The sequence below is a fragment of the Primulina eburnea genome, chromosome 3 (genome assembly GCF_022965805.1).
Source record: "Primulina eburnea isolate SZY01 chromosome 3, ASM2296580v1, whole genome shotgun sequence".
In the NCBI taxonomy this organism is placed as follows: domain Eukaryota; kingdom Viridiplantae; phylum Streptophyta; class Magnoliopsida; order Lamiales; family Gesneriaceae; genus Primulina; species Primulina eburnea.
The window spans coordinates 17,672,538-17,744,626 of record NC_133103.1 but is presented as its reverse complement, the minus strand read 5'-3'; the positions used below and the strand labels follow the sequence as shown (position 1 = coordinate 17,744,626).

General features: G+C 35.8%; 5 protein-coding genes across 7 annotated transcripts; 1 reads left to right on the top strand and 4 right to left on the bottom strand.

The window, feature by feature from the left end:
* The first annotated feature begins 13,910 nt into the window (after positions 1–13,910).
* LOC140827128 (uncharacterized) lies at positions 13,911–18,203 on the top strand. The gene is made up of 9 exons (XM_073189736.1): positions 13,911–14,523; positions 14,941–15,081; positions 15,303–15,683; positions 16,061–16,165; positions 16,458–16,602; positions 17,159–17,358; positions 17,503–17,595; positions 17,729–17,840; positions 17,934–18,203. Exons 1-9 carry the CDS (start codon positions 13,921–13,923, stop codon positions 17,975–17,977), a joined length of 1,824 nt encoding a protein of 607 aa, XP_073045837.1. The 5' UTR covers positions 13,911–13,920; the 3' UTR covers positions 17,978–18,203.
* A 732-nt stretch (positions 18,204–18,935) lies between these two features.
* Positions 18,936–22,260, bottom strand: LOC140827127 (rhodanese-like domain-containing protein 9, chloroplastic). The gene is made up of 6 exons (XM_073189735.1): positions 22,097–22,260; positions 21,075–21,325; positions 20,841–20,991; positions 19,449–19,534; positions 19,269–19,373; positions 18,936–19,185 (listed from the first exon to the last, which is right to left on the bottom strand). The coding sequence occupies exons 1-6, from the start codon at positions 22,222–22,224 to the stop codon at positions 19,115–19,117; spliced, it is 792 nt and encodes a 263-aa protein (XP_073045836.1). The 5' UTR covers positions 22,225–22,260; the 3' UTR covers positions 18,936–19,114.
* Positions 22,261–36,445: 14,185 nt separating this feature from the next.
* On the bottom strand, positions 36,446–37,463 carry LOC140828371 (uncharacterized). 2 transcript variants are annotated; one of them, XR_012117168.1, is made up of 2 exons: positions 37,178–37,463; positions 36,446–36,971 (listed from the first exon to the last, which is right to left on the bottom strand). XR_012117168.1 is itself a non-coding variant. In XM_073191354.1 (2 exons), exons 1-2 carry the CDS (start codon positions 37,398–37,400, stop codon positions 36,517–36,519), a joined length of 546 nt encoding a protein of 181 aa, XP_073047455.1. In that variant the 5' UTR covers positions 37,401–37,415; the 3' UTR covers positions 36,446–36,516. The 2 variants fall into 2 exon arrangements, 1 of the variants encoding a protein (XP_073047455.1); XM_073191354.1 differs by having other exon boundaries at positions 37,310–37,415.
* Positions 37,464–39,891: 2,428 nt separating this feature from the next.
* LOC140827125 (myb family transcription factor PHL5-like) lies at positions 39,892–42,751 on the bottom strand. Of its 2 annotated transcripts, XR_012116916.1 has the most exons (8): positions 41,983–42,751; positions 41,739–41,907; positions 41,577–41,653; positions 41,437–41,476; positions 41,235–41,289; positions 41,090–41,159; positions 40,284–40,979; positions 39,892–40,187 (listed from the first exon to the last, which is right to left on the bottom strand). XR_012116916.1 is itself a non-coding variant. In XM_073189733.1 (7 exons), exons 1-7 carry the CDS (start codon positions 42,502–42,504, stop codon positions 40,803–40,805), a joined length of 1,110 nt encoding a protein of 369 aa, XP_073045834.1. In that variant the 5' UTR covers positions 42,505–42,751; the 3' UTR covers positions 39,892–40,802. The 2 variants fall into 2 exon arrangements, 1 of the variants encoding a protein (XP_073045834.1); XM_073189733.1 differs by having other exon boundaries at positions 39,892–40,979.
* Positions 42,752–64,744: 21,993 nt separating this feature from the next.
* LOC140826934 (uncharacterized) lies at positions 64,745–69,275 on the bottom strand. Its single transcript, XM_073189488.1, has 3 exons — positions 68,192–69,275; positions 66,240–66,394; positions 64,745–65,167 (listed from the first exon to the last, which is right to left on the bottom strand). The coding sequence occupies exons 1-3, from the start codon at positions 69,273–69,275 to the stop codon at positions 64,745–64,747; spliced, it is 1,662 nt and encodes a 553-aa protein (XP_073045589.1).
* Between the last annotated feature and the right edge of the window lie 2,814 nt (positions 69,276–72,089).

Genomic DNA, 72,089 nt, shown 5'->3' with positions numbered 1-72,089 from the left:
TTGAGATGTTTCATCGAAAAGTATTCACAAGATTTGCCCAACAACGCGGAGAGCCTTTTTACGCAGCATGGGAGAGATTCGATTATTTAGCAAACAATTTCCTGTATCATGATTTTTCTAACTATTCTCTTCTTAAATTTTTCCTTAATGGTTTGGATGCACTAACACGAAGATGGGTGCTCGACGGAGCACTAACAACAGGCAGTCCACTATTTTGCCGAGATGATGAGAAAATGATAATTTTGTTGGGTGATATGGCGGACTTTGACTACCATAGATATTGGGATCTTTCACCACAGTGTTGGAGTCATCAATACACACAAGATCATTACCCAGAGTTTATAGACCAACCATTTGAGTTTTAAAATGATGAGAGAGATAGCCATGAACTGATCACGACTCAACTAGAAGATACCGTGGATAGGTATGTGGCACTGACTGAGGCAGCTATAGAAAATCAAATTAATTCTCTGCGCAACCTTGAGGAGCAAATAGAGAATATCAAGAAATCCATCTTTCAGAGTCGCCGAGAACATGAAGTGAAGCGAGATACTCAACCGGTGATCGATCCGGTTTGGTTTGATGATGATGACTCAAACAACCAAGATAGTGAGAATGAGTTGGATAAGACTGAAAATCTAGAGTTGTTTGATCCTTCGCTGGTAAATGAGCCTCAGTCGGAAGAGATTTTTGAAGAATTTTCTGATAAAGGAGTGCCGACACTATTTTTCTCATCTCATGCCGATTATTCAGAGTTGTGTGTTGTTGAGGTGACGAGCTTAATGTGCCTATATCTAGCCAGACTTGAGGGCATTTGGAATCCAGACCCAGATGTGGTGTCATATGACACTTACTTTGGGCATCAGCCGCTCTTTGATAAGGACTTCGGAGGGTCAAGCCGACGACTAGAAATCAGGCGCTACTTGGGAGGCAACCCAAGCGTTTTATATTTTAGTTATTTATTTTAATTTTAGTTGTTGCATTGAGTCCCGGTTTCGTGGTTATTTGATTTTGCTCAATTTCTTTTGTGCCAGGTGAGCATACTAGAGGACGTGGGAGATTGATGGCCTTAGGAGCTCGTACAATAGGAGATGATTGATGTCTACAACTACTACAATATAATCAACCAGGGGAGTTTTTATTTTATTTTTATTAAATTATTAATTATTAATAATTTTTTTTTTATGCATGCATTTAGTTGTTTGGTTTTATCTATCTATTTAATTTTTCTATGTCGTCTAGTGCAATGGGGACATTGCACGACTTTAGTATGAGGGGGTGGGGTAGGTATTTTCTTTTAGTTATTTGGTATCATTTAAAAAAAAAATAAAAAAATAAAAAAAATTGGATGATGAAATTTGGCCAATGATGAATGCGAATTGATGATAAACATGCTCATTGATCTTGTTTCTTCATTAAGTTTTAGACACCCCTGTTGTTGAAGCATGAAATTTTTGCTTGAATGTTGAATATTTTTAAACACATGTTGTAACTAGTGAATTTTGTGAATAGTAATGCAATTTTGAATTTTTGTGGGGAATTTGAGAAGCATGAGGTGTGAGTTGAACTTGAGTGCATGTCTATGAAATGAGTTACTAACCAGTGGCACAATAATGAATTAGAAAATTTTTTTTATGGATTTGAATATGGAGTACATGGTGAAAATTGTGCACTTAAAAAAAAAAAAGTTTCTTGTAAAAAGGAACTATTGAAAAAAAAAAAGAAAAAGGAGATGTAAGGTGAGGGGGAGCCAAATAAAGGAATGAAATCCTATTCCTAGGCTAAAAAGTTGGAGATGTAAGGAGACGAGGAATGTCGGATAAAAAAAAAATCTGACAAGTGCATAATGAAAATGAGCTGTGTATTCCCGTCTTTTAATCAATTGACTATACTCTGATAATAAGTGAATCCTAATGTGCAAATATGAAGTCCTAATTAGTTGTACTTACTGGTTAGCAATGAGTGGAGACTGGAGCATGAAAGTGAACTTGCATTTAACATGTAAATCGAGTTATCTTGCAAATTTCAGGAATGAATCTACTTGAAAGACACGATACTGGAAACAACATTGCACTCACACACGTTCACGTTTAACGCATAAAAATTAGTGTGGAAATTTCAAGGGGTGTGCGATGACTTGTGTTGTACATTGATCAATGGAAAATATACTTAAGATTTGTTGATGCATGAGTTGAGCCATTACATATCATTGAATTAGTTTTCATTTTATTTTATTTATTTGATTTTTGTTTTTGTTTTTAGTTTTTGTTGTGTCTTGTCACCTATTTTGCTCGAGGGCGAGCAAAAGGTTAGTATGAGGGGGTTGATAGGACTCGTTTTTACGTGTTTTTAGTGTTAGTTTTGAGTCGCATTCATGCATCATATTAGTTTGTTTTAGTTTAATTTAGCATTCATTTAGCATTATTTAGCATTGGGCTGATCTCGTGTATTTGGTGGTTGTTTTGTAGGAATTGGACCAAAAAGGGGGATTTTATATGCAGAGCAGCGAGAATGCCTCGCTAGGGCGGTCAAAAGTGACCGCCCCAGCGAGCATTTTAATCCAGCCGAGGAGTATTTGCGCGAACCTCTCGCTAGGGCGGTCAAAAGTGACCGCCCCAGCGAGACCAAAGACGCGGCCAAGGATTTTTATTCGAGAACCACGCGCCCCAGCGGTCAAAAGTGGCCGCCCTAGCGAGCGACGAAATCCGAGAAGATTTGTTTCCAAATTTTATGGACTCTATAATACCACATAACCTAATACACGAGAAGGGGCGCCGCGATTTGGAAGGGAGAGCACTGTAGCAGGCGATAGCTCAACGGAACCGGAACAAGAACTCAACAGCGTTTTCTCTTTACTCTTTTATTGTAGTTAGGATTTAGGGGATCCGACCCCGAACCGTTGTTGATTATTTAATTCTCGACTTTTGATTCATTCTTGATTGTGCTATTATTTTACATTGAATTGTTAAAGCCTAGCTAACTTTAATAATATCTAATATCGTGGGTGAGTTCGAGAGAATAACTTGCGATAGGAACAAGTAGCATAATCCGTGGATCTACAATTTACATAGAGATATGAAGTTGGATACACGTTGGTAGTCATAGTCCAGTAGAGCGAAAACTAAGGGATTTCATAGATCGACATGCAATTCACCGTTAGTAAATAATAAAAGAGATTTTATTATTCTTTCGTGTAGAATTAGTTTAGCATAGCTCGAGAGAGTATGTTAATTGCTTAGGAAATCCTGTCAAAAGCGTAAATCAGTGTCGATATTAATTAATTAAATTAACGACGGGTAGGTGAACCGAGATCCTAACACTCGCTTATTTATTATTTTAGTTTATATTATTTTTAATGTGTTTGTTTCAATTTAGTGTTTTAGTATTAATTTAGTTAATAAGTAATTCAATTGTCGTTTTAATTAATTAAAGAATTTAATTTAAAGTAAATTTGTCTAATCAATCTCTGTGGGATCGATACTCGTACTCTTATACGTTTTACTATAACTTGACATCGTGCACTTGCGATTATTTCGAGCCTGAATTTTTATTTATTTTTATTGGAGATTTTACTGTGCAAGTTTTGCTCGATCAATGTCAAATCAGTTTGAGATCATTTGGTATACTAACTCGTATTTTTATGGATGTCAAGATATTATGAACACTATGTTGGGCTATATGCATATGCTAGAAGAAGGTTTTCTCTTGTGGTAAAGTGCTAAAAAGTACATATTATAGTCTATTTTATAATGACAATAGATTTTCTAACGAGTTATGTTGCATCAAATCAAATTTATGGTTGTTAAAGGAAGAGTTGAAAGTGAATAGTTTCCAATAAATCACTTCGATACAAACTCCATAATTGTGGATCTACTTAATAAAGGACAATATATGATAAACATAAGCCCAATACTTTGGCCCATTCTAGGAGATCATATGAGAAGCATGGGTCACACATACACACACTATTTAGCCCACTATATGAAGACTCAACCCGTCATAAGAATCCGACCCTCATTGTCTCGAGAAACTTCCACCAACAATCTTTGGTTTGATTTGTTGCAACAACACAACAAATCTTTATACAACTCTCACTATTTGGTTCGATACAATTGTATATAAATAGAAACACTATATACACATAAAATAAGGAGAGAAAATACAATATTTTTATCCTTAATCTTCTGCACCTTATTTCTCTAACTTGGTAACAAGAGCCTTTATGGCTGACGCCTCTTCAAACATGGATTCCACCTTGCACGACGGTGCTTCCGTTGCTAATCCCACTCTCATGGTAATCAATATGGCAAATCAAATTAATGTTGTCAAACTCAGCTATGACATCTACTTGTGGAATCTATAAGTCTTTTTTGGTATTCAAGGTCTTGGACTCAAAGCATTCATTCTCGAGAACACCTCAATACCCTCCAAAACCATAGCGGATGCTGTTGACACTATCAATCCTTTGTTTATTACATGGTGCCATCAAGACCAAATTCTCTTATCTTTCTGTTAGCATCCATGTCTGAGCCTGTTCAAGCCCATATGATAGGCTGTGAGTCCTCTTCTCACCTTTGGCTTCGTTTACCCCAACTCTTGTCACCCGATCCAAAGCACGAGTCATGCGGTATAAGCTCCAACTGCAAACCTTGAAAAAGGGCCAACTCAGTGTGAAAGATTATCTTAGCAAGATGAAGGGCTACATTGACGCTCTTGTTGCCTGTGGCCATGCCATTTCCAAGGATGATCAAATTCTCTACTTGATTCAGTGGTGGTTCGTGTTACCTACAGAGTTGATACTTAAAAGTTTTCTGAAACATGAGCCATGATATTGTACCAAGAAGGACCGATTGAGAGCTATATGGGAGTCAGTGATCCAACCCTTCCCTGTATCAAAACTTCCTCATTCAATCAAGAAAACTGGATCTCTTTCCCACCATGTTTATCAACGAGGCTAAGGTTGTGGCATAAAGTACTGTGGTGGCAGAAAGCCATGGTTTAGCACCTCCAATCGCCATGTTTCTCAAATATGCGGTATTCAGTGACGCTTTGGCACTTACCATCGCAACTCCGAAGGCTCTCACCAACATTCTCAACACAACTAGTGCAACTTTTTTCAACAACCTTCCGTTGTTGCAGCCTTCACCAATACCGCCTCTACCAATACTGCCTTTGAACCAAGAACTAAATATTGGTGGTATCTCAATTCCGAGGCCTCACATCATGTTACTAATGAACTGGGAAACCTCACGCTTGGATCTGAATACTCCGGTGGTGGTAAGGTTGACAGAGGTAATGGAATAGGTCTGTACATATCATATTGGTCAATATAAATTGCGTTATCCTTCATCCATATGATCTTTTACTCTTAGCCATCTTCTTAGAGTCCTCGGTGTCACAAAAAATTTAGTAGTGTCAACAAATTTTCATAAAACAATAACGTAGAATTTCAGTTTCACCCTCATTTTTCCCTTGTGAAGGATAAATCTACGGAGGTAACTCATCTCAAAGGGAATGTCCATGTTGGTCTCTACAAATTTCAACTTGCAAAACTCTTCTTTGGTCTACCTTGCTCAGCTGTCTATTCAGCTGATCTCATCCATGCCTACTGCCATCAAACTCAATTTCAAGATTCAATTAAAATGTTGTTCACTATCCTTGATCAATGACATCGTTGGTTAGGACATTCAAACTCGATCACTGTTAAAAGGATCCTATCAAGTTGTAATGTTCTCATTCCTAAACATAAATCAATGCATTTCTATTATATTTGTGAATTGGGCAAAAGTCACAAACTCATCTTTTGCACTTCTCAAATTTAGTTATCTCGCTACTTGAATTAATTTATTCAGATGTTTGGGGCCCTGCAGTCATTGTCTCGATATGGCTCTCGTTATTATGTTAGTTCAATTGTTATCTATAGTAGATTTACCTGGATCTACTTTCTCAATACTAAATCAGAAGTGAAACAAGAATTCATCCACTTTAAAATCCACTCAGAAGCTCAGTTAAACACCAAGATTATAGTTCTTCAAATTGATTGGGGTGGTGAGTTCCGTCCATTACCATCATTTTACAACATGGGATTATTCATCGCCTCTGTTGTCCTCACACATCCGAACAAAATGGTGTTGTGGAATGTAAGCATCGCAATATAGCTGATATTCGTCTACCGCTCTTTGCTCAGGCATCATTGTCCCTGTCCTTTTGGGAAGATGCTTTTCATACTCTAGTGTATCTTATCAATAGAATACCCACATAAGTCCTTAACGGTTGTGTCCCACTCACCAAGCTACATAATCTGATCCCGAACTATTCCCTTCTTAAGGTGTTTGGGTGAATATTTTTCCCATGTATTTCTGCCTATAACTCTCATAAACTAGAATTTAGATCCCCTCCTTGCATCTTTATTGGCTACAGTGACAAACATAATTGATACAAATGTCTCTGTTATGATTTCAATGAAAGTGTCTCCCTCTCACACAATAGAACTCCTTGTCTTCTATACCAGATCACAAGTTAGTCTTCTCTAGCATACTCCTCAGCTTCTTCCCAATACATCTCCCATGGTTCACACCACTTCTATTCTGAGTCCACCATCCTCTAATTCCTTATTTCAATCTATCATGAACTTCTCCATTCATCCTTCTTCTAAATCATCTGCAAGTGTTCCCACAAATTCTTCCTCCCTTTATTCCATTTTACCCCAGTGAGCACCCATCCAATGATCACCTGGTCCAAAGCTAGAGCCTTCTTCTCCGAGGTATTGGTCACATATTCTCTAGTTGCAAATAAGCCAAAGACTTTACATGAGGCCCTTACAAGTTTTGAGTGGTGTACTACTATGATTTAAGAATATCAAGCATTACTAAATAACAATACTTGTTCACTCGTTTGTCCATCGCCCGAAGCATTTATCATTGGGTGCAAAGTAAAAAATGTTGATGGTTTGATCGCCGGAGACAAAGCGAGGCTAGTGGCTAAGGGACATTCCCAATCTTCGAGACTTGATTATACCGAGACATTTAGTCTTGTGGTGAAAAAAACAACCATTAGTCTTTTTCTCACCGCAACCATGTCAAAATGATGGCCCATTAAGAAACTAGATGTCAACAATGCCTTCTTGAATAGAATCCTTTATGAAAATGTGTATATGAAACAATCTCCAGATTTGAGATAAAGGATGGAGATTTCATATTAGCTGTGCAAGTTTCACAAGGGAATCTATAGCCTTAAACAAGCACATCGGGATTGGTTGAAACTTGGAGATGCTCTTCGATGCATGGGCTTTGTTATGTCTAAAGGTGATACTTCTCTGTTTGTTAAAACTGCTTCTGATTGAATCATATATCCTTTTCTATGTCGATGATATTATAATCACAAGCAACAATGCAGGACATAATACTCAAAATCTCTTTCAACATTTGTACAAGCAATTGTCTCTCAAACAACTTGGTGATCTCTCATAATTCTTGGGTATTGAAGTGTTTTGTTCCGCCAATCATTCTTTATTCTTGACTGAGAGCAAATATGTCTGAGATCGTCTACTCAAGAAAAAATGAGTCAAGCTAAGCCTCTACCTACTCCCATGGAAACGGGTGTTAAACTTTCTGCCCAAGATGGATATGTTTTTGAAGATATCACTCTTTATTGCAGCACTCTTGGTGAACTTCAATATCTAACCTTCACGAGACCAGACATTGCTTACAGCGTGAACAAAGTTTGTCAATTCATGAAAACACCTCTTATTCCACACTAGAAAGCTGTCAAAAGAATCCTTCGTTATCTCAAAGGTACTCTAGACATTGGTGTCTATTAAAGGCATCATCTCACCTCTGCCTCTCTAGCTTCTGTGATGTACATTGGACGATCGAAAATCGACTTCTGGCTTTTGTTGGTTCTTTGGTGGCTCCCCCATTTCATGGAGTTCCAAGAAACAAGTCGTGGTTTCTCGTTCCAGCATAGAAGTTGAGTATCATAGCCTCGCCAACGCTACATGTGAACTTATCTTGCTTCAATACCTTATAGCAGAACTTCACTTTCAGTCACCTAGTGTTCTTGCTATATGGTCTGATAATCTTAGCACAATTACACTAAGTGCCAATCTTGTGTTTCACTTCCGTACTAAAAATCTTGAACACGATCTTCGCTTTGTCAGAGAAAAATTCACGTCTAAATATGTTGTTCAGTAAGTTCTCTCCTTCGATCAAGTTGCAAATGCTCTCACCAAGCCTCTATATTTCATCTACTTCAATCGAACACAATCTAAGATCAGAGTTGTTCTTAATACCACATTGAGCTTGAGGAGGAAGTCAAATGATAAACATAAGCCCAAAACTTTGGCCCCATTCCAGGAGACCAAATGAGAAGCATGTGTCACACACACACTTTAGCCCACTACAATAATACTCGGCCCATCATAAGGATCAGACCATCAATGTCTCCATAAATTTCCACAAATAATCTTTGATTAGATTTTTGTAACAATATAAGAGATCTTTATACATCTGTCAATATTTGGTTCAATACAATTGTACATAAATAAGAACACTACATACAAAAAATATAAGGAGAGAAAATACAATATTTGTATCATTAGGAACGCCGTATACACAAAATATAAGGAGAGAAAATACAAAATTTTTATTCACAAAATGTAAAAATCAGTTATGCTCGGGAAAAATGTCCAGCAAGGCAGAATTGACTGTTTCAATAACAGAACAATACAAAATTTTCCCAAACGGTCATATTATTGTATCTAACGTATATATCATTGTTAGAGCCTAAAATACGAAACATTGAAGATCAAATACAAGCTTTGGAAGGGATTCAAAGCATGAGCAACCTACATGAGAAATGAGCTAGAATGAGAGCGTATGAGGAAACATTTGAAAGATACACACATTGTAATGGATTAAATATTCACACACAATCACCCACACATATACAAGAGAGTTGAGATTCAAAGTTTAGTTGAGTGAGCCTTCAACAAAGACATTAAAAATTGTGTTGCGGTCTACAATCAAGATTGTGCTAGGAGTTTCAATTAGGCAATAGATAAGTCCTAAGTTGAAATAGGTTTGTACAAGGAATTAATCAAGGTCTTCTAGTGGACCCTTCCTAAGGAGAAGAATAAGTGACGTAGGAGTTGTTAATCTCATCCATAAACAAATTGATCTCTATTTATTTATTGTATTTGCTTATCATTTATACTATTTTTAAGATGCACTGTTGAAGCATTTTATGTGTATTTCAAATACCAAAATATTGCATACCAAGTGTGATAAAATACTTCAATCAAAATATTTTTAAATCATTCAACTTGCATATCTTTTAAATGTTGTACAAAATGTTTAATCGGTTTTTTCGAATGATTATTTTGAGTGTCTTTCGCATTAATCGGTGTTCAATATTTCAAGAACTGAGTTATTGTAGCTCAACGATTATCTCTCAGTCGATCATATCATGTTGTATGGGCTTATATGTCAATAAATATGTATTATGAGTTATCTATTAAAGTTAAGCTCAAATTAAAGTGGTCGATTAAACTTTTGGTTAATGAATGTATCTGATATGTTGTGGGTCATGTATACATGAAAAAATATAATATCTTTTTTTATAATAAGTTAAAACAGAAATATCAGAAGAAAATAATAAACATTATCTATATAATTGTTATTCTCATATCGCATGTTATCACGTTCTCTATCTCTGACTTCATTATCATATTAAGGAGAAACTAAATTGCTCTCCAAAAGAAGAATGTGTAGATCTGGAAGATCGTGAACTCATTCTAAAGATTTAATAATGACTACATTTACATTTCCGCTTCAATATATTACTTTAATTCTGGATGGTAAGAGAATGACAAATTTTGATTTTTTATTTATATATTTTCTCCAAAACGTATATTTCCATTGTAAAAGAGGATGACCATTAACCAAATAATATCAATCTAAATTGTCTCACAGATTTTGTAATTGCCTCAAAAGGTCCAATATATATAAATTATTGGACCTTTTCAATAACAATCAAGAAGATCTTATGAAAATTGAGAAATGTGGGTCAATTCCACCTTAGCATGTGATCAGATTATTTTCTGATGATATCCATATAGATCGGTAAGCTGGATCGAGGCAATCCACCGGATCTGATAAGAGTTTTTTGTGTTTAAGGAAAATGAGCAATGGAAGATATACTTGTGATGAAGATATATCTCTGTATGATATGGCTATTGCGACTGTAACCTGCAAACAAGAAGATGAACTCGTGAATGGGCTCCAGAGGGGTGTCCGACTGTGGCCACTTCGATGCTTAAGTCAGCAAGTTCAAGATGAAGGATAAGGGTAATATATGTGAGAATATATGTGAATACTTAAAGATACAAAATTCTCAAATCTGTAAATGAGAAATATATTTGTCATTTATATGAGGAAATCTCATTATTACATTGTCTTCAGTACTCACTTGCTAAGTATGATAAGGCCGCTGCCCATACCCTGCTTCTGATGACTTCTCTGACACGCCAAACACATTTAGTTCTGACAGCAATGATTGCCAAGTATAAGGTAGCCCATACTGGTATACTCGAGTGTGGTGCCTTTCTCGAGGTAGTCCGGATAAAAGTTCTTGGGAGCTTGCACGAGAGCCCGGGCTTCTGATTGCCCGGGGAGAACATATCCCTGGTAATCCCATGCCGATTGCTGAAGAAAGTAGTCTGCATACTGACTCTGATTTGGGCTATCCATTTAATTTCTCGCGTCATCCATTATCCATGATCTTATGGGGGTATCACCAATGATGATATCCGGGTAGATCCAGTGAGCTGGATCAGGGCAATCCACCGGATCTGATAAGAGTTTTTTGTGTTTAAGGAAAATGAGCAAGGTAAGATATATCTGTGATGAAGATATATCTCTGTATGATATGGTTGTTGAGGCTGCAACCTGCAAACAAGAAGATGAACTCGTGAATGAGCGTTGGAGAGGTGTCCGACATGGCCACTCTGATGCTTAAAATCAGCAGGTTGAAGATGAAGGATAAGGGTAATATATGTGAGAATATATGTGATTACTCGAAGATACAAAATTCGTGAATCTGTAAATGAGAAATATACTTGCTATTTATAGAGGAAAATCACACGATTAGCTTGTTTTCAATGCTCACCTGCTAAGTATGGTAAGGCAGCTGCCCATGCCCTGCTTCTGATGACTTCTCTTACACATCATGTCACGCCCCCGAGCCCGGGCCCGCGGCTGCGTGACTGCACAATGGGCCCTATAGCAACTACTTCGTATTCGTCTTCGCTTTACGAAAATGATTAACCCAAGTTGCTATAGAAGTCCATTGTAAGCCATTATAAACTCATTTTAAATCTTTAATTTTTTCGATGTGGGACAAGTGTATCACAATCACCCCTCCTTCAGAACGCGACGTCCTCGTCGCGGTCTGACCTCTCGATCCACCAGCACCGAGAATCTAGAGGTGACTCCTACAGGTTCAAGAGGTGGCTCCCGTCATGTAGCACTTTGTCCCGCGGGTTCAAGAGGTGGCTCCCATTCACGTAGCACTTTGCCCCGCATAGCACTTATTTTCCGGTGTTCCATGCCGGTGACCGGCTCTGATATCATTCTGTCACGCCCCCGAGCCCGGGCCCGCGGCTGCGTGACTGCATAATGGGCCCCTATAGCAACTACTTCGTATTCGTCTTCGCTTTACGAAAATGATTAACCCAAGTTGCTATAGAAGTCCATTGTAAGCCATTATAAACTCATTTTAAATATTTATTTTTTTCGATGTGGGACAAGGGTATCACACATCAAACCCATGTAATTCTGACAGCAATGATTCCCAAACATAAGGTAGCTCATACTGATATACTCGAGTGTGATGCGCTTCTCGAGGTAGCCCGGGTAAAAGTTTCCGAGAGCTTGCACGAGAGCCCGGGACTCCTGATTGCTTGGGGAGAACATATCTCGGGTAATCTCATGCCCGACTGCTGAATAAAGTAGTCTGCATATTAACTCTGATTTGGGCTATCCATTTAATTTCTCGGGTCATCCTTGATCCAAGCTCTTATAGGGTATCATTTTCATATGAGATTTTGTCGTGGATTTTCATATTAGATCTGCAAGGGTATTTCTCAAATTGTGACATTAAAAATGCCCAGTTTGATATTCCTTATTTAACTTGTTGATTTTATATATAATATACTACACTATGATTTTATGATAATTTAGTGATAAAATCTTGGCATATGATTCGATCAAATTGCTATTAGAAAAACATATGGTTTGTCTTCATACATATCTCCTCCTATATTATTAAGAATATGAACTATATTTGATAGGTTTGGCATAATAACTGCAAAAACATCATTAATTTTCAATTTATTTTTTCCTTAACCTAAATAGAAGATAACAAAAATGCTCCAAAACCTGTTTGAGAAAACCTCAATCCTTAATTGGACATAGGCAAAAACTTGTGTGAGACGGTCTCACGGGTCAAATTTTGTGAGACGGATCTTTATATGGGTAATCTATGAAATAATATTGCTTTTTATGCTAAGAGTACTACTTTTTATGGTGAATATGAGTAGGGTTGACCCGTCTCACAGATTGAGATCCGTGAGACGGTCTCACATGAGACCTACTCTTGGACAAAATATTCTTGACTTATTAACTGACTATTTTTTAATATGCGCAATGCTCGTGTCCAATCACCAGTATATAATTAAAATGTTATTTTCCTCGTTTATGGACTATATAAAATGTAAAAGTACAAATTGAAATGAAGTTTCATGGGGGTTTAAATTAATTTTATGAACTTTGTGAAGTCAACTCTTGCTCCAAAAGGTGAAATCGTTCACCTTAGGCGCCCCTCACCCCCGGTCCGACAGGATTGTGAGAAGAGGTAAATCATCGTGACTCAGCCAACCAGCAGCAGCTAGACCTTATGCTACGCCGCGCACAAAGAGCTCCCCCTCATTGGAGGGAATTTAACTCCCACACTGCCGCTTGCGAGACTCGATCCCTGGTCATTACTTCAAGATTCACTGCTGCTGACCAACTGAGCTAAGCCCATGCGGGCTGTTAAGTCAACTCTTGTTTGTATGCTGAGTAGTTTAAAATTCACAAAAATTCTATAAGATCGTTTTAGGGATTAATTTTGTGAGATTAATATCTTACTCGATCGATCTAATAAAAAGTATTTATTTTTGTCTAAAAAATATTATTTTTCAATCTGAGTATGAATCGAGTCATTCCACAAATAAATATCCATAGAATCGTGTTAAAACACCTACTCCTTAAAATTATAATGTAAGTTATATCTAGGGGTGTTCAAACTTCGGATAAAACCGAAAAATCCGAAAATCCAAACCAAAAAAATCAAACAATGAATCGAACCGATAAACGGATTTTATAATTCGGATAAAAATGTTAAAACCGAAATTTATTTGGTTCGATTTTAGATTATATTTGTCAAAATCGAACCGACCGAAAAAACCGAAACTTCATTAAATTAATAATTTTATTTTTATTATATATTTTTTGAGATGATATTAGTGAATGATGAATTATTTTGAATATATTTAGTTGATTTTGATTATATAATTCATTTAGACATTATATTTAAATGGTTTAATAAGAAATAATGTAAAAATATAACATATTATATTTTACTATATATTTATTTAATTAATTTAAATAATTATATCAAAACCGAAATAATCGAATCATTTTAGTAGAAAATCGAATCGAATTGAAGAAAAATGGTTCAGATATCGGATTATATATTTGTAAAATCGAAAACCAAAAAAACTGAAATAATAAATCGAAAACCGAACCTAACCGAACCGAACCGAACCGAAATCGAGTACTCGGATCTTTAAATAACTCGGGTCGGCCCGAACTCATATTTATGTCCATTGCCTTTTCACACCCCTCCAACGGAAACTTCCATAATTTCCTTCACCTTGAACGTACAACAGTTTTCAGTTCCATTTATGCCCCTACTGATCCACGCGCCACCTCGATGATGGATTCCGCCACCGAACCGCAACTGGGGCAACCACCGTCCACCCCCGTAGCTGTCACGTATTATCTCCACCCCCGCCGCGAGCCCTTCGAACACGGCCTTCTCCCCATTCCCAAACTTATATTCACCGATGGCACTCAGACTCTATCCCAAATCAAATCTGCTCTCCTCTCGTCGGATTCTAATCACCGAGTCAGCTCCGAAACGCTATCCCGAGTGTTGCAGGTTCCCATAGATCACGCTCGGCTTCTGCTCGAAACCCTATCTTCTGTTCTGCACAACGATTCCGATCCTTTGGTGAATGCTAGGGCTCCACAAGATATCGATGAAATCGGAGTGAATGTGTTTGATTTGTTGGTTTTCTTGTATATACAGAGTTACAAGAGGTTGCTGCCTAAAGGGCATAAGGACTCTGCTGCGGTTGCTGACGTGTGGCCTTCAACGTCGGCTTTTGATGGGTTTTTATCTGCTCTCTCACCATTGCAGGTGTTATATTTTTCTAATTTTAGTTTATTTACTGTTTGATTTGCAATGTGGGTGAAATATTTATTTTTGAAGCTGGTTTGTTGAGATATGAAAGTGAATTTTTGTTTTTGTTGATTTTTTTTAGCCTGCCTTAGTATGCGATGCCAGATATTGTTGGATATATTAGAAATGCATTTTGGATTTAAATGTCTGATGTGTCATGAATTTATTGAGAAGTGAATGTGGATTTATATTTTGGATATTTGATTTATTTATGTATGCGTTTATTCATTTTACTTATGATTAATGTTAATATGTGTTGCTCTTAATTTCCTATGGTCCCGCAGTTGAGATGTGATAACTTTCGTTTTACACGTCATTAACATATAATCGTTACTATATTATCATTATTAATATGTATGGTTCTACATAATGCAGTTAGTACGCAGCAATAGTCGAAGATTTATGCCATCACAAGCTGATGAAGAAGCTCACCAGCTATCATATTTGCAGAAACACATAGGCAATATTTTGTCCCTTTTGTCTGACTCCGTGGAAAGGGAAGACAATGAATCAATTGTATGTCCTTTTACTTATTTTACATTAATGTTGAATTCGCTGTTATTTAATTATGTTAAGATGGCGCCATCATATGTTGTCCCTACCACTGTCGTCTGTTTTCCTGGATGATTCTGTTCGTATGGTTAACGTCTAATAAAAATTATAAGTCATGTTCTCGTTGGCAATTTGGCATGATTTCTTGACTGTATACCATCACTGTTTGTAATCTTCTGTTCCAGGTTCTATCTATGGACAGATTTGAGCATCTTGGATTTCTGATTTATTTTGGTGAAAAGGGATCCGAGAGAATTCCCTTGGGCCAGAATACTCCATTTTTTGCGAATTCGGACCCTGACATGCCTGATGTTCCTGTTCCTGCATCACAAGTTCTTGACTGGCTTCTTCAAAATATATCCACTACCCTGGAACACATTGCTGATAGAGTATCTCCAAAAGAAAATGTCCCCAACAATTTTTCTGACCAGGATGTTCCGATGGCTGATATAAACACAAGTTCGGCAAAGCCCTCTAGCAGTCCTCGAGGTCCAAGTTTCATTGAGGGGGTCTCCAAATCATCAGTTGTAAAACAAGCATCTGATCTCAAGGGCACATCTGTGAAGGTGAAAAGCAGCCGTGTTTGCATCTCACATTCCTTTTACTTCTCACATGACCAAGATTTCCATCAAATTTATTTGCGTTTAAAATTCTGGTCATTTGAGTTTTTTAATCATGGCATATTGAAGATCTCTACATTTGTTGATTAAATGATCTGAAACTTTTAGTAACTGCTTTGTAATTGCCAGATTCTATTGTTTGTGGAAAGTCATCTAAGTAGAGAGGAAAATGATAAGTCGTTATAAGTACATATCCGTTGATATTGTTTAAATTTTCTTCAATTTTTAAACTCTAGTGGCCCTTGCTTTGATAAATCAAGCACCTTGCTCCTCAGCCGTATATTTTTCATTCACCATACACCTAATAACTATGTTATTCTCAGGTCGTAAATTGCCACGAATCAGCAATTTACATATTGGCACCACTAAGATATGCCACGGTCTATGGATGCTCTGATGCTACAATTGTTCTGGGAGCCATTGGGAAGGTACTGCATTGTTAAATCCTAATAATATGATTCTATTTGCATGTATGTCTAGTTCTGGTGTTAACAGAGTCTTCAAATAACTAGCATGGTATTTTGATTCCCATGATGGTTATTCCAGCTATTACCTTGTATATGATCTATCATAATGTGTGCTAGACATTGTCTAGAACTTACTTAACTACGCATGTATTTTTATGATACTCGTTTCCGTATTACTTGTTGATTTCTTGATTGATGTATATGAGATGTTAACATCAAATACTTCTTATTCCTGCATTATTGCACCTGATAGGCGGTCAGAGTCGAACATTGTGAACGCGTTCATATAATCACTGCAGCAAAACGCGTTTGCATAGTAAATTGCCGTGAATGCCTGTTCTTCTTAGGGGTAAATCAGCAACCCCTTGTTGTTGGAGATAACCATAAGTTGCAGGTGGGTTTCAATTTTTTTTTGTACTTAAATCTATTCATTCTTCTGTAATCACCTCATACATTTTGAATTATATTTTCTGGGTTAATAAACCTATTTGTAAGTGTTTATACTTCCAAGGTCTGTTTAGTTGGGTTGATGAGATTTATGAGATTGTATAGATAAATAATATTCAGATTATTAAAATATTTGAGTAGATGTGAAATAGTTTTGAAGAAACAATAATATGATTGGTTTGATTGATTAATTTAAGATAAGATGGTAAAATTACATTTTTATCATTTTCAATAATTGATAAAAATAAATAAAGATATGAAGGATAATATTGTAATTTTGTATTAAATGATTTGATTGATATATGATAAATAACTAATGATTTGGTTGATGATAAATAATAAATAATAAAATTTCAACCAAACATAACCTCATGGTGTGGACTTTGCATAAATCAATACTTGTTAACCTACAAAATGAGTTATCAAAGATACTCCTTTCCTTTATGTTCCCGCTAACATTTTCACACAGATTATTTTTCTTTTTCTGTTTAATTAATAATAGGTAGGCACCATATAATACATTCTACTCGCAATTGGAGGAGCACATGAATCAGGTTGGAATTGATCCTAAAATCAACAAGTGGGATGAACCTATGGTACTTGGAGCGGTCGATCCACACGACTCATTATCCCATCCAGCTGGTGTTGCAGATGTTCAAGCCGAATCTGCCATCCGCCTTGACCCAGATCAGTATACTAATTTTGTGGTATGCGCGTTAATTGGTCTTCTACTTGCATTGTCAGATTCTGTAAATGATTGCGATTTTATTCTTTTTGGTCGTCAATATTTTTCCTATTTTTATTGTAAGTTCCTATACGATGCAATTAGCATATGATTTGGTGACTTGCAGATCCCGAACTATTTGGGAAGTGAACAACCTGGTTCCACCAAAGACAATCCATTCCCTTTGCCTGATGCATATCTTGCATCACAACAGAAAAATGTATGTTTCAAGTACTGAGATAACACCTATGGATACAATTTCACGCTCTCCTTCTTTACTCTGGTTCTTTTTGAGCTATTTTATCAACTGAAATTCCGAAATGATTTCTTACTTCTTTTTTCTTGAACCTCAGCACAAAAGTTTGGAAGAAGTCAAGCAAATCTTGAGGGAAACTCAACTTGAAGACAGCCGTAAACGAGAAGTATCTAGTGCTCTCCACTCATGTTTTAAAGATTGGTTATATGGTAAATTCTGTTATAATATAGTCACATTTTTATTTACTTTCCCTGCGGTCATACATTAAACATGATTTAACTATATATTATATGAATCGACAGCATCAGGAAATATCAGGCAGCTTTACTGCTTACAGGGCGAGTAGCCGTATATACAGTAGCTGGAAGAGAACTTGATTCCACCTGTTGAAGTCCCTCTTACCATTTTTATGGATTCTAGAGGTTCTGGGACTTTTGATGGTGTTTGGTGAGGAGGATTTGAAGCGTTGGGAAGATTGCAATCAATCAAACACATATAAAAGCTGAATTGTATATGTATTATTGTGTTACCAGAATAATGGTGCTGTGAAATTCAAGTACAGGTTTCAGAGGGATGAAAATGAAAATGATCTGAATCTCAGTGGAAATTGGTTTTAAAAGCCTGTTTTTTAAGCCTTCTACCATCCATTTTACTTCATTCTTGAAATTCATTTCTACGAATACAGGTTCGGGGCGGGGCGGGGCGGGGCCCGAACTCATGGCACTCGATGGGGTTATTTTAGTGACTGCGTTATATACTTCTTGCTCTGACAAAATGGTTGGTCAATATTATTATTTATTAGAATATTTTCTTAAGTATTTATCAGCAATGTTATTTCATTTAAAATTTATGTGCACCAAACTCATATCGAAGTAGTTTATGCAATAAATTCTGTTTATTGAATTAAGTAATTTAATGTAATCTAATTCATTAATATTTACTTTATATTAATTAACAAAATTTTAATAGTGTCTTTAAATTAAATATCAAAATCACTGATTCGTTACAAATAAATTTTGTATAAGTATTATTTATGAAAATGAAAATTATGCAAAAAATAATTAACCCCGAGTTTAATCATTTAATAATTTTTTTTTTTAAAATCCGATTAAATATATAAATATATATTAAAAAAACAAATTAAGAAAAAGTAAGATTTTGGAACTTTGGAACAATGAGATTGCTTTCATGTAGCTACAGTGCAGTGTCAGCGGACGCTACCCGCAGTCCAAGTTAATCAAAAGTAGACTAGTGACTAAATGCATGCGAATCGCACACTTTATATCCATATAAAGCAAAGCAAGGCAAGCTAAACAATCCTTTTCAAATATAAGGTAACATGGCATAATTCTTCATTGATACATATGAGGCATTCAACCCTATCCGAACATGGCATACAATGTACTCTATGGAAAGTCAAATCAAAATCAAAATCAAATCAATTTACATTCAACAATGAACTGTGAAGGTGGCAGAGTGGTAGCTAGCTTGTTGGAGCCAATTGAAATAGCTTCTCAGCTTGATCTGGGAAGAAAGTAACGAACAGAAATGCACCTGGGATGTGATCAACCTAAGATGAGTGAAAAAATTGATGAATAATATTCAAGAAAACTTGTTCTTGATCCTTTTGGACTTACAGATAAGTACAGTCCCTAGTACAGCAGAAATTTTGCCTTGTATGGTGATTAAACCAGCCTTTCCGGCATCTTTCAGCTCAGTCGAACCAACAGAATCAAATGTCCCTATAATAGTATGGTCTTTTGTTATTCAATACCGGCTTAAATACATGACCAAGATTTGAATAAGCAGAAATGCACCTGTTGTCACAGATTGAAGGCCTGATGTTACACATGCTATATTCTGATATCCAGCTTCTTCTAATTTGTAGGCAGCGGAGGCAGACCTTGGATAGGTGAAGGAAAAATTAGCTTTGATTCAGTAAAGGCTTCTGGACATACAAAGACTAGGGCTAGATCACAATCAAGTCATATCAAAGATGTATAAACTTAATATTATCATATCTGACTTAAAATGGATTCTTTGATCTCTAAGTAGTTTTTTTAAAAAAGTAAAATTAATCACAATCACACACAAACAAGAACGAAGCGAAAAGCTTTTTGAGTTACCGGAATAGCAAAAAAATTATTTTGGTAATTACGAGACTAGTTTTTGTATTTCTAATATGTTTCATTAATTGTGCAGATATAGCAATATTCCTCCGACCAATTCAAAGGAAATCAACAACGAATTCCAAAGGTGCATTCTTATTTTAACAAGACATATCTATCGAAAGGAAACAGAACTGCCTTAACCGGCATCAGATCAGAATTGATTCAACCAGAAGTTATCTCAATTGGATTTGAAATAGAGTTTGTCTCAACCGGAAACAGAACATATAGACCAATGCATACTGGCATTGCTGTCAACCAGCAGAGACAACATCAGGAAACCAAACCGGCAAAAACATATTCGGAAATGATAACTTCCAGTATAAGACAAGTTTTTTGGTGAGATAAAGTAACTTTAACGACTAGCTTCCTTCGGTCTCATTCTAACAACTAGTTTCTTGATGCAGTCATATATATATATATATATATCATTCAAGAACAAATTAAGGTGATTAAGCTAGGGGATTACAATATATTATCAAAACCAAGAAGTGATAGTGGAAACATAAGAGAGACGAGCTAAAATGTTAAAAAGACATTCATTGCATAATCAATCGAAGAGTCACTCACCAACATGTTAGAGAGATTATGCCATAAATCACCTGGATGATATCTTTGCATATAAAATTAAACAATATATGCATAGCCAATCCTCATGAATGATCAATTAAGCTTTAACATAATACCAGAGTGTGATGATTTGTAAGAATATTTCCTACAGTGTGGGGTCTATGGATGTGATAACAGAAAGCAGTTGTTAGGAGTTTGTCCTAGTGATTGAGTGTTCTAATTCTAGAAGTGCGCTGAAGGCTTCGGAGATCGGTGTAAATCCAGTATCATCAGTGGATTCTCTTAGTGATAAGAAGAGACTTTCCACATTTTAAGTTGTCTTGAAAAATTAAGTTGTTCTCTTAGTATCATCAGTGGATTTTTCGCCAACCCCACATCTCCGCATCCCAACTTAATTGTTCCTTGTTAATCTTGTTTCGTACTTTCAAAAAATGAAAGTAAAAAAAGTTGTAAATGAATTAAGAACCTAACCTCAGACCCTCTTGACAAACAAGCAATAGCTTGCTTTCGGGTGAAAACTGGCTCCTAACAGATTGCACAAACTCAGGGTTAGCTTTAGTGAAAGGCAGGCCAAAGAATAAACCAGAGAAATTGTTGTGTACTGTCCTCTTTATTATTGTTCCTGTATGATAAACTTCTGAGTAAATTGCAAAACCAAAAGTCATGAAAATCATGAGAATCATATTGAATAGCTTTAAGGCAAACCTAAGTCATTGTCTTTGTTTTCGATGAATAGTGGGATGTGATAGCAGTCTTTTATATGAGCTCTCTCGAACTGAATTCTATCGCGAACATCCAAAACTGCAAACCCCTCAACTGCAATAAGTTTCTTTGCTTCTTCAGAATTCACAAACTTCACTTCTGCTTTGATTACCAAGTTTCTTCTTGGCAATCGGCTCACTTTCGGTGTCTGTACTTGATGAGTCCCCAATACCGACCAAGATGTTGCCAAATTGCTGTAACCACGTTCATATTATCTTAACCCTCCTAAAATATAAAAAAAAACTCTATTCTTTGTATTTTATGCAAACAAAATATTTCCAAAAGCCATAAAGATCTTAAAAGCAAGATAAACTAAAAATGATTTTGACGTTTGCGTCCAGAATTGTTTGTAAAAGGCAAATTGGCTGTTTCATCTTGAACTCCTAAAAGACAGTGTGGATCATAGAGATGTTCGAGGTTTTTTACACAGTTCGCTCCACAATATACCAAATGACAGATTTTGAGACCCCGTGTAGACGTCACACTATCTCACATATTAGATCCTAGTCCCAATTAGACTAAGAAGAATGTAAGGTTCCAACGACGGGTATAAAAAATATGACAAACAAGATGTCCATTCAAATGATTTTTTGTTAAATATAACAGCAGAGAGACTGATGAGCAAGAAAACATAATACAGCATTCAAGAACGAACATGAAGATCTACATTTCTTCTTATAAATGTAGTTTGGAACCAATTTCATCAAAATCAAAAGTGAGCACAAATTGAGGAGAACCAATTACTAGATGTTTCGTCCCAAATGTACACTATCAGTAAAAAAAGGAATTCAAGCACAACAAACTCAAGATGACAAAGATTCAGAATTTTCAAAGGAAAAAAAAAAGAAGAAACACCAACTAAAAATCTCATCTTGAATGAACATCACCAACTTACATGCAAGAAATTGCACAAAGAGCTAGTGAAATAGTAAACGTGAGAAAAAGAACATAAAATTTGACAGTACCTCCGAGCGGAGAGTGTGGAGGAGCAACAGCAAGAGATTCCTGTCATTTCGCCGAGAGTACTCGAGTCCTCCCACTCTCTCTCTCTTCGAATTGCGACTGTTGTGGCTGGTTGCCGCGAAGGATCCATTGAAATGTAAGCGAGTCATTGGGTTTCTGCCACGTGGCATATGGAATGAAATGGATCGGATAACCAGCACAAACATTATTATTTATATAAAAAAATATGGATATATTTTGTTTTTTTTTTTAGAAACATTTGTTTTCGTATCTATCAAATATAATGAGTTGAGAGTTAGTTTGAGTTAGTTAGTTAATTGAAGGATGACAGTTAAATGAGAAGAAGCACAATTGTTATTAAAACAAGCCTGTAAACTCATTTTCCAGTTTAATCAATTCATACAGATTACATTCAAAGGAATGAGTTCTCAATCGGCGATGCTTTGCATTCTCACGTAATAGTATTTCCAAACTATTGATAAATTGATACACGTCGTTGAAAATAAGAGTTGAAATTATTGAATATTGAAAATAAAAGTTGTAAATATTGAAAATTAGTATGTGATGATATATGTAGTGATGTATTTATTTTTGGATTATTTTCAAAGAAATTCTATAAATAGGCATTTCAATTTGTAAAGAAAAAACACAAATGAGTGGAGAAAATTTTATAAAGTGTTTAGTTTAATATATTTAGGGGTGTCAAAATGCGACACGACCCGTCAACCCGACACGAAAAAAATCAGATTCGGGTGGATTGGGTGGATTCGGGTTAGTGCCATGTTAGGCGGGTTTCGGGATGGGTCGAGTTGACCCGCGAACTTTTGTTTTTAAAATATTACCTATATTTTTATATATTGTATGTTTGAACAAAATTTATTGTATATTTATATGATAAATTTTCATTATTTAATATTTATTTTACATATTTTTATTTTTTTAACAATTTTTTATTTAATTTAGTAAATATATTTTTAATTTTCAACGATTAAACTTTCAAATTTAAATCGAAAATTTTGTTATTATGTGTTTAAATTAAAATATTATTATTATTTTTTATTTTTTTGAATTTTTGTCATTAATTTTTTTAAAAAAATTTAAAAAAAATTAATAAAATTCGGGTTAGACGGGCTGAGTCGGTTTATACGGGTTCATGTTCGGGTTGGGGGTTTTCGAGTTGTTTCCGGTTCGGGTTGGGTTCGGGTTGAAAAATAAAATAAAATAATTTCGCGGGTTGACCCGAAACCCGACCCAACCCACCCGATTGACACCCCTAAATATATTTTATGAGTTTGAGTTTTTTGTTTTTTACCAAAATTTTAACACGTTATCAGCTCGATACTCGAAGATTCTCTATATTTTTTCAAACTCCAAAACACAAAAAAAATATAAAAATATTCAAAATAAGAATATTTATTTTACTGTTTATTTATTTTTATTGTGTATATATTTAATACATAATATCATGTTATTATATAAAATAAGTTTATGACACTTTATTATAATAACGTGACGTGATTATATTATTACACATATATATTTTTATTGTATTGTTGTTTATTTTTTGTATATATATATTTGAATAATATCATTTTATTATATAAAAGGAGTCTATGACACTTCATTATAAAATATATATATATATATATGTGTATAATGTCACAGTATTATATAAAGAGAGTCTCTGACACCTCATTATAATAATGTAATGTGATATACATAATTATTTAAACACGATTAACATTATATACATTATATTAATTACCATAAAATTTACATATACATATATTCATTTTTTTAAGATTTTGTAATGGTCATAAACAGCTAGTTTTTACTCTATAAATATGATCTACAAACACATCCAATCACTTCAAAGATACTCTTCCTCCCTAGAAATTTTCTTCATCGAAATTTTCGAAGAAGAAGAAGAAAATGGTTTTTTCAAGATTATTTTGTATAATTATTTTGGTTATTATACTCTCTAGTCGTGTATTTATATTTGTGATGATCTCGGTGATTATGCTGATGGTGAACCTTATAGAGATGAACACTTTGATGACGTCTTTATAGTAAGTAATGGTGGAAGTGAACTTTAAAAAAATGATTATGTGGAAAATATGAACGAGAATGTGAATTGTAGAGTAACACAATGTGTTGAATTGGAGTCTGACAATGGTGAACCAGTGGCCAATGATAGCCAAAAATTTATATTGCTTGGTTCTAGCAGTGAGCAGATATATAGCTTTACCGATGAGTCTGATTTGTCAGTTGGTAAAGAGTTCGACAGCAAAATAGATGTTCAAAGAGAATTGTATAATATTGCGGTGAAAGCTTCATCTGATATGCGAGTTTTAAAATCAACCACGACTTTGTATTCAGTAAGATGTGTAGATGATAATTGCAGTTGGAGGGCGCGTGTAGCACAAAAAAAAGGATCATCACGATTTTTGGTTCGAACTTATTGCAATAAGCATACTTGTGATCTGACTAATCGAAAAAGGAGGCACCGACAAGAAAGTGCAGCTATGGTATCAGATATGCTGTGGAAAATTTCAGAGGACAACAAAAAATGTGTGCCTTGAAATCAATACAAACAATGATGCAAAATAAGGGCGTAGAGATTAGCCACTTTAAAGCTTGGAAGGGAAACAACTTGCCATGAATCAACTGAGAGGAGTTCTTGTCGAAAGTTTCAAATTACTTCATACATATTTGTACATGATTGAACAAGTGAATCCAGGGTCTGTCAGAGTAGATGCCCTGCAAGCCAACAGTTGGCTAGAGATTTTATTGACTCGGTTGTAATAAATAATCTTTATTTAATATAATTTAACTTTTAATGGTTTCGTTATACTTTATATGTATACCCATGCAAACAACATAGATAAAGTCTTTGATTATGCTTTAATACAAATGAATCGTAATTTGATGTAGAAACTCATTTGTAAACACTGCATATTCTAAATTCGTTCCTAGTCGATTCAGCCGCCTGAAACAGAGATAAAGGTCGTTGAGCTAGAGATTAGCATCTGTGATGTTGTGTACTGCGTTTCTTGGTAAGAGCATAGAGATGTCCAAACATGCAGATGGGTAGTCATATGATGATTATACCGAACAACCCTCCCTCGGACTTTCCAAGTGGTTATCATTCATCGAGAGGATAAGTCCGTGGTTATGATTGTACACCATTAGTCCTTACGACCAGGGACAACACTGAGGCTCTATATGCCAGTGCCGTGCTTTGACTCGTTTATCGGCTCCAGGAGAGTCATCAGGTGGCGAGGTTGGGTATAGTTGCGACACATATAGGAGCCAATGCATTGTAGTCGGAGATTCACTGCTCACCTACAGGTGTAGATATCCTGTGTGATCTGATGAAATAATAGTGCATGGAATCTCTGGCCAGATTATGAGATGTACTTTAGAGAATGAGTTCTCAAATAGTACACGCGATGCCACTATTATAGTTATCACATAGTTATCGAATTAATATGCAACCCTCGATGAACTAATGGTTGCAGATTCGATCGGGATATATGAGATGAAAGGATCGTACTGTACGCTAATCGTAATCGACTGGTTCTTGCAGGCACTATCAGTGATACCTAGGGAATCATGGGGTGATGCTACTAGACGCTCTTACCATAGTTCGATGAGTTTAATCAGAAATATGATTTCTGACATTCTTGATCAAGGTGTTGATGAAAAAAATGAGGCTAACTAGGGTAAGCCCGAATAAAGAATTATGTCCTGAATCACAAAGAGTTGTGAACTCACGGTTAGCTGTATCCCTGAACTATTGAGGGTCACACAAGCACTGGATCGTTTGTTCTTGTTGAGAGAATAAATTCAAGGAGTTGAATTTATATTATGATATAGTAAATCCAAGGAGTTGAATTTATGATAATTAAATTTTGAGAAAATAAATTCAAAGAGTTGAATTTATAAGATAGTAAATTCAAGAAATTGAATTTATGAAATTTGGAGAGAATAAATTCAAGGAGTTGAATTTATAAAATTTGAGGATTTAATTTATTAAGCTCAAAAGTTGAGTTTATTAAATATTAAATTTTGGAGGTGATAAATTCAAGGAGTTGAATTTATAATTTAAATATTAAATTCAAATGTTGAATTTATAAGGGAATTAAATTAAATATAATATGTGTATGTATAATGGGCATGTAGGAGTACAAGACTAACATACATATTATTAAGGTTCTTAATTGGACTTTAAAAGATTAATTAGTTAATTAAACTAGTTGGACTAGAATAATTAATTGATTAAGCCCACCCATTAGGTATTTAATTTAATTAATGGACCCTAAGCTTATATATATGTATATTAGGCTTAGAGTTCAAAATAATTCATTCACAATTTTTGAAAAATCTTAGCCTCCACTCTCATTTGAGTTTTTCGAAAATTCCTCCATCTTTCTTCTCAAAAAATTCGGCCATATCAAAAGAATTTTGTTTTGAGTCGTCTCTCGATTTTTTTTTTTATCTCCAACGATAAATCCTTCTATACTTTCTAATGCAAGTTAGAAGAAGAACAAGTAATCCAGTCGTGGACCGGATTAGGATATTGAAGAAAGAAGATTCGAAGAACGTACGTGGGATTTACAACAAGAGCTACGTCCGCTTATACCAGCGTAATTGGAGCCAAGTGAAAATTGTTCACCAAAGGTAAAAGATTTAAACATCCTATGTATGTTTAATTAAAATCATACGAGTGTCTAAATACATCTTGAATGTCAAAATCTAAAATTTTTTAAAACTTCCGCTACGTTTGGGCGCGTAGAAAACCGGGATCCAACAGTGTCAACAACACATTTGAAGGTCAACGAAGATGGTAGCTTCAAATATATGTTTTTGGCCTACCGTACCTGTTTATAGGAAATATAAAATTGTTTTACTGATAGCGACAGCAAAAGATGGAAACCACCACCTGTATCCTATTGCTTGGGCAGTTGTTGATTCAGCATGCGAAAAATCTTGGGCTTGGTTTTTTGAAAAGTTGCATGAATTGATATCTGATGATGTTGAGTTAGTTTTTTTTTATTTCTGACAGACATAAAGGAATCATCAAAGGTCTTGCCTCTGTATACAAACAAGCACGACATGGGCATTGCATGTGGCATCTTGGACAAAACATAAAGTCAGGGCCAAAGTCCAAGGTAGGTGGAATTGCGTTGTTTATGCGAGTTGCTAAAGCTTACAAACAAGTTGAGTTTGATGAATTGTATGAAGAGATGAAAAACAGCTATCCAGGTATCACAAAATATCTCGAGGGAATCATTGAAAGAGAAAAATGGGCAATATCATACTTTCCTGGTTCTCAGTATAATATTATGACAACAAATAGATCAGAATCAATCAATGCAAAGTTGTTGTTTGCACACGAGCTACCAATGATTGCTTTGTTGGATGAAATTTAATGTGGGGACCCGGACGCTAATCAAGTTCTTAATCATCATTGAGACTAATTAATCAATTATAAACAGGGTCTAAATTTTTTTTTTTAAAATGCGGAACGTAGTGAAATCAAACTCATATACATATCCGTATAAAATACAATACGAGTCCTGTACTGCATGCATTCAAAATAAACTAAGGTTAACAACTAATGTCAAGTGTTCAACCCTATCTCTAATCCAAGTCCGGAGCCTCCACTCTAATCACGATCTCTCCTCATCTCCTGGACCCTGATCCTGTCCCATTTGTTGTCAAGTACACATACAGACAAGACAACAGCCGGATATACCGGTGAGAATATAATCCCAGTATAAATCAATGAAACATGCAATCATATAAAACAATATAAAGCATGTAATCAGGTAACAGATATATGTATCAAAATCTGAAACATAATCAATATCAATCTGTCGACATAACTCATAATTCAGACTAGATTCAATCCTAGTCTAGGGATCCCGGTTTCCAGATGTGGTATTCCTATATCGAATTCCGTAAAGGATGGAACCATAATCTCTATTACTCGATATAACCAGTGCCCTGGTATTCCTATATCGAATTCCGTAATAGAAGAATTCCAATACCCTTTACTCGATATAACCAAATATGGTGTTCCTATATCGAATTCCATAATAGATTCCATTACTCGATATACCCAAATATGGTGTTCCTATATCGAATTCCGTAATAGATTCCATTACTCGATATAACCAAACATCCAGTGTCTTGACCTATCCGTCATGGACTGCAGTTCTATCTTTAATATCCTATCTTGAGACATCGTGCAATGTGCCGTGGCAATACCACCACTATCCGGCACTTCTGTCACAAGATAAATCGTCTACTACCTGTCATCTAAAGTCAAGAGAACAAGTATATCATCAATTCAATGCAAATATCAATGCAATAAAGTAAAGTATGTGATTTAGGGAAACCCAAGTCCAAACCGACTCAAGTCCATCTCCCAATACCACATTGACTTATACCTTTCTTTCGTCGGTGTCTGGCTCAGTCGACCTCAACTCACAGCCTGTCTGATACTGACAATACCAATAATCTTATGTCAAGATACCGTTCAAATCAATAACAATCTGATCAATCTGGATTTAATTCAAAATCAACGGTATAATGGTACAATTTCAGTATCCCCGTCAATACAACATCACCAGATAATAGTTACAATCCATAACCCATATCCAGTATAATCTGTAATCCAATCACAATTCAAATCTGTCCGGTATAACTCAATATACCCTTAAAATTCATAACAATTCCATAATCAGTCCGTTTCTTAATCTGACTTCGATTATATGATGCCTAATATGTCAAGAACAACATATATGAGTTCCATTCAATTCTGACAATATCATAATTTCAAGACATGTCAAAACGTAGTAAAACTTACGTCCAGTTGTAGCCTACGTTGCTAGGAACTCGATACTGAAGTCGGATTCAAATTCTGACGGACGGATTTCTCAGAAAAGGCGTAAAGATTTTCAACACATATATTCTGACCCTTTTCTCGATTTTTCTGAAGAAACCAACGTAAAGATGTATATATATATCCTAAGCTGCATGTTGGAGAAACGTGTCACCTTTTCTTAAATCTCGGTCGGCGCTCGGGCGGTAATAATCTACCGCTCGAGCGCGGCATCCTCTGTCCAAATCCTTTCCGGATTGCACATTGGCGCTCGGGCGGTCACAATCTACCGCCCGGGCGCCACAGCCTCTGCCCGAACATTTCCTTGTTAAACATTGGCGCTCGGGCGGTCATTTTCTACCGCTCGGGCGCCAACGTTTCTGCCCAACACGTCCACAATCCATATGAAATCTCATTTCGTGTCCCGGTTAATCCTCTCGTAATCATATCTAATTATAAATCAATAATTACCGATTACTAGGATTAAATTTCCGGGCATTACATTTAAAGTCTTATCTCATCGTGGTTTAATAATCACCGCAAAGCTGTCGTTGCTTCAATGCGACATCTTACTCCATGGGCTGAGACGACCTTGCGATCGATATCTATTGAGTCACATAAAATGAAAGTTGTTCAGATGAATACTTTTGAATACCACGTCATTGGAGTTGGTCATGATGCAGTCATAGAGTTAAATGGAAGAACATATCGTTGTCCAATTTTCGATATTGATAGACTTCCATGTGTACATGCTATTGCTACTGCTGGTCATCATGGTGTAGACATATATGAATTGTGCTCACATCATTATACCACGAATGTATGGGCTTTGGCAAACACGAAACTATTTATCCTATCCCCCCCCCCCCCACCGAAGAATGAAACATACCTGCTGGCATCGATTCTCTAATTGTACTACCTCCTAAGGTTAGAGTTAACAAAGGAAGAATAATGAAAAAGATTATTCCTTCTGTTGGTGAATTTAAAAGCAGAAAGAAGAAATCAATATTTTAATATATGTATTTAATTTTTTAATTATTATTAAGTTGATATTTTGGAACTTACACGTTCATATTTTGGAACTTTTCCTTTGTTTCAACGACATGTTATTCCTTTGACATATGAGCTAAAGGGGAAGAACATACATGCTGAAATTTGTTTGTTTGTTTTTTCTTTTTTTCATTTTTTTCTAATCTTGTTAAGTTTGTATTTTGAAAATTATGAGTTCATGTTTTTCATCTGTTTCAAATATATGTTTTTCTTTGGACATTTGAGCTAATGAGAAAAAAATACATATGTTAGCATTGTTATTGTTTTCAATTTTCTCACGGTTCTATAAGATTAAACATTAAGTAAATTTTCACAAATAGGAAAACTAAAGTAATAAACGGTCCATTTCTATTTATTATTTTCTAATTTCTTTGGTATTTTTGGCATTTCATTATTAAATAAGACAACCAAATACTTCATTGCATCCAATTTTCTTTTTCTTTTTTTTCTTAATTTAAAATGAAACTTGAAAATGAAAATTCATCATATACGTTTTGTCTGATATGTCGTAAATAAAAGAACAAAACATCATTTGTAATTCTAGTCCGTATCTTTTCAAAACATATATGGTGAAATTTGTAATTTTTTTCAATTTTGAAACAAAAGCATTCGTTTTTTATTAGATTTATGTCAAAATGATTTTCTTATTGGATTTATGTGAAGAAGGTAAAGAAATAACAATTTAATTTAAAAAATAAAGTCATATATATAAGTGAAAGTCAAATGCAAAAATACGACTGGTTAGAAGTATAATTAAAATAAAAAGTGTCTGAATTTTTTTGTTTGATGGAAAAAAAATAGACTTATTAATACATTAAATAAGAGAGTTAAGTAAAAATAGATAATATCATTTATGATTTTTATAATTTGGTTAATTCCTCCGTTTTAAGATTCTCTGGCCTCTACTTTAAGATCCGTAGGGTTGTAGCTTAAATCCTTTGACTAAGAAATGGAAAGGCCAAAATTGGCAGTGGCAGAGAAAATTGAGACAGGTGAGGAAGCAAATAGATGAGGATCAACAATGGAAAACTTAGCTTCAGCTATTCCAGAATCCGATATCGGTTCAAACTGTTTTTAAGGAAATGGGCTACACTCCTGGTTCGGTGTTGGGAAAGGAAGGTTTCGGTGGAGCTGAACCTGTGGGGCTGGAGATAAGAAGGGTGCGAGCCGGAATTTGCAAAGAGGATCCTGTTGAATGAACATTAAATGTTATTTTTGGTGGGTTTTAAATTTAGAAGTTAGTTGGAAAATAAAAGGTCAAGAGTTTTTTGTAGTTGAAAGGCCAAGGGGTGATACATGAGATAGTGGTATTTTAATAGGATTTATTGGTTCTTGGTTATTTCTAGTTAGAGTAGTATCTATATAAAGGTCTTGTTAATTTCGTTTGAAGATGAGCAATTAAGTGGAATATATATTAAAAGTTGAAAGAATTTTGAGCTCCTATTTCTCTCCCCTCCACCAAAATAGCTTTCAATTTTCTACAAATTGGTATCAGAGCCGATGGAAAATTCCGGGAGAATATCAATAGGGGGTATTCCACTGCCATGACTCACAAAATCAAACTACGACAATTGGAGTATTCAGATGCGTGCATTGCTCGGTGCGCAGGATGCATGAGAAGTAGTCGAAAAGGGCTATGACGAGCCAGATGCAACAGGCAATCAAACCGCGAATCAGTTGAAGGCGTTGAAAGAAACGCGTATGAAAGACAAGACCGCTCTCTATTTCTTGTTCCAAGCTGTGGATGAATTGGGTTTCGAGAAGATTGCCGGTGCAGAAACTTCGAAGGAAGCATGGGACACTTTGGAAAAGGTGTTCAAGGGCGCCGACTGAGTAAAGCAAGTAAGACTCCAAACTCTACGCGGCGATTTGGAAAGTATGAAGATGAAGATGTCAGAAGGGGTATCCGACTACATCTCGCGTGTGCAAACAGTGGTAAATCAACTTAAACGAAATGGAGAAATTCTAACTGATGCAAGGGTGGTGGAGAAAATTTTGCGGTCACTGACCGAAAATTTTGAGAATGTCGTTTGTGCAATTGAGGAGTCAAAAAATTTGGGAGAGATGACCATTGAAGAGCTTTCTAGTTCTCTTGAGGCGCATGAACAACGCAAGAAGAAGAAGAACGAGTCGTTTGAAGAAGCGATGCAAGCCAAGGTATCTATCAAAGACGAAAAGGTCTTATATACTCAAAATATTCGTGGTAGAGGACGTGACCGTGGAGGTTACATCAATAGTCGTGGTGGTAGAGACCGCGGTCGAGGTAGATACTATGAGGAAAAGGGGCAGTCAAGCCAACAAAATTGGCGAGGTAAAGGACGAGGTCGTGGGAGAGGCGGACGATCAAATCATTCGAATATTGAGTGCTTCAAGTGTGGCAAGCTTGGCCACTAGGCAAAAGAGTGCAAATCAAATGTCAAGTGTTATAATTGCGATTAGTATGAGCACTATTCAAAGGAGTGCTATTCCGAGAAAAAGGTAGAAGAAAATGCAAATCTAGTAGCGGAAGAAGAGACAAGAGAAGATGGTGTACTCTTGATGGCCTACAAATACCATTCTCGATAGCGATACGGTGTGGTATCTTGATACTGGAGCTAGCAACCACATGTGCAGGCACAAGCACCTATTTAAGGAGATGCGAGAGGTTGAGGATGGACATGTGTCATTCGGAGACGCATCAAAGATCCAAGTAAAAGACCAAGGTACTGTTCACTATTTACAAAAAGATGGTACGGAAGGATCAATCGAGGATGTTTATTATGTACCTGATCTTAAGAGAAATATTTTGAGTATGGGGCAACTCATGGAGAAGGGATACTCGGTATTCATAAAAAACCAAGTACTCCAATTAAAAGACAATCGAGGGCGCTTGGTAGCACGAGTCGAAATGGCAAAAAATCGGATGTAAAAATTGAATTTGAGAAGCGTGCGAGAAAAATGTTTGCGAGTCAACATAGAAGACAAGGCGTCGTTGTGGCATTTCCACTTTGGTCACCTACATCATGATGGTCTAAAGAAGTTAGTAATGAAGAACATGGTGCACGGGCTGCAGGACTTGGACTATGAGGGCAAATTTTGTGAAGAATGTGTGCTTGGCAAGCAAGCAAGGACCTCGTTTCAAAAGAAGGCAGAATATCGAGCTAAACATACTCTCGAGTTGATTCATACCGACATATGTGGACCAATCACCCCCGAATCTTTTAGTGGTAAAAGATATTTCATTTCCTTTATCGATGATTTCTCACGAAAAACTTGGGTTTATTTTTTGAAAGAAAAATCAGAGGCATTCGAGGTGTTCAAAAAGTTCAAAGTAATGGTGGAGAAGGAAACTGATAGACACATCAAAGCCATACGATCCGATAGAGGTGGAGAGTATACTTCGACGGCTTTTATGAAGTATTGCGAAGAGCAAGGCATAAGGAGATTCCTGACTGCACCATACACTCCTCAACAAAATGGTGTGGCCGAGAGGAAGAACCGGACTATTCTCGACATGGTTCGATCAATGCTCAAGAGCAAGAAAATGCCGAAGGAATTCTGGGCAGAAGCCGTGCAATGTGCTATCTATGTACAAAATCGATGTCCACATGTGAAGTTAGATGATCAAACACCACAAGAGGCATGGAGCGGACAAAAGCCGACAGTTTCTCATCTCAAAGTGTTTGGTAGTGTGGCTTATGCACATGTACCAGATCAACAAAGAACGAAGCTCGAAGACCAAAGCAAAAGGTATATTTTTATTGGGTATGATGAGAAGACAAAAGGGTACAAGCTACTCGACCCGATAAGCAAAAAGGTGATGGTGAGTCATGATGTGCGAGTAAACGAAGCAAGCGAGTGGGACTGGAACAATTTGATAGAGGGTATCATCAAAGTTGGAGAATCATCAGTCATTGTACCAACAAGAACACCAACAAACTCTGAAACTACCGATAATGTAGATGAATCAAGACAACCCAAAATGCGAAGTTTGCAAGATTTGTATGATTCGACAAATGAGGTGCACCTTGTGTGTCTTTTGGCAGATGCTGAAAATATCAGCTTTGAAGAGGCGGTACGAGACAAGAAGTGGCAAACTGCCATGAACGAAGAGATTAAGGCGATTGACCACAACAACACATGGGAGTTAGCAGAATTGCCGAAAGGAAGTCAGCCTATTGGTGTGAAGTGGGTGTTCAAGAAAAAGATGAATGCTCATGGCGAGATAGAACGGTACAAGGCGCGACTTGTTGTGAAGGGATACAAGCAAAAGGCGGGAATTGACTATGACGAGATATTTGCTCCTGTTGCAAGAATGGAGACAATCCGATTACTCATTTCACAAGCTGCTCAATTCAAATGGCCGATGTTTCAAATGGATGTCAAATCGGCATTCTTGAATGGTGTGCTCGAAGAAGATATTTACATCGAACAACCACCCGGGTACGTGAAAGTTGGAGAACAAAAGAAGGTGCTAAAATTGAAGAAGGCTCTTTACAGGTTAAATCAAGCACCGCGAGCATGGAATACACATATCGATTCATATTTCAAGGAGAACGGGTTCAAGCAATTTCCCTACGAGCATGCCCTTTACGCAAAGAAGAATGGAGGTAACGTGTTATTTGTTGCTCTTTATGTCGATGATCTCATTTTTATGGGTAACAATGATGAGATGATAGAAGAGTTTAAGGGCACAATGACACGGGAATTTGAGATGACAGATTTGGGCTTGATGAAGTTTTTTCTTGGTTTTGGAGGTTAGACAAGTAGAGACGGGTATTTTTATATCACAGGAGACATATGCAAAAGATATTTTGAAGAAGTACAAGATGGCAGTCTGCAACCCGGTATCAACACCAATGGAACCAGGTGCAAAACTCTCGAAGTTCGATGGAGGAGAACGTGTTGATGCGAGTAGATACTGGAGTTTAATAGGAAGCCTTCGCTATCTCACATGCACAAGGCCGGATCTTTCTTTAAGTATCGACATTGTAAGTCGGTTCATGGAGGAGCCAGTTTATTCACATTGGAAGGCGTTGAAGCGAATCCTACGGTACATCCAAGGTACGGTGTCATTGGGGTTGTTCTACTCAAAAGTAGAAGAATACAAGTTAGTTGGCTACTCTGACAGTGATTGGTGCGGAGACACAGATGATCGGAAAAGTACCTCGGGATATGTATTCTTTATGGGAGATACTGCATTCACTTGGCTTTCAAAGAAACAACCGATCGTGACGCTCTCGACGTGTGAAGCTGAATATGTAGCAGCATCTTGGTGTGTATGTCATGCGATATGGCTTAGAACTTTGTTGAGCGAGATGGAGCTAAAGCAACTAGGTGCAACCGTGATTCAAGTTGACAACAAGTCAGCAATTGAGTTGGCAACGAACCCAGTGAACCATGAAAGAAGCAAACACATCGACGTTCGTTTTCACTTTATCCGAGATCGTGTGAAGGAAGGAAGTGTGGAATTGATGCATGTGGAAAGTCAGGATCAAGCTGCGGATATCTTCACAAAACCGCTATCAAAAATACTTCTTGACAAATGCAGGAAGATGATTGGCATGACGGATGGCAGAAGCATTTAAGTTTACGGGGGGGGTTTTGTTGAATAAACATTAAATGTTATTTTTGGTGGGTTTTAAATTTAGAAGTTAGTTGGAAAATAGAAGGTCAAGAGTTTTTTGTGGTTGAAAGGCCAAGGGGTGATACATGAGATAGTGGTCTTTTAATAGGATTTATTGGTTCTTGGTTATTTCTAGGTAGAGTAGTATCTATATAAAGGTCTTGTTAATTTCGTTTGAAGATGAGCAATTAAGTGGAATATATATTAAAAGTTGAAAGAATTTTGAGCTCCAATCTCTCTCCCCTCCACCAAAATAGCTTTCAATTTTCTACAGATCCAAAGGTAGAAAATACGAAGAGAGAGAGAGAGAGAGAGACACATTACCGAGACTAGAATGAGAAAAGAAAAAGAATTGATTGTAGATTTTGGGAGTCGCCAGAAGGAACGGTGGAAGGGAAGGAGGATAATTCAACTCATATATTTAAAACAATATATTTATTTTTTTAACAAATTGCAACAAAAGGCAACATTCATAGTACAAACATAAAATAGATATCAAGACAAACATAAACGACATATATGATTTAAATAACAACACACAAATTGACCACTAAAATTATTAATATTACGAATTACTGTACTCTTCCCACAAATGGTCAATAAGAGCATTTCGAAGTGCATAATGAACTTATATGAACAGTGATATTAGTGATACTTTCCTAATTTTTTTTTTCAAAAGAGCTGTATTGCAATTTTTAAAATATTTATTTTGTAATTATTTCTCACTGTTTTTCAATCCTCTATATGAACAATGATACGTCATAAATAAAGGATCAATGTTGGATAATTTAAAATAATAAAAAAAAACAAATAGAACATCTTTGGAAAAGATTTCATGCTCCATGTATAATTATGAAGGACAGTTGGAGATGCCTTCATTTGCACTCGACGTCAACTTCAGCAGCCCGCCTTGGCCTACTTTTCCTTCTGCTCCCGATTTGTCTGAACCCAACTGATGTCTTGATCAAGACGGTAGCATTAGTCTTGGTTACGACACCATTTTCCTCTTTAACTGAATCCGCATCTTCCTTCAACTGAGAAGTCTTCTTTCTCTTCCTTCCACTGTCCATACAAACTTGGTTCTTGCTACTTTCGCTAGATACCCAACTTTTCGTGTCTTCGCCGCATCCATCTTCTTCTTTTAACATCTCATATTCATTTTCCCTCTCGATCTCATCCTTCAACGGCTTTTGTGGCCTTCCAACTCTTCTCTTCGATGGTAACTTGTCATCCCCTTTGTTTCCAGTTTCAGCAATCACATACTGTTTCTTCCCTTTTCTTCTACCTCTACCCATTTTCAACTCAGATCTTTGAATCAAACAAAATAAAACTGCGAGACAGAACACAACATAACAAAATTCTAAGAAATTTCCTTCTTCAGCCACATGATGGATTTCACAAGCCCACTGGAAATAACCAAGAAAAGTGAGTTTGAACAATAACACAGAAAGTCTATCAACACAAACAAAAGTTTATCCTATTTTACACCAATAAAGCACAAGGAGGCAATCAAGAATCTAATAAAAATCCAATAACCTGGTGAAGTTTTCTACTTGCATGAACAGTTTCAATTGCAAAGGAGGTTAAAAAAGGAACAAAACCCAGATCGTAGACTGAAGCAAACAAGATTTGGTAAATGAATTCCGATTCAAAAAGATTTATTTTTACTTTTTCCCATGGGAATGCTGAAGAAAACTAAGCCCATGAGGTGGGGAGCCAAAGACTCCAATTTGTGAGAAAGAAATGAAGAGTGAGTCATGCGTGCGGTGAAGTAGTGAAAGGATAATTTATTTCTTTGAAGGGCATTTTGGGAATTCAAGGAATGAAGTTAACCACGAGAGAATATATATATTTTTTAAGGAAAAAAATCATAATTTGGTAAGTAAGAATTAATTTTTTAAATTAATCAAATTTCATGACAAACAAACTTTCGGAATCACTATTAATCGCCGTAAGACTTGAAAAACAAGTGAAAAACATTTGATATTGACAAATATCAAAAAAATTTACAAATTGTGTTTGGATGCATAAAAAATTGGAATCGGAATTGGATTTGAAGTTCAAGGAATTAGAATTTTATTTTAGCGTTTGACTAAAATTTAAAATGTAATTTGAAATTTGATTAGAAAATTTAAAAATAAATTTTTTATATTAAAAAATTTTGTATTGCTTATTTTTAATATTAGTTTTTTTATTAAATATATTTCTATAAACACTATTTTTAAATCAAAAACAAAAAAAATTAACATTTTACACATAATTTTATTAAAATATATTCTAAGAAATGAAAAAATATAAAGTATATCGATATGAAATTAAAAATAACGTTAGCAAATTTTGACAAATTGAGTTTTTATAATTAAAAATAAAGAAGTTTTTTAAGAAGAAAACTATTTTACAGAATTTTAAAATATAAAAAAAATTATTAATAAATAGTATTTTATAAAAAAAATAATAAAAATTTAAAACTTATCGGTAAGTTATATAAATTTAATAATAAAAATAGTTTTTATCGTTTTTAAAATTCAAATCTCGTGAAATCCTAGCAATTTGTAAAGATTTCACTTAAATAAAATCTCATCAATTACCAATCTCATTTTACCAAACACTACTCATTATGGCCTTTACACCACCATTATATAATTCCTTGTTTGGTTGTTGAAATTTTCAAACCCAAAGCAGAGGCCTTTATTTTCACACCTGCTCTTGTTTTTCTTCGGAAATGACAAAAAGGCCCTTGTACGTACTTGGTTGGGTGGCGACCTGTGAGTGCACATTCATTCTAGCTGGAGTGGACCACACGTAGAGCAGCTGTGTTCCATCATTTGTTAAAGTGTGCTCGGAATCTTGGTCTAGATTGGAATTGGGGTGGTTCGTGACAAGTATGACTCGAAAGTTAAACAAATTGTGTGTTCTTTCCTTACTGAAATCCTTGTCATACTTACCAAATATCTTTCTTTATCGAGATAGGTCACTATGTAAGAAAATCTTTTGAATATAGAATCTCTCGTTCTAATCTTTATTCTCACATTTAAAACTCGCTCGAACTCAATCCAACTCAAGTCATGTTTGCCATGGGCTAGTCACCCAAAGGGTATCACAAGACCCCTCTTCTTGTCAGGCCAGAGACGAGCTTGTTGTCTCGACTTGTTTGACAAGACTGGACCTCGACACTTAGTTCAGATTTCAAATCCATCCACCATATATGGTGTAACCATAGCTTCTAAGACTTGGGCTTGATGGAACGATCAAGGACTGAACTATGGTACCGATATAATTTGCTAAGGCCTCACCCACTCTGATTCGGCCTGAGAGGTGCCAAGGAAAAGCTTGTGTTTAAACATGCTGTCACATACTAATATAATTTTCCAAAACCTCATCCACTCGGGCTTCAGTATGCGTTCAAGGACCGATATAGGCATAATCCACTCAGACTTGATGAGTCCAATGCCTCATTCAATTGGGTTTAGGGATGTGTCAAAGACCGATTTAATTTTTCGAGACCTCATCCGCTTAGGCTTAAAGAGTCATCCAAGGGCCAATCCGAGGTGCCAAGACCTCATTCACTTGGGCTTAGGGCTGCGGTCAAGAACTTATCTAATTTGCCGAGACCTCATCCACTCGGGCTTGAGGATTAGGCCAAGGACCGATCCAAGTTGTCAAGGTCTCATTCACTTGGACTTAATGGGTGCCAAGATCTAATTCACTTGGTCTTCAGGAAGCAGCCAAGGGCCCATCTAATATGTATAGGTCTCATCAACTCGGGCTTTAAGATTCGGCCAAGAGCCAATCCGAGATGCCAACGCCGCATTCACTTATACGCCCTTAGGATTTTAGCGCCTCAGACTTATTGACATTGCCTCGAGCTTTAGGCAAAAAGTTTATTTTTTCACTTGGGTTCTTCAAACTAATCGAAATATTTGATAGAATCTAGGAAAATATTCGGCGTGAGATCTTTCCTAATATGTAGGGATTTTTAGATGGTAACAAGATCTCATCCAGAATCAAATAGAACAGTTAAAATTCCCAAAAGAACTCATTATCCGGAACCTATTACCATCTGTAGTGGAATCAAATTTCCGCTATCAAACTTGCCATCTAAATTTCAGACCTTTCTTTCCAACAGTTAGAATTTTGGCAACGACTTTCGCAAGCAGGCTGCACAGAAACTGCACTTCTATTCTGTACTCGTAGAACCAACTCAAAACACCACAAAATACGGTCTCCACCGTAAAAAATTTACTTCAAGATGTTTTAAACACATGGTATAAATTTCGGAGAACTCCAACAGTTAGGTTTCACACAAGGGCTTTCTCAAGCAGACTGCACGAAAACTGTGCGAGAAAAAAACATTTTATGCTCGACGGTCTGAACCTGATTCGACAAGCGACCAATCTCGATGTCCACCATTGAGAATTCGTTTCACGGAATTATAAAGGTGCACACCAAATTTGAACTCGATCCAACAGTGCAATTTGTCCCTATCATTTCCGCATGTTGGCTGATGTGCATGGCCATGCGATAAATCCGAAAACCCTTTCTTCTCCTTTATTTTGTATTGTTTGGTAATCAACGCCTTAGATTCGTATTGCCAGAGGTAAAACCAATGTTAAAACCTGAAAAAGTGTGGTAGAAATGTCACCTTCTCAAAAGGTTTCTTCTATCCGACATGGTCGAAGTCCCAAACTGAGCTTCTGCAAACACTCAACAAACGCGTGATTGGAAACAATGGGCGCCAAAAAAGTTTTTCGGCGTGGTCTTTCGACGCTCTAGTCATAGTTGGGCTCAGGGAAAATAGAGATAAAAGTCTAGTGCATTAATAATGCAATATAATGAATAATTAATATTTCAATGAATAAAAGGCAGTGCAAACCATATATTTGTAAGAAAACCTTGATTAGCTTAATTAAGGAAAAATTTATTTCCTTATTGAAATTGTTCTCATACTTATCGAAGATCTTTCCTTATCCAAATAGAAAACTATGCAACTGTACTCCGAATACACGAGATGTGTACTCTAATGAATCACGAAACGAGTTGTGTTTTTTTTTTTTCTAGCTGGCGAATATATAAAACTGTACAAGTTGCCTTAGAAGAGATTTGATGATTACATTACTTTGCACTGGACTTTGCTCGATGTTCGTTTTTTGGTGGCAACTAGCTAGACTACTTTTGATGGGAAACTTATGTCTTCAAGTGTAGTTGATATGTTTTCAGGATACTTGCTGCCAGGATAACTCGGATCCACTGAGCTTTTCCCCGTCTTTTGTTGCTGTTCAAACAACTTTTTGAGCTGCTTGGTTTGTTCTTCGATCCTTATCTGTAAGTTTCTTTGAGTCTGCGTACCACGAAGATGCAAAGAAAATTCAAGAAATTATTCACAGTTATCTTTACAATATCTTATGTCGAAGGAGCTATGTTGGAACATTAATGTCGAATTTTATGTACCTCTAGCTGCTGATAAAGATGCCTTTGGAAATCTAATTGCTGCTGCAATGCCTCCTTAAGTTGCATTCCACTGCCAAAAATAACATTTAAACACAAATTAAAAGACTGGTTTTGATCCAAATGACAAGGAAAAACGTACTCTTACGTTTGGACGTCGACCAGCGATTCATTACTTGTACTTGTTTTCTTCTCAGATTTTTCTGCGTGGTAAGGAAAACACAGTTGATCATATTTATTACTAATATCACTATCTGTCTCGGAGATTCTTTATTGGAAAAAGCTAAAGTTTCCATTGAAAAAAGTACTACTTTCCTGATGAATTGGGAAACCTGAATAATGTTACATACCTTCAACGTATTCTTTTATGTACTTAGCATTTCGATATTTCTGGAAGTAGATAGAAATATGGCAAAAAACAAATACTGGTTCAGAAATTTTATATAGATAAACCATTTTCAAGAAAGTGACGTAGTTCAGTATTGTGTACCTGCAAATGGCTTTTGACATGAAAGATTGTAAGTCCTTCAGTATCCATCAGATTTAGTATGGCCTTCGGTGTTGCCTCTATGTTATATGGATAGAATCCAATAAACCACTCTGTCATGATCCCGGGTTGAGAAAACGAAGGATAATACAAAAGATTACTTACTTTCAGGGCCACCAAGCTGATTCACACAGTTAACGAATCGACCGTGAAGATCTGGAGACCACCTAATTCGTTTCTTGCTAGATGAAACTGCTCCAGAAGATGCATAGCTAGTACTCGATCCAAACTCGTTTACATGTGCGGAATGAGATGCATATAAATTTTGTGGTTCCTGTTTCAAATATATAGTTCAAGACAAACATATCGACCATAAAGGGTCATAAAAACGAATTCTTGAAGGACATACACAAAGATCCTGATTTGCATCGAATGGAGCAGAAGGGGTTCCCATACATGAATCATCAAGATCACCTAGTAGTCTGTTTTTGAGGTATAGAATCTGTTCTTTCTCGGACAGGTCGCTGAATTGATTTTCGAACAATCCTTCCGGCCTGGTGTATACTTCGTTTGAAGTTTGAGTTCTTGGAACTGATAATAAACCGTTATCAGATTGAAAATTGGGTATTTTCTTATAAGAATTCTTGAATTGTTGGGAGCAAGGAATGGAGTTATTTTCTTGGAAGCCAAATTGGGGTAATCCCATGAGAAATTCTGTTGCATAAAAAGCAGAAGCCTGTGATCCAATCCTGCTGATGATGGTATTGGATAAATTTTCAGGCCTGAAATTCCTCTGCTGTGAGCCGTTTTCTGCTGCTATCAACCGAGTATCGAGTTCCATTGGCGCAGATTGATACCAAGCACCAGAGTTTTGTGGAAAACAATATTGAAATTCTGTCGAAAAACCATAGTTCTGCTGCATTCCCTTCATTTATAGGATCACAAAACAACTAAGGAAAATGTATCAAATTATTTGCTTCTTATGAGTTCGTTTATTCGTAAACACAAGCGACAATAAGAACAAAACGATGGAAAAGTAGAAATGTCGATCAGATTCAGGTATCTGTCATGAAAGCCTTTTATAATATGCTGCAAATCTTGAAATATAAGATGTGAATATTTCAACTATTGAGTGCAATATATATTTTAATGGTTCTTTCAAGTGGATAGGTATGAACTGTGAAGTTTTGACAAAACCAAAGCAGATTAAAATAAAGAACATTGTTATAAAACTCAGCCAAGATACATACATGCATACATACGTGAACTCTTAGAGTAGGTCTCTTGTGATACGGTTTCACGAATTTTACCGATATTCACAATAAAAAGTAATACTCTAAGTATAAAAAGTAATACTTTTTCATCGATGACTCAAATAAGATATTCGTCTCACAAATTACGACCTGTGAGACCGTCTCACAAATTACGACCTGTGAGACCGTCTCACAGAAGTTGTCGTCAACTCTTAATATGATTTTTAAAGATTATAATAGTGGTAAGTATGGAGATAATTAGAGAATAGTGTTCTTGGAATATATTCTTTATTAAATATAAAATTCCATTAACAACTGATTCTGCTTGCCATTTTACATAGTGGGAATTTCACGAACTTCCCAGAAAAAAATGTTCCAATACATTTACTATCTGAAAATCCAGAAAAATTCGAATTCTAAGATCCCTAGACGTGGACGAAAAAGAGAGAAAAAAAAATAGCACTCGGAGAAAAATAATGGAATCGTATGAAAATTTTACCGTCTCCGAAATCTTTAGGCAAAGATTCTATTGATAATACCAATGGTATTATTTACACAATTTAATTTAATTTAATTTAATTACACACGATTTTAAATCTTCGTTTTCCTAAGAGTTGTAATGTAACTTAATATTCTAATTTGTTCATTACTTGTCCCCACTCGAATTTGGACGATATATCTGAAAATAACTGCTTGTGATTCAATAATTTACCGCAGCCATTTCAATCACCTATAAAATAAAATAAAATAATGTTACAAAACTGATTCTTCGTGAGCATCCATTACAATGGAGTTGACGAATGAATCTATCAAATATTGTTTATTTGATATTAATGTTTTTTTATATGACTCAGATGATGCGAATAAATTTTAAATTATATACATTAAAATTTATCTAAAAATAAACGACAAGTTTTTTCCTTAAATTTTGAAATATTGATTGTCGTTTTGACTTGTTTTTTTCTTTTTGTTTAGATGTATTTTAATATGTGTAATATATGTTTATTTTCGCTACAAGACTATGTCGGATCGGAGATCATCGATACCAAATAAACAATATTCGATGATTTCTTGACTTATGACAAAAAAGGAAAAAAAAATCTAATTAATGTATGGAAATTAAACGTTATCGAGTTATGAACTAAAAATCAAAACAGACAAATTTACAAAATTAAAATTGCGATTTTTACAACAAGAGACAATTCGAATTATTGTGTGCATAAATATTAGATGGAGACAGCTCATTAGAATTGTTTCGGTGGATTACAACTTTAATTATATTGGGACCTCCGATGTATGTAACCGACTCGAGACAGACTCGGTCTCGGAGAATTTTATTTCTTGGTAACAAGACATTATTTATATTTATAATTATATTTATATATAATGTCACAAAGTGTGAACGCTTTTGTTATTTCGTCTCAAGAATTCAATAAATTTATAAGAATCATTTAATTAAGAGGTCTTAATCAAAACGATAAAGGTTGCTATCGTACATATGCATGGTAGAGCCATAAATTAACTTGATGTAAAAAGAAGAACGAGATCTTTTTGAAATGATTTCATAGATCTATATTCGTGAGACAGGTCGATTTGATCCATACTTTGAGTGAAAAATGATAATTTTGACATAAAAATTATATTTTTCATGTTTTGGATAAAGTAAGATAATTATGTCTCACAAAATTGACAATAAAACGATTTCATGACAAATTTTTTCAATCAATGATAAATAATAATGGGTGGTTAAAACACATTAAATTGGTAGATAACATGTTCAAATATTTATGTTTTGGTGTTAACAAATAATTTATAGCAAAATTGTTCTCAGCTAAACTGAACAAGGCTAAACTGAGTCATCTTCGAACGAAACCGACTATGTCCACAAGCTAAAATAGTTTACCTAAACTATGTTTATTCACTCTCCATTTCTAAACAACTCAATCGATCCTATCAAGTGGTATAACATCAAGGCTTTATTATCGTTTATGAATTTTTTTATAAAATGGCTTCATTCAACAAGATCTGAATGTTCTCCGGAGAAGAATTTGATTATTGGAAGATAAGTATGCAAGCTCATTTATCTGCACAAGACGATTATATGTGATACATCATTACCGATGGAACAATTACAATTACGAAAGAAAAAACTGTTGTTGTTATAACTGACGGGGTACCACGAAAAAATGAAAAGCCCAGAGATGAATGAACAAACAATGATAAGAAGAAATCCAACATCGATAATGTAGCTAAAGACATAGTGTATAAAACTCTTGACAAGAATACTTTCAGCAAGATCAAAATGTGCAAGAAAACAAAGGAAATTTGGAAAAAACTGATTCGGTTGTGTGAGGGTAATGAAAAAAAAGAAAACAAACTTTATGTTGCTACACAAAATTTTGAAAATATCAAGATGAATCAAGGAGAATCAATGTTTGAATTTGATGAACTAGTAAGTAACATTATCTTTTAACTGGGTGCATTTGGAAAAGTGTACAGTGACCGAGAAGTTATTTTGTAAGTAATGTGTGGATTGTCTAATGAGTGGGATGTGAAGACAATGGCAATGAAGTATTCAAAAGATTTAAACTGCAACTACATGATCTGTTCTTAGATCTAAAAGCTTATGAATTGGAGTTGCAAACCCAAAAGAATGATCAGTCTATCTCTCAATTGACCAAGGACTTTACCGCAGTGAAATTGGAACCATCAGTTTCAAGTGATAAGTCAGCTAAGAAGTTGAGCTATGATGTCATGTAAGTGTTTGTAAAGAAGTTTGGCAAGTTTCTAAGAAAGAATCAAGAAAATTTTGAAGGCTTTCACCGAAGATCTTTTCAAAATAAAGAATCTAGTAATGATTCCAATTCTTGTTCTAACTGTGGAAAAGTTGGATACTTTATATTTGACTGTGCCAAACCAAAGAAGGATGACAAGAGATCAGTTGAGAATGACAAGAAGTCCTTAGACATAAGTAGATCCAAAGATGAGAAGAAGTCCTTCAAGAAGAAGCATAAGGTGTTGGTGACCAAGGAAAGAAAATCAAAGTGGACTGATTCTGAATGTGAATCATCTTATTCAGAATTCTCAAGTAGTTCGATTGATGATGTGGAAGTGACAGTTCTTGATGACCAATGATTCAGAGCTGGAATCTACTAATGAACATGAATTCGATTTTAGCTCAATTTATTTCACAAGAGATGATCTTGTCACTATACTTCATGAGATGGTAAATAAGTATCAAAGACTTTTTCTCTCATTCGAGAAATTTAAAGCTAAGCAAACGGATCTGCAAAACAACAAAACTGAACCTGACTGGGAACAATATAGTGAAATGTTGAGTCTAAAAGCAGATATTGTCAATCCTAAAACTGAGAATGAGAGGGTACATGATGAAAATAAAAAATTAAAATATGAGAATATGAAGCTAACTGAACTAGTTTCATCCTGGAACAACTCTTCAGTTTCTTTAACAAAAATGCAAGAGTTGCAAAAATCATTTGAAGAAAAAACGGGTATTGTTTTTAACAAAAATGAAAGCATTTTTCAGTCTAGTACTCAATTGAAGCTAAACATTTGCAAAAGAAAGTGCATTCACTTCAAAGAACCTATATCTCAAGTTGCAAAACCTCTTGATAAAGGCAGGAATTTTGGTGTTGGTTACGCACCTGAGAGTTCCAATGCTAAGCAAAACTGAAAACCTAACCGACCCATTTTAGCTAGGCATAACTCGATGAAAGGCAAGCCTAACCGATACTTCAACAGAAAGCTTGTTCAGAAAAGATACATGCAGATCAATGGAATTGGAAGTGCCAAACAACATTTTATATCTAATGTACACAAAACATGTCACACACATACATATGCACAACCTCTTCGGAACCCAGCAAGTGGTCGGCCAGTTAGACTAAACCAAGTTTGGGTTTCAAAAGGGTGAATCTAGTGTGGACCCAAGTAGGTATGGATACCAATAGTTATTCTTCATTTATGATTGCAGGACATGTGAACTGAACTAATCAAGAAGTCAGTTATGTACTTGGACATTGGATATTCAAGGCACATGACTGGTGAAGCTAAACTGCTATCTAAACTGACTCGGTTTACTGGACGTAAGATTATTTTTGGAGATACTTCTTGAGGTAGAATCGTGGGTAAAGATAAGTTTATCCATTGTTACATTATTATCGAAGATGTACTACTTGTTGAAATTCTTAAATACAATTTGATTAGCATAAAACAAATGTGTGATCATGGCTATTTAGTTGAATTACATAAACATATTTGTGCTGTCAAAGATATTTCTTGATGCATTATAATGACATGTGATAGATGTGGCAATAAATACAAAATCAGTTGGACTGTTCAACCTAGTGAACAAATGTGCTTCATTACTTCTAACTTACCAAAGAACTGGTTGTGGTATAATATGTTAAATCATTTAAATTCCAAACTCATTGCAAATATGAGGAAGAATGATTTGCTCATTGGTTTGTCCAAAATTGAGTTTTCCGAAGAAAAAATTTGTTCAACTTGTCAGGTTGAGAAGCTAGTTAGGTCATCTTTTAAGAACAAAGGATGTAACTCATCAACCCGAAGGTTAGAACTATTGCATATGCTCTTTTTTGGTCATATCCCATTCATGAGCTTAGAGAGAATAAAATACACTCTAGTTATTGTTGATGATTTCTCAATATTTACTGGGATAATTTTTAAAAAAAAAATCAAAAGACCAAACTGCTGCTCAACTGATCAATATTTTCCAAGGCTTTTAAATTAAAAATGGATTGAAGAATTAGATCTGATATAGGATTTGAATTTTTCAGCCAAAATTTGTTTACTTTTAGAAAGCCACGGAATCAGACACGAGTCATCTGCGGCTAGAACACCTTAGCAAAATTGAGTTGCTGAGAAGAAGGATAGAACTCTTAAAAAGGCTGTTAGAATAATGTTTGGTGATTCTGGTATTTATCAAAAGTTTTGGGCTGAAGCAATTAACACTGCATGGTATACTCAGAACAAATCAATTATTAACGAGAAACATAGCAAGACACCATATGAGATCTGGCATAGCAAGCAATATTTGATATCCTATCTCAAAATCTTTGGTTGTTAATGTTTTATCTACAATAATAGTAAAATAATCTGACAGCTTTTGATGATAAGTCAGATGAGGCTTTATTTCTTTGTTATTCTTCAATTAGCAAAGCTTATAGAGTATTTGGAAAAATAACTTTAAATTTTGAAGAATATGTGCACATTGTCTTTTATTAAACAGTTTCAACTGACCAGTCAACTGATCTAGCTGAACTGATCAATAAATTTGAAGAGTTCAATCTAGAGGATGAGATTGAAGATGAGGTCTATATCAACAAAAGGACATTTTAGACTCCAGAGCGTGAGTTGTTTGGTCAATTAGTTAAACAAGAAGGTGTTCCAATTGACAAGTTTTGATGCACAAAGAACAGTTGAGAATCAAATTGATGAGAAACAACTGCAGTCAACTCAACTGAGCAAAACCAAACTGATTCAGTTCCATAGAACAACATTGATGAACCTAATTATAGATGGAATAAGAATAATCCACCTGGCTGAGTAATAGGTAACACATCTACTCCAGTGATGACCAGAGGACAGATTCTCAATCTATTTTCACATTTTACTTTCATTTCTAACAATGAACCTAAAAAGATTGATGAAACTTTAATTGATAATAATTGGGTTGATGCTATGCGAGAAGAACTAACTCAATTTACTAAAGAATTTGTCCGGGGCTTAGTTTTAAGACCTTCTCACCAATCAATTATAGGTACAATATGGGTGTACATGAGCAAACTCAATGAAGATGGCACAGTGGTAAGGAACAAAACAAGAATGCATGCTCAAAGATTTAGGCCAAAAGAATGAACTAACTATGATGAAACCTATGCTCCAGTAATTAGACTAGAAGCTATCAAGATATTCTTTGTCTTTGCCTCTAACAAGAATTTCAAAGTTTATCAAATAGATATAAAAGGGGAAATCTTGAATTGACGACTACAAGAAGAAGTTTATGTTAAACAACCACCAGGTTTTATAAACCATTTATTTTCTGATCATTTTTATAAACTGAACAAAGCTTTATATCGTATGAAACATGCTCCAAGATCTTGGTATGACACACTATATAAGTTTCTTATTGAACATGATTTCATTATAAGAACTGTTGATAAGACTCTATTTAAGTTTACTAAATAATATCATACTTTATTAGTACAAATTTATGTTGATGACATTATTTTTTGGTCAACTAACCGTAAATTGTGTGAAAAGTTTTCTAAAATTATGCAGGATAAATTTGAAAGAGTATGATGGGTGAACTGAAATTCTTTCTTGGAATGTAAATGAAATAATTGGATAATCGTATTTACTATAGTCAAACTAAGTACACAAAAGAACTGCTCAATAAATTTGGAATAGAATCATGTTCCACATCAGCACCCCCAATGAGCTCATCAATTAAGACAAAGATGAAGGGAGAATATTAGTTGAGATAACCATGTATCGAGGCTTAATAGATTTTTATTGTACCTAACCGCCAGTTGACTTGATATTGTATTTGATTTTTGTATGTGTGCTCGGTTTTTGTCTGACCCTAAGCAATCTCATTATTTACCTTTCAAACAAATTCTTAAATATCTTAAAGGCACACAAAATGTGCATCTATGATATGTTAAAAAAAATTCTTTTAATTTAGTTGACTATTCAGATGCAGATTATGTAGGATGCAAGCTTGTTAGAAAAAGTATCAGTGGATCACGTCAGTTTCTAGGAGACGATCTGAATACTTGGTTTAGCAAAAAATAGACAATATTGCAACATCCACAACTGAAACATAATACTTAGTTACTGGAAGTTGTTGTGCCCAACTAATCTGGATTCAACAACAGTTGAGAGATTATGGGATTATTGTACGAGAGTCGTAAATTTTTTTATGACAATACAAGCACCACATAAATCACATACAATACAAGTCTACACTCCAGGACCACACACATTGCTATCAGGAATTACTTCATCGGTGATCATAATTGAAGAAAGACATAGGGCTAGAATATATTTCAACTGATCAACAAGCAGTGGATACCAAGCCACTACCAGAGACTAAATTTTCTTATTTAGAAACATTTTAGGGCTTATTGATTTTCTTATACTTAATTTAGGGAGAATATTGAGTTTTAAGAAGGTCAACTGATAAAATAGAAGTCATTTTACCTTTAGCTCAACTGTCTGTCACTTTAGTTCACTAAACTGATATTTTGTGCTTTAGGAGAAACTGATCTTATTATTTTATATACAGACTCTTAATGTTGTTTATTTCCATATCAAAGTTCAATGTCATTTGAAAATTCAGTTTTCTTAAAATCAATTTATCAAAAATATTTTTTGTTAAATGATAGATCAACATTGTCAGAGAAAATTTAAAAATTCACCGTGAATAAGTTCCTCGATTTAACTCCTTATATTCTTACTTAACCATTCAAAGCATTTTCTGCAATTGTTCATTCTTTTCTTCCCCATTTTCAAATCGCAATTAGTTTTTTCTTTCTAAAATATGTTAACATTTGTTTTCAAAATGACATTACCTTCACCAGCTTACATATTAAATGTTCTTGCTGTAGATTTTGTTGCGATTTATGCCATGGAATACCAAGGAATTTCAGGAGCTTTTCGATTATTAGAGTCATTTGGACTCGAGGGATTTCTTTTCGCTTCTTCTTTGGATATCTTTGTTCAGATTTTCTGATGGTCTATGATTCTTTCACTGAAGATGGGAAGTTTTTATGAATATTAACGGGCACTATCTGCTGATTGTTGAAGGTCTCTGTGTAGCCCTGTTTCAGTTACCTTCAAAAGGAATCATTAATTTTTCGGGTATCTACTACTGTTTTGGAGGAGATGCAACTGAAGTTCTTTGCGTCTGGGAAAGATGTCAAACTTTTGAATGCTAAGAAAGAGCTTAAACTGGAGTATCACTTGCTGACAGATGTTGAGGCCAAGGGCTTGATTGCTATGGCAGGTTCTTTTGCTACCCTAGCCATAGAAAATTTTCAGGCGATGATGACCATAGTAGAGAGAATTAACACTAATTGATCCCATATTCTTCTAAATTCAGCAACAACTCTCCACAAGATTAGGATGCTCAATGCACGAAGCATTTTAGCTTTGAGGCCAAAGGGCCAAGCCTTTTCTACTTCACCTGCTCTTATGTTAAAAGTGAATAAAGAGATTGGAGATGAAATGGCTCAAGCTAAGAAAACTAAGACTGTGAAGAGCAAAGTCAATTTATATACCAAGTCAAAAGCCAAGGGGGAGTTAATCACTTATATAAGTGATTCTGATAATGAATCTTCTCTACTAGTTAAGAAAACTAAGACAACAAAGACAAAACCATTTTCTACTCCGAGCAAACTAACACCTTTGCCTATGGAAAAGGAAAGTGTAAAGAAGAAGAAATATACTTAGGCGAAGCAAATTGATCCAAAATTGACCAAAACTGATATCAAGTCAGCTACTGCTAAGGAAACTAACAAGGAAGTTTCTACTAAGCCTACAAATAATTTGTCCTTTGGTTGGGTTAATTGCTCCTTTGAAAATAGTTGCTCCACCTATCGTTGTACATGCAGCAAGGCCTAAAGGCGTGGTTATCAAGGATCTTATTGAGTACATCATGTGTGGAGTGGACTCAAGATTCTCTTCTAAAGGAACATAGGTGAACAGAAAAGAAAATATGGTTGAAATTGAGGATTCTAAACCACTATCTGCCATCTAAACTCAGATAAATCTGTTAATGGAAGAGGTGAATGAGTAATCAGACACCAAAACTGAATACTATAATGAATTATATCAGTTTAGAACAGTCACTCTTGCTCGCAAACTGAAGAGGATGGATACTTTAAAGAAGTTCGTTGCAAGTTGATGTTGCTGGACCGATCAATAGTTGAAGAGTCAGTTCCAGTAGCAAACCAAATGAAATTCAAGAAACTGAAACCGAAGTTGTTGAGTCAATTGAGCAAATTCACACACTTTAATTGTACAAATTACTTCAGTTGAGAAAGTTGATGTTGTTGAACTGAGCAGTCAGTTGATCATTTTTCCTAATCCAAAAGCTCATATTATTGTTGAATCACTAGAATTGAAGCTTGGAGATGATTTTTTAGAGGATTATATTCTTTCAAATCTGACTGGAATTAATTTTTTTCTTTCACAGATCAAGATAGGTAAAAAATTAACTGCAACTGATCTTGAGAATCTCAAAGAAAGTGTTCAAATACCTCACTGGTCTATCTAAAGATGTCAACACGTTGTTTATTCAACTAGATTCCATGAGAAAGAACTATGTTTAAACTTCACAACTATCGAGTTCTCATGATGCACTTACACAAATATAGACCTAGTAAATGATATCCTAAACTCAAAGATTGATTCAGTTTACACCCCAAGTATCTGCCAAATTCAACACTATTTCAGCCCACATGACTTCAGTTGTATACATTCTGAAAAGATATGTGGCTGCTCCTGGTGTTGACAAAAAATGGGAAGACAAAAGGAAAAACAAGATTATTAATTCTAAGGCATGATCTGCTTCAAATAAATCAGAGAAAAAGGATGAAGACAAAGAACATAAAAGATAGTTGTATTTGTTTATTTTATCAGTTTTCACAAAGTTATAGTTTATCTCTTTATCAGTTTCAGAATGTTAGAATCAAAGTTTCGGAGTTTGACAAATAAAGTTTTTGACGGTTGCAGAACTGATCAGCTCAACTGAATTAATTTAAATTGAAACTATCTAAACTGAAGTTTCCTGAACTGATAATCAATGAGTTAAATAATCTGAGGCAATCAAACTGATCAAAGCTAACTGAATCTGTAAAGATAACCGAACTATCAGTTGGAACTGATCAGTCTACAGTCAGTTCAACTGATTGGCTATATAGTCAACTGATAATCAGTTTGACACATCATCATTTAAAGTGCAACTACAAACCAATAAATAGTATCTAGCAGACTGCGACTAACAGAAGGAGCTCCACATAGCAGACTTCCATAGTGTACTATTATCATAAGAATATTGACATATTCAGAAAGGACAAATCAACTGATAAATATTAATTAATGAATTCAATATTACCATTGGAAGCAAAGTCTATAAATAGCCGAGGAGTTCAGATGAGAAAAAAAATTTTAGATCATTACTCTGATTGATTTTCGAATTCAGTTATACACAATTAGTTAAGATATTCATACAGAATATCTCACACTTCACATAAATATTCATAGCTTTCAGGCTATCATCTGAGCTAAAGTACTAGCACCTAACACTATTGGATTCGATCTTCTAAGATCAATTGTGCTAAGAAATAAAATCAGTTGTATACTGATCAATTGTAAAGGAACTAAGTGTTTCAATTTGACAGTGTTTACGTCCAAATTGAAGTGAGTTATTACAGATTCTGTAATTAATCAAAGTATTTTAGTGAAAAACCTATTCTTGTGATAGAATGGGTGACGTAGGAGCAGTTGAAGTCTTCGAACATCCATAAAAACTTTGTGTTCATCATTTCAGTTATTCTTTAGGTATTCAACCTATCAGTTAGTTTATTTATGCATTTAAACTAGTTAACTGACTGATATCAACAACAAGATCATTGGAATCATTAGTTTGGAAAATAGTCAAAATCTCTAAGTGTTTATTCAACCCCCTCTTCTAAACATTTAGACCCTTCAAACCGATCTTAACAAGTGGTATCAGAGCGGTTTTCAACCTTGTTTTTGGATATTTTCTATTCATACGCCTGATCACTATGTCTTCTTTCAATAAAATCTCTATGTTCTCAAGAGAAGAATTTGATGATTAGAAAATCAGAATGTATGCACATTTAGCTGCACAAGATGAATAGATGTGGTACGTTATAACTGACGGACCCATGAAGATAATGAAAGATAATACAACTACTGCTATAACTGATGGAGCACCTCATCGCATTGAAAAACCACGTGAGAAATTGACAGTTGAATACAAGAGAAAAGAAAATTTAGACAATGTAGCGAATGACATTTTATACAAAACACTGGACAAAATCATCTTTAGCAAAATCAAGATGTTCAAAATAGTCAAAGAGATTTGAGAAAAGTTGATACAGTTGTGTGAAGGCGACAAGCAAACAAAGGAAAATAAACTCTCAGTTGCTGTACAAAAGTTTGATAATATCAAGATGAGTACTGGAGAGTCAGTGTATGAGTTCAATGAACGAGTTAGCAGGATTATCAATGTACTGAACACAGTTGGGAGAGTGTATTCAAATAAGGAAATTTCATTGAAAGTTATTTGTGGTCTTCCCAAAGAATGGGAAGTTAAGACAATGGAAATGAGAGAATCCAAAGACCTGAACAAGGTGGAACTACACGATTTATTTGCTGATCTCAAGGCTTGTGAGTTTGAATTACAAACAACAGGGGGAGAACCATCAACCCACCAGTCACAACTGCCCTCAGAGCAATGAAACTTGAACCTACTGATTTAGTTGAAAAATCTGTACAACAACTGAGCAATGATATCATGTCATTGTTCAGCAAGAAGTTTGGTAAATTCATGATAAAGAATCAAGGTTCGTTCCAATGACAATCTCACAAGAACATCTCCAAGGAAAAACCAAATTCTTGCTACAACTGTGGAAAAACTGGGCACTTCATTGATGACTGTCCTAAGCCAAAGAAGGATAGTCGACGTTCAGCTGAGAAGGGAAAGAAGTCATTTGAGCACATGAGAAGAGCTAAGGATGATAAGAGGTCATTCATAAAGAAGCATGAAGTCATGTTAGCTGAAGAAAGAAAGTCCAAGTTGACAGATCTGATAGTGATAAATCAGAATCCGAGAGCTCGAGCAGCTCCAGTGATGATGAAGAAGTAAAATGCCTGATGGCTGATGATACAGAAGTAGAATCAAACAGTGAGCAGGTATTTGATTTCAGTTCAACTGATTTCACATGGGAAAAACTTATTTCCAATTACACGACATGGTCAATGAGTATCACAAGCTTGCTCTCTCATTTGAGAGAGCCAAAGCAAAGCAAACTGATCCCCAAGACAATAAAACTGAAACCGATGAATCAGTTGAACTGTTGAGTCTAAAAATGGAGATTGCTTAGCTGAAAGCTGAAATGAGTGAGAACCAATATGTGATTTAGCAGTTAAAACTTGAAAATTCAAGGCAAACTATTCTGATTCAAGCTTAGAATAAGTAATCGGTCGAATTGATTGAAATGCAAGATTTACAGGAATTAGTTACTGATAAAATTGGTTTAGGCTTTAACAGTCAAGATGAATCTTCTACCAGTGATGTTAAGCCAAAGCTGAATATGTGCAAAGGAAAATATATTCACTTTGTAAAATCAGTTACAGTACAAGAACATCCAGAGCCAAGTACACTAGTTGAGCAACCCATTGAAAATAAGAAAAATGCTAAGAAGTATGGAATCAGATACAGCCCTACGAGTTCAAATGATTCGCCAAGCTTGTCACCTAAACGGTTTAGCTATAAAAACCAGAACTCTAAAAATTAGTATTTCAATTATTATAAAAGTAAGACTGTTCAAAAAAGATATTAGATGAACAACCAGTTGAAAAAGGTTAAAACTCATATTGTTTCATCACACACAACACATCAATTACACACAAGCTTGGAAAAACTATCTGAAACACAGCAACTAAAAATTCAGTTAGACTGGTCCAAGTCTGGGTTATTAAAGGACTAATCAGTTTAAGACCCAAATAGTTGTGGGTACCAAAATTCATTGTGTGTGATTGCAGGTGACATGTACATCAACAAAAGATTCAATTTGGTATCTGTAGAGTGGATTCTCAAGGCATATGACAAGAGATGGATTTACTTTTCCAACTGATTAAATATTATAGTCCAAAAATCAATTTTGGAGACAACTCAAAAGATAGAACCGTGGGTAAGGGTAAGCTTATACATGGTAACATTATTATTGATGATATTCTACTGGTTGATAATATAAAATATAATCTGATTAGCATCAGTCACTTGTGTGATAATAACTTTTCAGTTCAGTTCAATAAGCACATTTGTACAGTCAAGAACACAACTGATAATATCATCAAGGTTAAAAGATGTGGTTATACTTACAAAGTACGTTGGAGCTTTCAACCAATTGAACCAGTTTGTTTTGTAGCTTTCAATTCATTTCAGAACTAGTTATAACATAAAAAGTTGAACAACTTGAATTTCATATCCATCGCTCATATGAGTAGTCATGATTTTGAACTGGCCTGCCTAAGATCGATTTTTCAAAAGATAAAATTTGTTCAGCATGTCAGTTTGGTAAACAAGTAAGGTCTTCTTTAAAAACTAAGGGAAGTAAATCTTCCTCCAAATGCTTAGACTGAAGCATATGGATCTATTTGGTCTTATATTAGTCATGAGTTTAGGGGGAATAAAATAAACCCTGGTAATTTTCGATGATTTCTTAAGATTTACTTGGGTCATTTTTCTCAAATCAAAAGATCAAACTGCTGCACAACTGATTAAGGTTTTCAAAAGACTTTTAAATGAAAAATTAGTTGGAATTAACATAATAAGGTATAATCGAGGGACTTGATTTGTCAATCAAAATATTTCTCAATTTTTAGAAAATACTGGAATTAAACATGAGCTATCAGTAGCTAGCTAGAACACCTCAGCAAAATGGTATAGCTGAATGAAGAAATCGAACTCTTAAAGAAGCAGATAGAACACTACTTGCTGATTTTGGTATACCTCAGAGATTTTGGGCAGAAGCAGTAAACATTGATTATTATATTCAGAACAGATCAATGATTGATAGAAATTATTTGAAAACACCATATGAGATCTGGAATGGACAGAAAAGTATGGTGTCCTACTTAAAAATATTTGGCTGCAGATGTTTTACTCACAATAATGGAAAAAATTACCTGAAAACATTTGATGCTAAATATGATGAAGGTATATTTCTTGGTTATTCTTAAGTTACAAAGCTTACAAAGTTTTTAATAAGCATACTTTAAATGTAGAAAAATCAATTCATGTTGTATTTGATGAATCTGCATTAAATGATAAGCCAACTGATCCAGTTGTGCTAACTGGTTGCTTAACAGAAATCAGCTTGGAGGGTGATAGTGAATAAGAAGTTCACATCAATCAAAACATGCTTCAAACATCATAACTTGAAATGGTAGATCAAACAGTTGAACATGAAGCTGTTCCTAACAATCAGTTGGTGGAACAATGCGATGATAGTCAAATACCAACTGAAAGTGCCGCAACTGAAACTGAAAGAAATATTCAGTTAAAAACTGAAACAATTACAGAAATTGATCCAACCAGTTTCAACTACAAATGGAGTAAATCACACCCACAAGACTTGATGATAGGTAATCTATCGGATCCGGTAAGAACTAGAAATCAAATGTTCAATTTATTTTTATACTCTGCATTTGTTTCTCAATTTGAACCAAAGAAAATTGATGAAGCTCTAGCTGATCCAAACTGGATAAATGCTATGCAAGAGGAGCTAAATCAATTTACCCATAACAATGTATGGACTTTAGTTCCAAGACCTCTTTCAAAATAAATTATAGGTACAAAATGGGTTTACAGAAACAAACTGAACGAAGATGGTTCAGTTGTATGCAACAAAACTAGGTTGGTTGCACAAGGATATAGAAAAGATGAAATAATTGATTATGATGAAACTTATGCACCAGTTGCTCGATTGGAAGCAATAAGAATATTATAGCCCACGTCTCTTTCAAGAACTTCAAAGTCTAAATAATGGATTTCAAAAGTGAATTTCTAAATGGTCAGCTACAAGAAGAAGTTTATGTTAAAAAACCTCCAGATTTTGAAAATCACTCACTTCCCGATCATGATTATCATCCCAACAAAGCTTTATATGGTATTAAACAAGCTCTCACTACAAGAAAATATATCATTAACAACACTCATACGACAACGGTTTTTATTAAAACCGTTGTGTTTTTTCTTTTAACAATGGTTTCAACAAAAACTGTTGTCGTATCCTAAAAAACCCGCTTATAGACAACGGTTTTTTAAAATCGTTGTCTTTGATGTGTCTACGACAACGGTTTTTAAAAACCGTTGTCTATGAGCGTGTTTTTTTGGGATACAACAACGGTTTTTAAAAACCGTTGTCTAAGAGAGTTTTTTTTTTGGGCTACAACAACGGTTTTAACCACTGTTGTCTATGAGCGTTTTTTTATGCTACAACCAATTCAAATAACCCCAAATTATTTTATGCTGAACCAATTCAGTCAGTTCCAGGTGCACCATCAGCTGAAGAGACTCAACTGAAGAAGCTAGCTGATCGCTCACTTAATATTGTCACCAAATCTGGTGAAAAATTGAAGCTTGTTGTTCTGCATGCACCACCAATCACAGTGACCCGATCGACTGTTCTTCCGATCGTACGACCCAATGGCGTGGTGATTCGTGGAAGATTTGATTAAACTAACTCAGAGATGGACCTTTCTCATGCTCTGACTGACCCAAAAAGCAAGTGCAAGATGATTGAAGAGCCCAGGCCAACCAATTATGTTCAGACTCACATCGATATTCTCTGGACTTACATAATTGATTTTGTTGAATCAGAATTGGAGAACTTTGATGAATGGGCCAAATTTCGAACTGCAGTCTTTGATAGACGGATGAGGAAAAAGTCAGTGTTAAAGGAATTTATTACTCTGCAAATTACTGTGCTGAAGACGGTCAAGGCTGTAATCATTGCACAAGCCTTGGAAAGAAAAGTCTGCTTCTTTGACTTGGTGCGGATTAAGAGATTAACAGATGTTACGGCAGAACTAAAGCAGATCTATAATCCAACTGGTCCAACCGCGTATGCTGAGAGGGCTGTATTTCAACAACTGGAATAAGATCTAATTTCTCTCCAAATGAAGATCAAACTATGAGAGATGGATCAGCAATTGTACATACCAATTGACTCCCAAAGTCCAAAATCAGCAGAGCAGGCCCAGACAACTGAAGTAGTCAAGGAGCCAGTTGCTGAACAAGTTTCTGAGCGAGAAACTAAATCTATTTCTGAGTTGATTCAGCCATCCATTTCTACTGCACCTTCATCATCTTAAGCATCTAGACAACCTCTATACACAGATGCTAAGTTGTCATTGGCCAACGTTGACGAAGTAGTCAGATCAGTTGCCACAGACATCCAGCTGAACTTCGAATCTGCTCAACCAGCTGAGAAAGATGTAGGCCAAAGCTCAACAGAACAACTAACCTTGGAGGCTATGTTAAAAGAAATTGAAGATGAGATTCAGTCAATTTTTATGACTGAACAACAAACTGACACGGCCTAGCTGCTTTCTGAACAAATAGCTGCTATGCAAAAGCAACTGATGTGCCGTCCAGTTCAACTGCTCCTCAGCTCAACACTTTGGTTCTAGAAATTCAGCAGGAAGCAGTTGAAGACTTCATTGCTGAAGAACAACATGCTGAGACTGAATACCAAGCCCTAGCAATGGTGACTTTCGATGAGAAGGGCAAAGGAAAAGCACCCGAAATATCTGAAGCCTTATCTCCTGAAGTACCCATTGATATTGATATTATGATCAAAGGTATTTAGTCCAGTCTACACAATTTGACAGCAACAGTCTCTGAAATAAATTCGACTCAGTTGATGCACACGCTCAGATTTGATTCCCTCAAGCAGAATACCATGAAGAAACTAAAGCAGGTTACAAAGGATATCGCTGCACTACTTCTCCTTGTTGATCAGCTGAAGAGAGACAAAGTGACAGTTCTGGCTCTTTTCCAGACTCAGGACATGCTTGTCAACTGAATTGACTTCGTGAACTCAAGTTTGACAAAGCGAATGGATTTGATGCAAGAACAAATGCTGAATGCTATATCCCAAGTTAGCTCTGAAGTCCGCCTTCTTTCTAACCTAGCAAGTGTTGACAAAAAGGGGAAATAAGAGAAGTAAGATCAGTCCAAGAAAAGAACTAGTCAACCAACTGATCAAGAACCTGCTGACAAAAGAGCTAAGAAGTGAAACATTTTATTTTATTCTCATCTTGTACGAATATGTACATTTGAATATTATTTTATCTACAAAGAGTTCTTTTATTTTATCTACAATGAGGTTTATCAGTTCTTGAATTATATGTTTTGTCAAACACCAAAAAGGGGGAAATTGTTAGAATCAAAGTTTCGAAGTTTGACAAATAAAGTTCTTGAAGGTTGCAGAAATGATCGGCTCAACTGAATTAATTTGAACTGAAACTACCTAAAATGAAGTTGTCCGACCTGATAATTAATGAGTTAAATAATTGGAGGCAATCGAATTGATCAAAGCTCACTGAATCTGTAAAAGATAACTGAACTATCAGTTGGAACTGGTCAATCATACAGTCAGTTCAACAGATCGGCTATATAGTCAACTATAATCAGTTTGACACGTCATCAGTTAAAGCGCAGCTACCAACCAACAAATCATATGCATCAGATTGCGACTAACAGAAGAAGTACTACATAGCAGGCTGCCACAGTGTACTATTGTCAGAATAATGTTGACATATTCAGAAAGGACAAATCAACGGATAAATATTAATTAATGTATTCAATGTTACAGTTGGAAGAAAAGACTATAAATAGCTGAGTAGTTCAGCTGAGAAAAGAACTTTTAGATCATTACTTTGATTCATTTTCGAATTCAGCTGTAAATAATCAGTTAAGATATTCATACAGAAAATCTCACACTTCACATAAATATTCATAGCTTTCAGCCTATCATTTGAGATAAAATACTAGAACCTTACACTGTTGTATTCAATCTTCTAAGATCAGTTGTGCTAAGAAAGAAAATCAATTGTATACTGGTAAATTGTAAAGGAGCTAATAGTTTCAGTTTTGCAGTGTTTGAAATGTCTGTCCTTTTTATTGTTTTAAAGTATTAGAATTTTTTTAAAAAAAACACTCAATTTTTGGCTATACACATAAACCTCATGAAAATATAAAATACTTTCCCCTTTAAAATAAAACATCATCCAACTAGCCTTTTAAAAATCAAGTGAAATAGTCATAAAAATGAGATCGTCAACTGTTTTACCAACCCTAAAAAGCAATAAGTTTGAAAAGTATAGCTCATACTAAACCTCTCAAAAATCTCTCAAAAAGCATAAATACATAGTCTTAAAATCTTTAACATAAATCATAAGTCATAATCGGAAATGCGGAAAAGTGGAAGCGCTGGTCCTCGGGTTGTGTGCGCCTTCAGTCCAGTCAAATCATCCTTCAAGATCTCCCTCAACCTCACCTGCATCCATCACACCTAGGGAGTCTAAAGACTCAACACACCATAATCTTTATAACAAATAATACATATAAAAGCCACATGTAACTGTGAAAATACTTTTACGTAAAAAAAACTTTTTCATGACATGCAAACATAATCTTTAACATTTTCCTTTTCCTCAACATGGCATAACATAAAACATTTTTCATGATCATAAACATTTTTCATTTTCCTTTTCCTTTGTTGAATTCAGATCGTTAATTGTGACTTTCCTCAACATGACATGAACCTCAATAGTCGATGGATCCATCTACATGAAACCGCAGTACTGGGCGGCGAGAGACACCAGCAACACTCTTACCGGTCAACTAAGCCCTGACCTATCATCTTTCGAATAGAAATACGATCGTCGGGGTTCCCTCTGGGGCCTTTTCCCCTCACGATATTCCATTCTTACCGTTACCACATACCGTTACCTCAATAGTCACGATTACTTCACTTCCTTCAACGTTTAACATTCTCATTACTTATAAAATCATGCATAACGTAACATTTTTGTTTTAGAAATCAAGCATGCAACATGTCTTTTAAATGTGTTCCTTAAATAATAAAAATCCCTTAGACATTTAATAATCATATTTTAATCATGAAAATTTAAAAATAATCATAATATCATAAAAACAGCATTTAAGGCACTGCCATGACGTTTACTAATTTTTAATGTAAAAAGACCGTTTTACCCCTGGACTTGACATTTTACGATTTTGACTTTTTTCTTGATTTCTTGACTCTAACATGTCCCAAATAATTATTTTAGCTTATATGAATTTTTCATAATTTTATTTAACTTAAAAATTAGACTTTTTCATTTTTCTTTAATTAATTGTTTTGAAGGTGTTTTAAATCCCGAAAACTCCCAAAATTTAATATAAAATTCCTAAATTCAAAATTTAGTCTTTTATATTATTTTTGCCCTTATGAACCATGACTCGACCCCCCCGAGCCGTTTTTTTCAAATTTTATTACTTAAAAACCCTAAAGTGACACCTAAACTTCGACCCCGAGCCAACTTTCGATTTTCACGAGTTACCCCCGAACCATGTTGATCCAAAACCTGACCAACATCCTAAAGTACCCTAGTGGACCCTTAGACCACTAAGAACCCAAGCCAAAAACCCAAAACGTTAGCCCCTCACTACTCCCCTAAGCTGGCCGAGAGTTTCATGATGCATGGACTCTAAGTTTCGACGTTTGTGGCCCTAGTCGGCGCTCCAGACCCTGAAAAACCCTCTAGTACACCTACCTAGGACTCTAAGGACTCACCCTAGCCCAGTCCCTGAGCCTTGGACCGAGCCCTTCACTCGCTGGCAGCTTGCTCACATTCGCGCAGTTGGTGCGCGTTTCTCGGGTAGAGTCCTAGCATGGCTAGGACTCTTTCCCCAGCCCTTAACTCGGGTCCTGGCCTGTCTAGGACCCTCCCCCCGACTGAACTAACCCCTGACCGAGCCCTGTCCCCAAGCCGTGACTCTTCTGCCCTCACACCAAGGAACCCGATCACCTTAGCCCCATGACAGCAACTCATGGTTTTCCTGGTTTCTTTTGTTTTCTGCCTTGATTTGTTTATTGGTTAGGACTCCAGTTCATATAAAAGCTTTGCTTAAACATAATATGACATCATGGCAGCCCCTTAACATGCCTAGAACGAGTTTTTGGATCAAACCCCATGAAGTTAATACATGCAAGTGCAATATTTCGAAAATACAGAAAAGTGGCTTCATGTTCTTCATGCATACAATATTTAAACAATATTATGATATGATGGATGAGAAAAGGAGATTTATGGCGTGCCTTTGCATTTTATACGCACGAAATAACGTTGACGACGAAGAACGAGACGAAACCTTTGGCTTTCCTTCCTTATAACCCCACGAATTTCTCTTCCAAAAAGTTGGGAGTGTAGTGCCGTGTGTGTTGTGAGTTGGGAGAGTTTTTTCAGAAATAAAAGTGTGCGGCCGTGAGTCTGATGCCCATTAAGCCCATTAATCTTAATTAGGATTTAATAAAATATTAACAAAGTTTTGGTAAAAATAATTTGTGAATTTAATAGTCGGATTGTCAAAAAGTTCGTATTTTTGTTGAAAATCCAACACCGATAAAAATTACGTCCCGACGTATAAAATCACCTCAAAACCCCTAATTTTCAAAAATATGAAAAACCATCAACCATATTTTAAATAATTCAAAATAATTATCTAATAAAAACATTTTACGTTTTTCAGCCATCGGTCTCCGTTCCTCGATCACAACTTGAATATTCCTTACAAAATACAATTTTATGCATGATGATAATAAAATCATATTTAACATATAAGCATGTATGTAACATAATCAGATAGCAATTAAAATCAGTTAATCATTTTTCTTTATTTCTTAGATTTGCATGCAGTTTGATTACGTCATCTTAATTTTGGACCTTATAATTCTTCCCCCCTTAATTAGAATTTCGTCCTCGAAATTAGAACTTACCGAATAGTTCTGATAGCGATTCTTCAAGTCCCTCTCGGTTTCCCAAGCAGCTTCCTCTTTCGAGTGATTCAGCCACTTGATCTTGACCATTGGAATGACTTTGTTTCGCAATCTTCTTTCTTGCCTTGCTAATATCTGGACATGTCTTTCTTTATATGTCATATTTGGAGTTAATTGAAGAGGTTCATAATTAAGCACAAGTGACGGATTCGACTACTTTCGCAGCATTGAAATGTGGAACACATTGTGAACTCCTGCAAGTGCTGGTGGCAATGCCACTCTATAAGCTAGTGTCTCAATCCTCTCCAAAATCTCAAACGGACCTATAAATCTTGGACTAAGCTTGCTTTTCTTGCCAAAGCGCATAACACACTTCATAGGTGATATTTTCTACAAATACATGGTCTCCCGCAGCAAACTCTAAGTCCCTTCATCTTTTGTCCGTATAACTCTTTTGTCGGCCTTGTGCAGTCTTCATTCTCTCACGAATTTTGACTACAAGTGCGGCGGTCTCTTCAATCACATCCGGACCAATATCTCTTCTTTCCCCAACCTTGTCCCAATCAATAGGAGATCTACATTTCCTTCCATAAAGTGTCTCAAAAGGAGCCATCCCGATTTATGATTGGAAACTATTATTGTAGGTGAACTCCACTAGATGTAGCTTTGATTCCCAACTGCCTTGGAAATCAATAACACATGCTCGCAGTAGATCTTCCAAAATCTGTATAACTCTTTCTGATTGACCATCGGTTTTAGGATGGAACGATGTACTGAACAATAATTTGGTCCCCATCGTTGCAAACTTTTCCAAAAAGATGCCGTGAATCTTGGATCCTTGTCAGAAACAATAGATACAGGAATCCCATGTAGACAACTATCTCTCGAATATACAAGTCGGCGTACTGAATCATGGTGAATATCGTCTTAATAGGTAGAAAATGCGCTGATTTCGTAAGACGATCTACTATCACCCAAATGGCATTCAAACCCTTAACGGTCTTTGGCAATCCATCCCATTTACACTTGGGAATAGGGAGTGGTTTCAATTTCCCCGCTGGTATTGATGCTCTACTTTGACTTTCTGACATGTCAAACACTCGGATACGAATCTCACAATGTCCCTATTCATCTCTGGCCACCAATATAACAACTGCAAATATTTGTATATCTTTGTACTTCTCGGATGGATGGAGTAAGGTGTGTCATGGGCTTCCTTCATAATAAGATCTCTCAACATATCGTCACTCGGAACCCATAGACGATCTCGATAGCGAACTAAACCATCCACCACTAAATATAAATTCTGGTCCTTGGCTTCATCTCTAGCTCTCCACTTTTGCAACTGCTCATCAGTGGACTGTCCATCTCGAATTCTATCTCTGAAAGTCGACCGGACTGATGATGTGGCAAGATTTAGGGCCTTGCCCCTAGCATACACTGTAAGCTCAAACCATTGTATCTCGGACTGCAACGGTTTTTGGAGTGATAATTGAGTGATAACTGCTAGGGTGAGCATTCAGTTAATTCGGTTACCGACCGAACCGAATTAGCCATAACCGAACCGAAACAAAATATTTAGCCATAACCAAACCGACCGAATTAATTTTCATAACCGATGAAAATCGAACCGAATTAAAATCGGTTAATTCGGTCACCGATTAGTTTAAAAAAATTGTGATTTAACTTTAATTATATACGTAATTTTTTTTAACACTACACTTTACACAAATTGATAAAAACATAAAATCACACACATCACAAATGTTTAAGTTTTATTTGAACACAATTAATACATATTATATCGATTTTAAAATTAAAAATTAAAATATTTATAAAGTTGATAAATAAAAAAAATTATTAAATAATAATATTTATTATATCGGTTAATTCGGTTAATCGATTTCAAAATTTTGAAAACCGTAACTGAACCGAATTAACAGAATTTTTTTAATTTGAAAACCGAATTTCCGAAATAACCGAACCGAATTTCCGAATTGGCTTGGTTCGGTCGATTAATTCGGTTTAACCGAAATCTTGCTCACCCCTAATAACTGCTGCCTTTCTGCTCAACGCGTCTGCCACTACATTAGCTTTTCCCGGATGGTAGCTAATGTCACAATCATAGTCCTTCACTAACTCAAGCCATCTGCGCTGTCTCATATTCAACTCCTTTTGGGTGAAGAAGTATTTCAAACTTTTATGATCGTGAATATCTTGCACTTCTCTCCATAAAGGTAGTGTCTCCAGATTTTTAGTGCAAAGACTACTGCTACAAGCTCAAGATCATGAATAGGGTAGTTCTTTTCGTGAATTTTCAGCTGCCTCGACGCATAGGCGATAACTCGGTCGTTTTGCATCAGAACTGCACCCAACCCAAGTTTAGAAGCGTCGGTAAAAAGAACATACTCCTCTTGCCCCGATGGCATAGATAACACTGGTGCGGATATCAAGGCTTGCTTCAACTTGTCAAAATTGTCTTGACACTCGGGTCCCCAAATAAACATTGCATTTTTCTTTGTCAAGGCGGTCATAGGTACCGCTATAGATGAGAAACCCTGTATAAACTTGCGATAATAGCCAGCTAGTCCCAAGAAACTGTGAATCTCGGTGACATTCTTTGGTACTGGCCATTCTTTCACTGCTTCCACTTTACTCGGATCAACTTCCACACCATCACTAGAAATGATGTGCCCTAAGAACGCCACTCTATCAAGCCAAAACTAGCGCTTGCTGAACTTTGCATATAGCTTTCTGTCTTGCAGTACCTGCAGTGCGATCCTCAAGTGACGGCTATGCTCCTCTCTGCTCTTGGAATAGATCAATATGTCATCAATGAAGACAATAATAAACTGATCTGGATACGGCTGAAATACGCAATTCATGAGACCATGAAGATCTCTGGCGCATTGGTCAACCCAAATGGCATGACCATAAACTCATAGTGCCCATATCTCGTGCGAAATGCCGTCTTGTGTACATATGACTCTTTTACTTTCAATTTATGTATCCAGATCGCAGATCAATCTTAGAAAATACCGATGCTCCTTGCAACTGATCAAATAAATCTTCAATTCTTGGCAGTGGATACTTATTTTTTATGGCAACCCGATTAAGCTCATGATAATCGATGCAAAGACGAATATTACCTATCTTTCTTTTTCACAAATAATATCGGAGCGCCCCATGGAGAGTAGCTAGGGCGAATGAAACATTTGTCTAGCAGTTCTTTGATTTGATCTTTTAGCTCTTTCATTTCGGCAGGTGCTAGACGATAAGGTGATTTTGATATAGGAAATGTGACTGGAATTAGATCAATAGAGAATTCCACTTCACGGTCGGGCGGAATGCCAGAAACGTCCTCGGGAAAGAAACTAGGAAAATCTCTCACAATTTCAACATCTTCTAACTTCTGACTGATAGATGCATGTACAGTAGTGACACATGCTAGGAAAGCTTGGCATCCACGCTTAATAATCTTCCTCGCACATAGACAAGAGATAATGTGCGGCATTTCTTGTTTCTCGCCGCTTCAAAGATAAAAGATTTACCACTAGGCGGCCTAATTGATACTGATCGCTGACGAAAGTCAATCGAAGCTCCATTCGCTGATAGCCAATCCATCCCAAGTATAATATCAAATTTGGGTATAGGAAGCACAATAAGGTCTGCCCGAACCACATCTTTGAATAAACGAAGCTCCAGATTTTTAACAATCTTCGATGTGAGCATTTGATCACCGGAAGGAATAAAGACTTTGAAACCCAAACCCATATCTTGAGGAGTAATTTTCAGTCTTTTGATGAAGGTTTCAGATATGAAAGAATATGTAGCTCCTGAATCTAGCAATGCATAGGTAGCTACACCTCAAATGATGATCCTCCTTGCGGTGAAAGATATCCTTTAAATTTTTACGTTTTGAAATTTAAGGATTTACTATCATTAAATTTCCAAAGTTACATGAAGATTGTGTGTTGAACTTAAACATTTCTTGTAAAATTGCATTTTAGTCCCTCAATTTTTTTTTGAATTATTACAATTAAATCCTTAAATTATTTCGAAAATTCTGATTTTGCCCCTTATGTTTTCGGGAATTACACTTATGGTCCTTAAGAATTCGGAAATGACCTTTAGGTCCCTTATCTTTTGAATTATTGCCTTTTGGTCCCTATATTTTAGAAAATTTACATTCTAGCCCTCAAGTTATCGAAAATTTTTCTTTGGACCCCATTAATTCGAAACCCCTTAGTTATGATTTTCTTTAAATTTTGGCCCTCAACTTTTTATTTGGAAAAAAATCATCCTTTACATAAAATGGGCACAAAATTAATATCATTTCTATGGTTCTTAAAATCATAACTTAAATCCAACTAAGTAGAACATGCAACCTACTTTCCACTAGGTTAAATCTTGTTCCAAAATCAATACCAATAACCAATTTAACATTGCATACAATAATAAGCAATATAAAAATGTTAAATGACTAGATTACCCGTAATGAGTGTAGTGTATGCTTCTTCCTCAGCTTCCTCGGCATTCATAACACAGGCCCGTGCCGTAGTATCTGCTTTCCTCTTAGGGCAATCATTAGCTTTGTGTCCAGCCTCCTTGCAATAAAAACATTTAAATGATCCACATTCACATTTGCCAAGATAAAGACGGTTGCACTTCTTGCATGGTTGCCTCTCAGTAGGATTTGATGCTCCTGAATTTTGTGGCTTTGGTGGAGCTGGCTTCTTGACTGGACCTTGGGGCTTTTGAGGCCCTTGAGGTCTAGGAGGACCCATAAATGGATTTTTGTTAGGCTGATTATTATTCTGAAAGTGATGCATCTTGCGCTGATTCTCAAAATCGATGTCCTTCAAAGACTGTTCAGACTGGAAAGCATAAGTAGTAGTAGTAGCATAATCCAATGGACGCATCATCATAACATTGTTTCGAAGGATAGGTCGTAAGCCATCCATGAAATGCTTCATTGCAGGATCCCCAGCAATAAGGGGTACAAAATGACAACACCTATCAAACTTCTTCACAAAATCTGCAACAGTTGAGTCTCCCTGGCGGAGGGTCATAAACTCCCTCATCAGTCGCCCTCTAGCATCGGCAGTAAAGTATTTTTTATAGAATATTTCCTTGAAACGAGTCCAAGTGAAAGTAGCAAGATCAACACTGTGCTCGGATCCCTCCCACCATAAAGAAGCGTCATATCTGAATAAATAAGTGGTACACCTCACACGATCTGCATCCCCCATATCCAGGTAACGAAAATGTACCTCAAGTGAACGGATCCAACTCTCAGCAGCAAAAGGATCGGTGGTGCCAGAAAATTCCTTCGGCCCTAGCCTCCAAAACTGATCATAAATGTCGTGTTGTGGCCTAGGTGGCTGCTGTAGGTGCTGCTGCTGCTGTAACTGTTGCTTCTGTATCTGCTGCTCGAAGAGACGAGCCATCCTCTCCAAAGCACGAGTAGCAGCATCTGCTAGTGGTGGTGGAGGTCCATTCCCTTGACTATTCCCTCGACGATTAACACTGTTCTCTCCTTGATTATCATTGACAGGGGCACGTCTAGGAGGCATTTTATCTGAACGTTTTCCAAATTCTAACGTAACCAACATGCAATTAAATCTAATTTCTCTAATCATGCGACATATTCTATCCCATATAGCAATTTAAGCATGCAAAACATAAATACTTAAAAAGTTCGTAAACATGTACAATAAGCATAATATTCATGAAGTCATGCAGGAAACATCAAACTGAATCATATAAAGCATGTAAAAACTTACAACTTTGAGGCTTGACGACTGATCTTTCCGGCGCTGATGGTGGCACAACCTTTTACAGGACCTTTGCTCTGATACCAACTGAAATGCCTGCCCTTTTTAGTGCTTTAAAAGTACTAGAATTTTTTTAAAAAAAAAACACTCAATTTTCGGCCATATACATAAACCTCATGAAAATATAAAATATTTTCCACTTTAAAATAAAACATCATCCAACTAGCCTTTTAAAAATCAAGTGAACTAGTCATAAAAATGAGATCGTCAACTGTTTTACCAACCCTAAAAATCAATAAGTTTGAAAAGTATAGCAATTACTAAACCTCTCAAAAATCTCTCAAAAAGTATAAATAAATAGTCTTAAAACTTTAACATAAATCATAAGTCATAATCAAAAATGCGGAAAAGTAGAAGCGCTGGTCCTCGGGTTGTGTGTGCGCCTCAGTCCAGTCAAATCATCCATCAAGACCTCCCTCAACCTCATCTGCATCCATCACACCTAGTGAGTCTAAATACTCAACACTACCATAATCTTTATAACAAATAATACGTATAAAACGACATGCAACAGTGAAAATACTTTTACGTAAAAATAACTTTTTCGTGACATGCAAACATAATCTTTAACCTTTTCCTTTTCCTTAACATGACATAACATAAAACATTTTTCATGATCATAAACATTTTTCCTTTCCTTTTCCTTTCCTTTGTTGAATTCAGATCGTTACCTTTCCTTTGTTGAATTCAGATCGTTAATTGTGACTTTCCTCAACATGACATAAACCTCAATAGTCGATGGATCCATCTACATGAAACCGCAGTACTGGGCGGCGGGGGACACCAACAACACTCTCACCGGTCAACTGGGCCCTGACCTATCCTCTTTCGAATAAAAATACGATCGTCGGGGTTCCTCTCTAGCCGTTACCACAAACCGTTACCACATACCGTTACCTCAATAGTCACAACTACTTCACTTCCTTCAACGTTTAACATTCTCATTACTTTATAAAATCATGCATAACATAACATTTTTGTTTTTGAAACCAAGCATGCAACATGTCTTCTAAATGTCTTCTTAAATCATAAAAATCCCTTAGACATTTAATAATCATATTTTAATCATGAAAATTTAAAAATGATCATAATATCATAAAAACAACATTTAGGGTACTGCCATGTCGTTACTAATTTTTGGTGTAAAAAGACAGTTTTACCTCTGGACTTGATATTTTACGATTTTTACTTTTTTCTTGATTTCTTGACTCTGACATGTCCCAAATAATTATCTAAGTTACATGAATTTTTCATAATTTTACTTAGCTTAAAAATTAGATTTTTTCATTGATCTTTAATTAATTGTTTTGACGGTGTTTTAAATCTCGAAAAATCTCGAACTTTAATATAAAATTTCTTAATTCAAATTTTAGTCTTTTATATTATTTTAGCCCTTATAAACCATGACTCGACCCCCGTGAGCCGCTTTTCAAATTTTATTAGTTAAAACCCCTAAAGTGACACCTAACTTCGACCCCGATCCAACTTTCGATTTTCACGAGTTACCCCCAAACCATGTTGATCCAAAACCTGACATACATCCTAAATTACCCTCCCTTAGACCACTAAGAACCCAAGCAGAAAACCCAAAACGTGAGCCCCTCACTGCTCCCCTAAGCTGGCCGAGAGTTTCATGATGCATGGACTCTAAGTTTCGACGCTTGTGGCCCTAGTCGGCGCTCCAGACCCTGAACAACCCTCTAGTATACCTACCTAGGACCCTAAGGACTCGCCCTAGCCCAGCCCCTGAGCCCTGGACCGAGCCCTTCACTCGCTGGCAGCCTGCACACGTTCGCGCAGTTGGTGCGTGTTTCTCGGGTAGAGTCCTAGCATGGCTAGGACAATTTCCCCAGCCCTTAACTCGGGTCCTGGCCTGTCTAGGACCCTCCCCCCGACTGAACTAACCCCTGACCGTGCCCTGTCCCCAAGCCGTGAATCTTCTGCCCTCACACCAAGGAACCCGATCACCTTAGCCCCATGACAGCAACTCACGGTTTTCCTGGTTTCTTTTGTTTTCTGCCTTGATTTGTTGATTGGTTAGGACTCCAGTTCATATAAAAGCTTTGCTTAAACATAATATCACATCATGGCAGCCCCTTAACATGCCTAGAACGAGTTTTTGGATCAAACCCCATGAAGTTAATACATGCAAGTGCAATATTTCGAAAATACAGAAAAGTGGCTTCATGTTCTTCATGCATACAATATTTAAACAATATTATGATATGATGGATGAGAAAAGGAGATGTATGGTGTGATTTTACGTTTTATACGCACGAAATAACGTTAACGACGAAGAACGAGACGAAACCTTTGGCTTGCCTTCCTTAGAACCCCACGAATTTCTCTTCCAAAAGGTTGGGAGTGTAGTGTTGTGTGTGTTGTGAGTTGGGAGAGAGTTTTTTCAGAAATAAAAGTGTGCGGCCGTGAGTCTGATGCAAGGTGTAGGGTTTTAGGAGCTTTAATATAGTATAAATACACTAATTAAATTACCATCTAAGCTTTAGGCCTATTAAGCCTTTAAATTAAGCCCATTAATCTTAATTAGGATTT

Bases quoted from the DNA above. Each gene is read 5' to 3' on its own strand.
- LOC140827128 (XM_073189736.1), top strand. From the start codon at position 13,921: ATGTCCATTGCCTTTTCACACCCCTCCAACGGAAACTTCCATAATTTC. The intron at 15,082-15,302 runs GTATGTCCTTTT...CTTCTGTTCCAG, and splicing joins GGGAAGACAATGAATCAATT to GTTCTATCTATGGACAGATT. The intron at 17,841-17,933 runs GTAAATTCTGTT...ATGAATCGACAG, and splicing joins TTTTAAAGATTGGTTATATG to CATCAGGAAATATCAGGCAG.
- LOC140827127 (XM_073189735.1), bottom strand. From the start codon at position 22,224: ATGGATCCTTCGCGGCAACCAGCCACAACAGTCGCAATTCGAAGAGAG. The intron at 20,992-21,074 runs GTTTGCCTTAAA...TTTATCATACAG, and splicing joins AAACAAAGACAATGACTTAG to GAACAATAATAAAGAGGACA. The intron at 19,186-19,268 runs GTAAGTCCAAAA...ATCACATCCCAG, and splicing joins ACTAGGGACTGTACTTATCT to GTGCATTTCTGTTCGTTACT.
- LOC140828371 (XM_073191354.1), bottom strand. From the start codon at position 37,400: ATGACTCACTCTTCATTTCTTTCTCACAAATTGGAGTCTTTGGCTCCC. The intron at 36,972-37,309 runs GTAAAAATAAAT...TCTGTCTCGCAG, and splicing joins CAGCATTCCCATGGGAAAAA to TTTTATTTTGTTTGATTCAA.
- LOC140827125 (XM_073189733.1), bottom strand. From the start codon at position 42,504: ATGAAGGGAATGCAGCAGAACTATGGTTTTTCGACAGAATTTCAATAT. The intron at 41,654-41,738 runs GTAAGTAATCTT...CATATAACATAG, and splicing joins TCAGCTTGGTGGCCCTGAAA to AGGCAACACCGAAGGCCATA. The intron at 41,290-41,436 runs GTATGTAACATT...CTTACCACGCAG, and splicing joins CATAAAAGAATACGTTGAAG to AAAAATCTGAGAAGAAAACA.
- LOC140826934 (XM_073189488.1), bottom strand. From the start codon at position 69,275: ATGCCTCCTAGACGTGCCCCTGTCAATGATAATCAAGGAGAGAACAGT. The intron at 66,395-68,191 runs GTAATCTAGTCA...TGGCGTTCTTAG, and splicing joins ATACACTACACTCATTACGG to GGCACATCATTTCTAGTGAT. The intron at 65,168-66,239 runs GTACCTATGACC...AAACCGTTGCAG, and splicing joins AGGGTTTCTCATCTATAGCG to TCCGAGATACAATGGTTTGA.